The sequence below is a fragment of the Pinus tabuliformis genome, chromosome J (genome assembly GCF_031772625.1).
Source record: "Pinus tabuliformis cultivar Carrire ecotype Pingquan chromosome J, CPIR1, whole genome shotgun sequence".
NCBI lineage: Eukaryota > Viridiplantae > Streptophyta > Pinopsida > Pinales > Pinaceae > Pinus > Pinus tabuliformis.
This window is the reverse complement of record NC_142295.1, coordinates 1,250,066,463-1,250,138,551: the sequence shown is the minus strand read 5'-3', so window position 1 is coordinate 1,250,138,551 and position 72,089 is coordinate 1,250,066,463. Positions and strand designations below refer to the sequence as shown.

At 36.5% G+C, this 72,089-nt stretch overlaps 1 protein-coding gene across 1 annotated transcript; it reads right to left on the bottom strand.

Moving 5' to 3' along the window:
• Window positions 1-47,639: 47,639 nt before the first annotated feature.
• LOC149231741 (uncharacterized) lies at window positions 47,640-49,681 on the bottom strand. Its single transcript, XM_089376363.1, has one exon. The coding sequence runs from the start codon at window positions 49,507-49,509 to the stop codon at window positions 47,785-47,787; it is 1,725 nt and encodes a 574-aa protein (XP_089232489.1). The 5' UTR covers window positions 49,510-49,681; the 3' UTR covers window positions 47,640-47,784.
• Window positions 49,682-72,089: the final 22,408 nt, after the last annotated feature.

Genomic DNA, 72,089 nt, shown 5'->3' with positions numbered 1-72,089 from the left:
CAGAGACCATTTCCGCTAGCATGGCTAGCTATGAAGCACTTTGGTTGAGGAATCTCTTTGGAGAGTTATTGAGGAGGTCATAGACACTATAGTGATATATTGCGACAACAATAGTGGGATCCGTCTGGCAGAGAATCCTGTATTTCATGACAAGTCCAAGCACATAGAGATTTAATGTCATTACATTTGAGATATGGTGCATAGAGGATTCATTAGACTCCATCATATATAAACAAATTGGAAGATTACAGATATTCTCGCCAAGGATCTTTCAAAAGGGAAGTTCTTGGTCTTCAGAGAACAATTTGGACTAATGGATGTGGCCCCTCCTGATAAGGGGCATCATTGATCGAGAACACTGAGCCGACTCTTCCCCTCTGTTTGAGCTCCTAGGGGAAGGAATTGAGATGTAGGGCTCCTGGGGTTGAGGGATCTCTAGACAGTAGGGTCGTAGATGTTGCTCCCATATCTGTCACCCATAGGTTCGGAGATGTTAGCTCCCCTATCTTGGTCTATGTAGAGTATACCCTAGTTGGAATCATACCCACAAGTTGGGATTGTTGGGATTATTGCTCCTTGTTTGCCAACGAGTTGACAGAATACTTAGGGGTGCACAACCCAAGTTGATTATGATGCAGGTGTTCTACCACATGACTCTTGAGGGTCATTGTTGGGAAGATTAGCTGGAAATAGGATGGTTTGAGATGTTTTCCCCTATATCACCTATTGCTCAATATGGGGTTGAAGATGTTTTGCTCCCCCATGAGATTCTGGGTTGAGATGTGCTCCCTGATATTGTTTCAGATTGAGATGTGCTCTCCAATGTTATAAAGGGTGGTATCTAATGCTCCCCAATGATTTTTCTTCTTTAGATTTGAGAATATTTCAACAGATATATTTGAGAAGATATGGGACATAATATGACGACAAGATACACATGATTATTAGATGATACAGTTGTAATTTCTCCTTAGCTGAGAGGAAGTGTTCATTTGGAAACTCAGTGACAAATTCCAACCATGGGACTAGATTCTTCTTTTTGAGAGGACCAATTTTGACTATCGAAGTTCCCAATTTAGACAAGGGAAAGTGTACTTATGAAAAAATCCCACATATGCACATTTAGATAGGTCGACCCTAATAGGAAATTGGTCACCCTTGAAATCCTATAAATACAAGTGACATAAAGCTCATTTGGACATCACCAAGCATCATCTTCTTCTCTTCTTTATTGATTGTTTCGCATAGGTCTGAGGCTGATTTAAGGAAAGAGGTTCATATAGGTCTGAAATTACAGGGTCTGAAGCTTGCACATGTTTTAGGGTTATGGTTTTTTTACCATAGGCTACACATAGGCAATTTTCAGCTACAACCATAGGCTAGTAGGCTCAAAATTGTGGTTGGAAGGTATCAACCACACACATCTTTCTTCCTCCATGTGATTGGGCTCTAGGGTTGAAAAATTGACATCTGACCACAATTGACCACAAATAGGAAAAATTGTCTCGAATCTATATTGATGTTGGGAACATATCTATGAATGTTGTTGGGTTAATTTTTCCAAATGATTTTGTATTGGGCTCATTGTACTCTCTACTAAACATTTTATGAAAATCTAATAGAAGAAGAATTTTCAAAGGGTTCCCCCCCCATGGGGTTTTTTCCTTGGACTTTGACCAAATCTAGTGTCTCTTGTTGATGTCTTGATTGTCTCCTTTGTCATTGCATTTATTGCTCTATCTTCAATTATTGTTGATTATTGGAAATAGTAATTTCCATTTAAAATATTTATAATTAAAGAATTGAATTGAGCTAAAAGTAATTGAAACAACATAGAGCAGTGTGAAATTTTACACTAGTTGATTCTTCTTTTCTCATGGGTTCCAAAATTTCCTTGAGAAACTCCCCATGAGATTATGTTGACTTTAATTTTTCATTGAATTCACTTGTTTCTCTTTCTTCTTTTTTGAAACTTTGGTGGGATTCATTTTGATCTATGCATCTCCTTCTAGATTCTTGTTTAATATGCTTTGAATGCCCTCCTTCTCTTTTCTGGGTTTCTTTAAAGAAATGAGAAACTTGCATTCTTTAGCCATGTGTCCAATATTGTCACATATATAACATCTTATGTGACCTAGAAAAGGAGGAAGAAACTTGTGTCTTCTTATGATGTTATCCACATATGAACTTTCATTTACATACAACACACTCCCACTTTTTTTTGCATAGGATTTGCAATCAACATCCTTATGGCCAAAAGTATTGCAAGAATAACAACATCCATAAAAATAACTTGTGTACTGATAGTAAATGATCTCTGTAAGGGGAGTGATATTTCTTGATTGCTTGCTTGATTAATTTCTTGCTGCATCTTTTGTTGATGAACTCTAATTTGACTATTCCTACAATATACTGCAATATGTCCAAAATTATTGTAGAAGTGGCACTCAACATTATTCGTCAGGGGAGAAATAGAATTGTTATTCCTCCTTTGTAACCTTGTTGACTTTCTAAAAGCGTCTCTAGAGATTTATGGTCTTATTTTAGAGGACACTTTCTTTGGCTTATTCCTCCGTTGTTGGTTCTATTGCTTGTTCTTGATTGCTTCATTACTAATAATGCTATTTCCATCTTCTGCTACATGCCTTGCTTCATTATCTCTTGTAGTTTCCTTTGAGGTAGATCTACTCTTTTCTAGCTCTTTTGCATATTTGAGATCTATTATCATCTCAAGATCTAGATTGTGAAGTTTTTTGCAAATTGTACATCTATTATGGGAATTCTACTATTGTTCTTGTTTTTAGGGGGTATCTTTACTATATCCGTCGCATACTAGCTTCCATACATTGGATCCACAAGCTATCAATTTATATTTTACCTTCTCTCTCCATTCCTGAAAGTTTGTAGCACTAAGAACATGCACACTTTAATGACCCATGATTCAACTAGATTTACCTTCCTGTGGTTATGCTACACCTGAAGGAGCCTACTCTACTACCAATTTTTGTAAATTTGATTATACTGAGAGGGGGCATGAACTGGTATAGTACATTCATGGTCATCAATTACCAATTTTTACTTTTCTTTTCAATAGTTATCTAAACTATTATATAAGTAGAAATACATCATATGAATAATAGATTTAACATATAAACAATGTTAAGACACAACATAAGAATCAACACATAAGAGAAACACATGTAGACACCGGATATAAGTGGAAACCCATAAATGGAAAACCACGAATTTTTGTTGTTGTGATGTAAATGCTAACACCCTCTCCCTTTTCTACAACAACTTTTGTTGGCACCCACCTACAAGAGGCTTCAACCACTTTTATATTTTGCAAGCTACAACTTCTTGAGCTTGTTGGAAGCACCCACTCTCATGTCTTACATTAATTTTTGTAGGCTCCTACCTACAGGAGGCTTCAACCTTGCTTTTCTTCTATAAGCTACTACTTGCTGGAAGCACCCACTCCCACTTACTGTCTCCAACCTATTTTTTTTAGGCTAATAATACCTGAAAGGAGATACCAATCCCCTGATACATAAAAGTTTTAATATGTTAGATTACTTGGTCTTTAATTCTGAATACCTCCATATCTTTGTGTTTGTTTTGTACTCTACTTCTGTCTCCTTAACAACTTTTTATCTCCTCTTTTCCTCTCCCTCAATTCTACTTCACATATGCTCTTCTTCCTCTTTCTTTCTTTATTAGGCAATACTAGAACTAGGTCTCACAAAAACTCAATCAACTCACTACTTTGCATTCAAAAATCTATGTTTATATAACTAGCTGCTTGTATGTACTCTAATGTAGTCTCTTTGTATTCCAAAGTTGTCTCTTTGTATTCCACCTATTCGTTTCACATTCTTCCATATTTTGAATATCAAAACAAAGTTAACGATCCTCCAAATAATATTAAAATACTAACATTAGCCAAATCCAATGATTACATAAACTATGGCCTGAAGTTTTTATTTTTCATGCTATAGGACACGACATGGATTACACATTGGTAATTTGGGCTACGGACGCTAATTTTCTTTGACAATATGGGCTACAAACACAAATAACTAGGCTTTAATTTGAGTTTGCTCTCAGAATTAGGGAAAACTAGAAAAAATTCACCCAGATCTGCAAACATTTACATCACAACTATTAGAAAATAAAAAAAGGAGAAATATTTTCTCTTGTTGATAATTACTTGTGATTATTATAATAATCTTTCTTATGTTCTTGTTTTATCTTAGTCCATCAAGCAATTACCAAAACCAAAATATGAATATCAAGAACACTAGATGTAGGCACACAACTAGAGAAAAAACCCTATATAAGGGAAAACCTAGTAAAGAACTCTTCCTTCAGTAATTCAAATGAGATGGACCAAGACCCAATACCAATAGACCTTCCTCCTCCACCAAGTCAGGTTTCCAATATATTTTTGCTCACTTTAATAGTCTCTTCTTGTCCAACACCTTCAACCTAGCATCAACCCAAAAATTTTGGGGGCAGCTTCATAATTTTGGCCTTCCCAAAAACTGCAAAATTTCAGCCCTTTTAGTAGCTTCACAACTTCACACGTGTGGAAAAAAAAGAAGAGAATTTTGACTTCTTATGCTTGTGAGAGACTTCCTTCTCCTTCGTTCTTCTTCTTCTTCTTCTTCTTCCTTGAAATTCACACTTTTTTTGGCCCCATAAGTTGTAGATTGAACTTGTTGTGAGTGGGTGATAAATGATGTCGAGTTACTGCCCTTATATAGTAATTCTACTACCCAGTTTTGGCCAACTTATCCAGTTTGAGGCTGACTTGGTGGAGGAGGCCTAATTGACCTATTTTACAATAAATAATTTTCTTCTTTGACAAATAAATCCCAAGAAGGGCTCTTTACAATATGACATGCACAAGCAAACTTGACATAAACCCTAGAAGCCTTCAATAAAGGATTTTACCAAAAAGAATTGACCCAAGCATGAAACCCATGCTTTAATAAATCAATTTATTTAATAATAAAATTTCATTTTATTTCTTTTGATAAATATAATACATCATGACTTAAATACAATTATGAAGACAGACATTATTTACATTCTTAAACACTCCCTCTTAGCTAGGGAGGTATTCATAATTACATATATCTGTAGAGGTACATGGAAGATCTCCAAAATGAACTACGAAGAGTTCTAGCACACTCATTTGTGTGGACTAGATTCCTGACCAGGGTAATATATATGGGTGTGACTAAGATGGACTAAAGCTTTCATCCATTCTAGGTATGATCAGGCTTACTAACTAACCATCAACCCAAGGATCTAGGTGCGTATCTAAGGTCAGAGCTCCAAGACCAACACCACCCTCCCTCTTTGGGATCTAGACATCAAACACACATAGGACAACCATATGTCCTCCCAAGAATCCACCATTAGATGCTTCATCTCTCCCTAATAAAATAGATATATATATATATTTGTCCAAGAATGCTTCCCAAGTGTTCATCCTTCTTCATGGAGAGATTTACTAGTAAAAAAAAAACCCCAATCAACAATAAACTTTCAAATATAAAAGCAAGTAAACACAAACCTTCAGGGTCCTCAATCATCCTGATGCCACTTATATCAAGTTATGCATTTACAACCAGTCATAAGCTTTATTTATTTTATGATTTCTTCTTCAAGTTATCCATCATGATCATCATAATATGCCCTCCCTCTTAATTGGGGATATGTACTATTTTCTTCTAACCATGCTCCCTCTTAACTTGGGAATATCAACCACTTCTTCTATAACATTGAAGAACCTATCATGGCTTCATTCCTTCTTCCAATATCATGGTTATCACAACTTCCTTTATCATAATCATCAATATTATCTAGTCAATTCTATTTACGAACATCTCCAACATCTTGAAGATTATGTTCCTACACAACTTAACTAGTAAGTACAACCAAATACAAAAGCATGAAGTTAACTATATCAAAATCATGTCAATATAATGGAAGCAATTAGACTTTAGACATCAAATACCTAGTTAGTTTCATGATCAACAAGAGACACATGCTTCTTGCTAGGTTTATTGTCATAAACCCTTTAATTACAATATAAAGCAACTCAATCAAGAAATCAATCTGAATATATCTAGGACCTCAATATTATTTTCAGAGATATGACAGGCTCTACTATAATTTACTGCAAACCCTAGATTCTAACTTTGAGACACAAATCCTTAGATATCAATATTTAATATAAATCCTACCAGGCATCTAAGGTTTTCACAATGTTAGACACTACTAGGGTTTTTTTGAAAACCATAGATTTTATCATAAAAACTAAATTATATAAGAAAAATAGTATTATCATATCCTAGAATATCAATTACTAGGGCTTTGTAACAAACCCTAGAATTCACAATTTATGAGCATAAATGATTAGGCCAACATACTTTCAAATACATATATATGATTTCATGCACTAGTAATTCACATCAATATCTACACAAACATTAGAGTTAGACATATAACAATTTTGATCAGGCTATGGTTTCGATCATACAGACGAACAAGTACCTAGGGGTTCATTCATAGGACCTTGCTATAGATATTATACATATTTAGTTCATAAACCCTAAATGACCAACCCTAAATAATTAGGGTTTCAATTAGCAACAAACCCTAAAGAGCTAGGGTTTCTATCATAACAACACCAAAACCCTAAACATAAAATGAATAGGTTTTATAGATTTCATCAACAACCCTAAATAGACTAGAGTTTCATAATCAATATTGGCACACCCTTAAGTCAGGGTTTTACAATGAACCTTTTTAGGGTTCCAGAAGAATGATAATATAATGAGGGTAGATTCAATCTAATGATTAATCACCCTAACAATAATCTCTATGATTTAAAAACCTATACATAACGATGTCAGTAATGTAAATAAAAATTAAAAAGAAGAATGACCGTACCTTTTGCATGAAGAGAAATTTATAACACAGCTTATAGTTTAAGACATACCTTGAGTTGTTCCTTAATGAACCTTGTATGACATCAATTATTGAAGGGCTTTCATTGCAACATAACTTCTTCCATGCTTCAAGTTTATCTTTTGAAGTCACCTCCATAACTTTTGTGTATTCTACAGGCTTTCCTAACCAAGGAAAATATAAAGAAAATGTTATTAGCATACAATACAAACACATCTTGATAAGGGAGGGAAACTAGACATAAAATATAAGATAAGGAGTAAGATACTTATCTTTGGTAAAATGGTGAGGGCTCCCTCTTAATCCAATCTTGAGGGATACCTACAACTTTATAAAAATAAAAAATGTTCTAACAATATATGTTAGACCTATAATCTCTAGAAATCAAAACATAAAGGAAAACAATTCAAAACAATGATAAAGAACTGAGAGGGTTATGTGAGAGAGAGAGGACTTATTAGTATAAGTCCTTCACTTATGATTCTTCGGTCTTGTTCTTCTTAGGTGGATCTTCATCAACAACATTCCCATGATCCTTCTCTCTCTTCTTTTTTCTTGAATTTTTTGGACAATGGCTTGTGTAGTGACTCCACTTTCTTCTTTGATCCTTTGAACTTGTTAAAGGTTCCCTACTTCTTGTGACAAGAAAAATAGGAATTTGAGGTGTTTTATTCTTCCTCCTTCTTGTTGTTTACTAATGATATTTTAGCTTCTTCTTAACTATGTGCATTCCACATTTGTTCAAATGTTGGAGTATCCTTCCAATTGTTGAGCCCTGATGCAAAGGCACTCCAAGATTTTGGTAGTCATAGAAGGGCAGTAATTACGAGCTCCTTTTCTCAGAAAACTTCATATATTGCTTGGATTTCATCTCTGGTTCTAGATATCCTTATAAAATATGATGAAACATTATCATCATTTGTCATCTTAACAATTCTTAACTCATTCTTGAGGCTTTATATTTGACCAACATTGTTGATTGTGAATAACTTGGAGAGAGCTTCATACATTTCTTGAGTGGAATTTATGTTGGATATGTATGGAATTAGGTTATCCTTAACTCCATCCACTATTAGGTTCATAGCCACAATTCCAATTTCTCTAAACTTTTCTTTGTCTGCACCACTTGATTCATAAGTAGGCTTCTTGATTTTTCCTTGAACGAGATCCAAAAATTTGTTCTTTTCAAGAATAAGGTCTATCCTATTTCTCCAGGCCTTGTAGTTGGAGGCTCCTTCTAATTTGTTTTCTCCCTTCATTGAGTTTGGCATAGTTCCTGTAGATAATAGGCTTGTCTCTTTATATGACTCTTTTACTTAATGACCTTCCTTTGATCTCATTTTACTTAACAGATCTTTGACCTGCATTTTTCCTTCTTCTTCACCTTAATATGAAACCATGTTAGAAAATTAGAAAGGAAGAAGGATTTTCTCTTGATGGTAATTACTTGTGATTATTATTATAATCTTTCTTATGTTCTTCTTTTATCTTAGTTCATCAATCAATTACCAAAACCAAAATATGAAGATCAAGAACACCAAATGTAGGCGCACAACCAAGGAAAAGCCCCTATATAGGGGAAGAACTAGTCAAGAACTCTTCCTTCATTAATTCAAATGAGATGGACCAAGATCCAATACCCACAAACCTTCCTCCTCCACCAAGTCAACCTTCCAATATGTTTTAGCTCACTTCAATAGTCTCTTCTTGTCTAGTAACTTCAACCCAACATCAACCTAGAAATTTCGGCCCTAGCTTCACCAGCAACTTCAGAATTTCATCCTTTCCAGCAATTGTAGAATTTCGGCCATTCCAATAGCTTCACACGTGTGGTAAAAAAGAGAGAGAATTTTGACTTCTTATGATTGTGAGAGACTTCCTTCTTCTTCGTTATTCTACTTCTTATTATTCCTTAAAATTCACACTTTTTCTGGCCCCGGAAGTTGTAGATCGAACTTGTTGTGAGTGAGTGAAAAATGATGTCGAGTTGTTGCCTTTATATAGTGATTCTGTTGCCCATTTTAGGCCGACTTGTCCTGTTTGAGGCCGACCTAGTGGAGGAGGCCTAATTGACATGTTTTAGAATAAAATGTATGTCTTCTTTGACAAATAAATCCACAGAAGGGTTCTTTACAATATGAAATGCATAAGGACACTTGGCATAAATCCTAGAAGCCTTCAATGAAGGCTTTGACCTAAAACAATTGACCCAAGCATCAAACCCATGTTTTAATAAGTCAATTTATTTTTCTTCCTTTTTATGAATATAATACATCATGACTCAAATACAATTGTGAAGATTGACACTAGTTACATTCTTCAACAACAACATCTTCAAGCACCTTTGCAATCTAATCTTTTCAACATACCTCGCTGCTCAACAACACACTCTGTTATGATCATTGTACTTAGAATATAAGCAACATTAGCTCAACAACAATATACACTTAACCCTTGATCATTAAGTAATGCATCATCAACATACTTTGTCCATCTCTGATACTGGCAATACATCAACAACCTTAGCAACAATACTCTGACAAACAACATATCCACTCATAACTTTACATGATTAGATAAGGAACCAATATGTAACAATACTAGCAACAATACAAACTCAACCATATCTCTCAAGACACACTAGCAACAATACATGACATCAACATACTCATATCAAGCTCATACTCATATCATAATGACGATGATAGTTAGCCATAGCTCTAATATTGAATACCTTTGACATCAATGATGCCATCACCAACAATCTCCTCCTTTTGTCTTGAGAATTTCTCCTTATTTCTATGTACCTCCTCTTTTGAGAAGAATAACAAGATAGTTGAAAACTCAACAATGTCTTATGTGCATATTTGAATGAATTTCTTAATTTACCTCATAGGTTCTTCTTACAATTATATTACATTATTTAATCTTTTAATTAAAAACATCCTATACATACTATTTTTTTACCAATATTTATCATAATGTTTTTTAATTCAATATAATAAAACCTCTTATATTATTTTAAATTCATTTATATATCTCATATTTTATAATTTTATAATATTTTCCTTTTATATATATCTATATATATATATATATATATATATATATATATATAGATAGATATATATATATATATATATATAACTATTTTAAATATAAATTTAATAATAATATAATTCTAATCATGAAATCCCTCGAAAAATTATTCTCCAAAATTGTGATTCACATCAATAAAAAATCTAACCATTTATATAATTTATAATATAATATTTATTATATAATTTATAATATAATATTTATATAATAAAAAAATAAGAATAATAAATTACACATACAACTATATACAATTCAATATTAAATCTATAAAATATTTTCTTCAAATACAAACCATTCTCAAATTCTTACTGTTATCACTTAAGAATTCTAATGCCAAAATTTCTCATACTAGTTTGATGATAAAGGTCGGTGCTAGTCTAAGTTTGATTTTGTTTTTCCTTAGAGTCTGAGTCTTAGGGGGTCTTGAGTCAAATATGCATTCTCATTCATCACTGGTCATTCTCATTCATCACCGGTCTCATAGCCATGTGTCAGTTTGGTTTAAAAATTACTATGTGCCACAAAGCCTTTTAGGTGATTTCGTAGCGCATGTAACCATTTTGAAGTGTTTTCGCAGTGCATAAATCCTTTTTAGCAGTTTCGCAACGCAAAAGTCCTTTAGGTGATTTCGCAGTGCGATGTGTTTTAGGTGATTTCACAGCGCGACACGTCTTAGGTGATTTCGTAGCGCATAATTCAAAATTTACACTGACCGCGCTGCGAAATCGGAGATTCGTGCATTCCGCAGCGAATCTTTCCCAACTGTCAAATCTATCAAGTTAAGTTATAGTTGTGTCATTCATTGTAAGTTTATGCACTCCACATATCATGTCCAACTGCTTATCTCCATTATTACAGTCACTAGGTACATTGCTACACACGGATTGCAAGTTCCAAGAAAAGCTCGGTATCCACAGTCTTAATGATGATTGTATTCGTTGCATGAGGAACAAGTCTGTAAGTTTTCAATTTGAATACATTGTTATCAAGCGAGGCAATTATCAATAGAGGCAGCCATTCAAACAAGGCAGAGATTGAAATTTGAGCAGCGACAGTGTTCCAAACCTTCATGGAGGGATCGGCAGAAAGGAAAGACCACAGATCAGGCAAATGCTTGAGAAACGAACCTGAAGGTTTAGACATAACCTTGAAGAACAGAGAAGTCTAGCATGCGTTTAAACAAGCTGGATGTTGGAATTTTTGCAAGAAGCTCCAGGGAGGTCATGCACAAGTTACTAAGGAATTTGCCCTGAATTTCACAGGACTAAACTCAAAGCTTAAGCAAAATGTGTGACAAGGTGTAGCTAAGAAAAGAAGCCTGTGAGACTTCATTGTTCCACCATGGCTTGGTTAAGCTGATTGTTCTGCATGAACTCCAGAGGGTAGGTAGGGACTGGGACACATTCATATTCATGTCTGGTTTCAAGAACAAGACCGGTCTCAGCCCTCAAGCTGCAAAAGATCTTTCAACAACAACTGGTCATCAGGCAGAAACAAGATCCAAGAGGTTTTCAAAGTTAAAGGCAAGGAAACAAGTAAGAGAATCCACCAGGCCACTGAATATCCAGGATACACCCCAGCAGTCCCTTAAAGAGAAAACTCAAGTCAAAGAAACTGCACATGAATCAAGCACAGGTGAAGGAGTTCAAAGAAGAAGGACTAGGAGCCAGGTGGCTAAAGATAAAGGTAAGTCAGTGAGTATTGAAGAAAGCCCTGTTTCAAAGGGAGACTTAAATGACTTATTGCAAGCCATTGACATTGAAGAGTCTCCACTAGTTCAAGCAGATTTGATAGAGTCAGGAAAAGACAAGGCTAAGAGAGTCAAAGCCTCGAAAAAACTCAAGTTTGATGATCAGGTTGAGCAATTCGTTTTTAAGCCCAGGAGACCCATAACGAGGAAGTTTAAACAAGTACAGGAGGTACTGCCAAGAGCATAAATAACAGGGGAGGTGACACGGCATCATGAAAGAAAGGATAAAGGCAAGGTAGTTGCCATTCAAGAAGAAGATAGTGTGGAAAACTTGAAAAGCAGATTGGAATCAGCCAACTTTGAAATTGCCAGATTGAAGAAAGCTGCTAGGAAATTTGCAGTCAAGGAGGCTTATTTTAACCAAATGCAAGCTCGGTGGGAGGACCAAACATTTCAAATTCCTGAAGTGGTTGATTTTAGTGTTCAATTCCGTAACTAGACTGTTCCTGCAATAAAGGAAGCTCAATTTATCAGAAAGGTCAATACAAACCTCAGATCTGGGATCAAGGTCATGAAGAAACAAATTGAAGACTTAAAGATACAATTAAGCCACTTGAAAGAATCTGCTTAAAGAAATCTCACTTCAAGTAAGGCTATGCTTCAAATTTTGATGGTTTTGCTTGGTATAATCTTTCTTGAAGAATCATACATTTCCATTCAGTTTTGAAAGGCCTTGGAGCAATTGAAAGAATGTTTAAATAGCAAAAGGCTCAAAATGGAAAAATTTTGGTTGAAACTGTGTTTTTTGGAATAACACAGCAGTTTCGTAGCGCGCTATGAAACTACTGAAAATTATGACTAACGCTCAGCAGTTTCGTAGCGTGCTACGAAATTGCTGAAAATGATGACTAACTCTTAGCAGTTTCGTAGCGCGCTACGAAACTGCTGAAGCTACACAATCTAATCTCAGTCAACCGGTTTTGAAATACAAGCGGAAATTTTGAAAAGGGAATATCTTCAAGGGGTCATCTGAAGCTATTAACTTTCAACAAGGTCAAGACAGGTGGAGGAAACATGTATCTGAATCCAACTCTAAACTTTTTGTCATAAAGTGAGCACATTTACTACAGTCCAAGATATGTCAAACAGCTTGGAAGAGCTTTTGCCTTCACACATGGAAAAGGTTGACAACACATCAAGGACATGGAAATCTGATATATTTTGGATAATCAAAGGTGAAGGGCATGGTTCTTTGGATTCGAACATTTTTAGGCAAACCAAAGACCAATAAACAGGGGTAGTTTCCTATGTTTCAGGGGCAATGGAGAAGATGTGACATTGAAGATCATCATGGAGCTTTGAACATCCACCGCAGCCAAACTAAAAAGGGACCAGATGTCAAAGAACGAGAATGATTGTAATCAAAACCATTATTAGCATAATATGGAGTTAGACTCCTACTTGATTTAGATCTCTAGAAAGTCTAGTTGCGGTTTGTTACATTTAATAAGCAGTTAAAAGTTGAACAGGTGTCATTAGAAGTAGATTTCGAGTTCCCCTCATGTTTGAGGAGGAATCTCAGTCAGGTAGAAGAACTCTATATATAGGAGAAAGGGAAATGTAATAAGGGTTGGAAATTTATGTAAAAAAGCTCTGTTATTAAGCTTATGTAAAGACTCTGTTTCTTTTGGTAATACAGTACTAGCTTCTACTGCTCAAGAATCGTAGAGAGTTCAATGTATGAGTTCCTTTTGTTGTCTTTTTATGTTTTCTACAGTATTATGAGTATTTGATTACTTATAAATCACTTGCAGTGTTCTAATTTCCTTCATATACTCGTAAACTGTCCTTTTTGTGTTTGGTGTACTCTACCTATATTGAAATCTGAATGCCTTGATTTTATTGCAAAGCCAATTCTATTGTTAATGCTAATTGACATATGACTCCATAAGCCCAATGGATGCTTGCTAATTTTGATTTCACCACCTTAATTCCTATTTGTTTCACAAAGAGTTAGCCATCTTAATCATAATCAAAAAAACTTTAATCCTTTGAGTGAGCCCTCTCAGGCTAAGGAGGCTAAGCCTTAGCTAAAAGATTGGTTTGAAATAGTTACTTGAAGTCTTCCTGGTCTGCAGCCTTCCAGGGCCTGATTTTGAGATAACATTTTGGTGCGTCTGCCGGGAGCCTGAAGATTATTCATTCCCGAAAACAAGAGACTGAACTTCTGAAGGTAGCAGGAGCTCAGAAGACTTTTCGAGGCTGCATTCTACCTTGGTGACTCCATACAATTTCAAAGTTTAAAAGGTGGCTTTGAGAGGGAGATATACACGGAGCAATCCTGACCCAAATCCACCTACTCTTGTGGACAATCCAAACACCATTTCAAGGAGAAAACAAAGATTTACTGAAACACCAGGTACTCCATCTTTTTCAAAATCTTTGCTCTCTGAAATTTCAAGAAGTCCTGAGGACAAAATTGTTGATGATAAGATTCATGAGGTGTTGTTGAGGTCTGAAAACGAAGAAGAACTTATTGGAATTATTTTAGATTTACAAAAAATAGGTATTGATACTTCATCCTTAGTGTCACAAAAAGATAAGGAGGAATTTTGGGAGGTTGTTACTTCTGAATTGTTGTTAGAAGAGGAATATTTAAATAAGCTCAAAGAGCTTGATCCTTCTGAAGTCTTACTCAAATCTAAAACTGGTCTACCCCTTCCAAATTGGAGTACATTTGTCAGTGGTTTGCAAAGTCCAAATAGTCCTTTTCGTATCAGCACTTTATCCTCTGCCTCTGCTAGTCCTAGTAGTTCTTAGACACTAGGGAATCCACCTCATATCAGTTCTGGTTCCACTGTCCCTACAGTACCTATCATCACTTCTCCTCCATTCATTATGGCCGTACCTGCTAGGTATGCTCCATTAGCCCTTCCTACTGTTTTACATGACCTTCCCAGCAAATATGCTGCTAGAATTCCAACATGGGGTGGGGATGAAAATATCATAGCAGATTAACATGTAGACAGATTTAATGATTTTGTGGATAGAGAGGAAGTTGATGAGGAGGATGTGAAGCTTATATTGTTTGCACAAACCTTCATTGGAGAGGTTCGAAAATGGTTTAAGGCTCTTATAGCTGGAAGCATTTACAGTTGGGCAGAGTTTGAAGATACTTTTCTAAGGAAATGGGGAAATAGAACTAACCCTGTCCAAGCTCTTACTGAATACAACAATCTTAGAAGATCTCCTGATGAAACTGTCCAAAACTTCTCCAAGAGGTTTAATAAAATATACAATTCTATTCCAGCTCATTTGAAACCTCCTGGGGCCTTGGCACAACTGAGATATGTCGAAGCATTTGATTCTGACTTCTCTCTGTTACTCAGAGAAAGGGATTCTGCTACTCTTGCTGACATGCAAAATGATGCAATTAAAGTGGAGGTGAACATGATTGCTGCTAAGAAATCAAAGATGGAAAAGGCTAAACTGAAAGAAGAAGAGAAACCTTCCACTTCATCTCCTGAAGATAAGTTTGAAACAATGATGAAGACCATGGAAAAATTAATGGATCGGTTGGCTCTTGGGAATACCTCTGCTCCCCCAGCACAGCAGGAACCTCAATTTAGGAAACCTCAATTCAAAAGACCTCAAAATCAGCAAAGGCTAGGAGAGAACAGAAATCAACAGCCAGATCCTCCAGTAAGACCTCCTTTCCAACAAAATTTGGTGGATGAAGAAGATGAGCCTAAAATTTCTGAGGAGTCCATCCATTGTCTTGATGAAGAAGTGTCAGGGATTTTCTTGACTAAGGAAGAACATGATGAGTCCAGTATGACCAAATCAGGAGAAGAGCCTTCAGACTATTTAAAGGGCTATCAACATGCTATTTTTGAGATGCAAAAGCAGTACAATCTCAGGAATAGAAACGTGCCCATTACAGCAAGCAAAGCACAACCCAAGAAGGATGCCTCAAAGGCAGTTGAAGATAAGAAGGACAACTCAAAGGTTGCTGAAGGTAAGAATGATTCTCCACCTGACAAAAAGGATATTCAAGCTCCATCACCTACTAAAGAAATTGAGAAGACTGTTTCTGTTTTTAACCTTGAGAATGAGATTGCAAAAATCAAGATATCAGTCCCCTTTAGTGAACTCCTCAAGGTAGACAAATACAGAAGTAAGATTGTTGAAATGCTCAATTCACAACTAGGAGTAGCTGATATCCTAAATGTACAAGAAGATAATCCTATTATTTACTTGGGTCCAAGACTTGAAGATGAACAGAATGAAGAGTTTCCTCCTTTCTACATAAGCATTAGCATTCATGACATGACTTTACATAATGCTATGTTAGATTCAGGGGCATCTCATAATCTTATGCCCAAGGTGATCATGGAAAGACTGGGATTAGAGGTAACTAGACCATATAAGGATTTATTTTCCTTTGATTCAAAAAGAGTTCAATGCATTGGTTTGATTAAAGATGTTGTTGTGGGTCTCACACAAATTCCAGCAAAAACAATTGTCATGGACATTGTTGTGGCTGACATTCCACCTAAGTTTGGGATGCTTCTTTCAAGATCGTGGGCAGCAAAAATCAAGGGCACAATGCAGATGGACCTTACCTATGCTACTATCCCTGTTTTTGGTGAGCAAAGGAGGTTGTATCGGGAGACCAGAATGGCTTATATGGTAAGCAGCAAAGATAAACCTCAAAACTTTCCCATTTATTCATTTGACACTGGTCTTGGATCAGCCATCCTTTTCAATGAGTCAGTTGGAGAAGAATCAGAGGATAAACTTTCAGGAAACCAGTGCCAAGGAGATCAGCAAAGAGATGAAAATGAGACAACAGGTTGGTGGTCATTATATTTTGATGGATCAGCAGGAAGAGAGGGGGCAGGAGCTGGGATTTGGATCACAAGTCCTGATAAAGAAAGTAAGTTTCTCTCCTACAAGTTGAATTTTGATTGCACTAATAATATGGCCGAGTATGAATCTCTGATTTTGGGATTAGAAGCTTTGTTAAAATTGAAAGCTAGAAATATTGTTGTTTGTGGAGATTCTGAATTGGTAATAAAACAAGTGGAAGGTGCTTACCAAACCAAGGATGTAAGGATGAGGGCATATAGAAACTTAGTGTTGGATATGTTGGAAAAGTTTCAGGCTCATACTTTTAGCATCAAAAACAGAGACCAAAACTCTATTGCAAACTCTCTTGCTGTTTCAGCCAGCCTTTTTATTATTCCTATACACTCTTCTGAAAAATATGAGGTGGAAGTTCGTCACAGACCAGTTATACCAGATAACATCATTAATTGGCAGGTCTTTGAGGATGATCAGCAAGTGAGGAATTTCATTGAGTTAAATGAAGAATTTCAGAGCACTCAAATGGATCAGCAAAATATGTTTGTGGAATCAAAGGAAAAGCCTGAAGTCTTACAATTAAAAAACAACTTGATTCCAAAGGGTCTCATTCCACTTGAGAAATTGTTTGATAAAAACGATGTATTCAAAGCACCAAAATTGCAAGCTGATGAAGAAGAGGTGGAAAGCTGCAATTTAGGAGATTCAGTTGTGCCTAAGATGGTCAAGATTTCAAAATTTCTTTTAGCTGATATGAAGGCTATATATGTTGAGATGATGAAGAGGTTCATTGATGTTTTTGCATGGAGCTACGCTGACTTGAAACAATATGATTCCTTAATTATACAGCATACCATTCCTATTAAGGAGAATGAAAAGCCTTTCAAGCAGAAGTTAAGAAGAATTAATCCTCTTCTTATGCCATTGATTGAAAAGGAAGTGAAAAAACTTTTTGATGCTAAGATTATTGTTCCAATCAGATTCTCAAATTGGCTTGCTAATTTGGTCCCAGTCAGGAAAAAGAATGGAGAGATCAGGATTTGTATAGACTTCAGAAATCTGAATAAAGCTTCATTGAAAGATAATTATCCTCTTCCCAAGATGGATTTGATTCTGCAAAATATTGTTGGTTCACAAAGGATGTCTATGCTTGATGGTTTCTCAGGGTACAATCAGATTCTTGTTCATCCAGATGATCAAGAGAAAACAACCTTCACAATGCCATGGGGAACATTTATGTACGCCAAGATGCCTTTTGGTCTCATGAATGCAGGAGCCACTTTCCAGAGAGCAATGGATATTGCTTTTGCTAAAGAAAAGGACAAATCAGTGGTGGTTTATCTTGATGACATCACAGTTTTTTCAAAGAGAGAAGAAGATCATTTGAAGCACCTTGAAAGGGTTCTGCTGAAATGTAGAAGGTTTGGTATTTCTCTTAATCCAACCAAAATTATTTTTTCTTTAACCTCTGCCAAACTTCTTGGTCATATTATTTCTAAATAAGGAATTAGGATTGATCCTAATAGAGTTAGTGCAATTCAAAAATTAGATCTGCCAAGAAGTAGGAAAGAGATTCAATCCTTCCTTGGAAAAGTTAACTTTGTTAGACAATTCATTCCTAACTTTGCTGAAGTTGTCAAGAGCATAACAAAGATGTTGAAAAAGGGAGTGGACTTTAAGTGGACAGCTGAAGCAAAGAAATCATTTGAGGAGATCAAGAAGGCACTCACACAAGCACCTGTACTTATCAGCCCTGATTTTACCAAAGAATTCCTTATTTTTACATTTTCTTCTGAAGATACAATTGCTGGAGTTTTGCTGCAAAAGGGAAGCCAAGGTACTGAGCAACCTATTTCTTTCTTTAGCAAGGCATTAGCAAATGCTGAACTGAAGTATAATATCCTAGAGAAACAAGCCTATGCATTGGTGAAAGCAATAAAGGATTTCAGGATCTATGTTTTGCATTCTCACATTGTTGCCTATGTTCCAAACGCTGTTATAAAGGATATTCTAACACAGGCTGATCCAGATGGAAAAAGGGGCAAGTGGATAGAAAAATTGTTAGAGTATGACATTGAGATTAAACCCACTAAGTTGGTAAAGGGTCAAGGCTTAGCCAAGCTGTTGATACAATCAAATTTGGACTGTCTTGATATTAACTTGAGTACAGAGATCTTAGAAATTGCTGAAAATGAAGAGGAATTGGTCCAAATAAATGAAAAATTCTTGGTTTCAGAATGGTACAAGGATGTAGCATTTGTTTTGCAGCATAATAAAGCCCCTGCTAATCTTTAAAAATACAAAGCCCAGATTGTCAAGCTGAAATCTCTAAGATATTTTGTGTATGACCAAAATTTGTTTTGGAAGGATGCAGGAGGAATATTGTTAAATTGTCTTATTGAAGAAGAAGCTGATAAAGTAATTGATGAATTCCATAAGGGAGATTGTGGAGGACATCACTATTGGAAAGCTACTGCAAACAAGATCTTGAGGGCTGGATATTGTAGGAATATACAGGGTAAGTTCCTCAGACAGAACACCAAAGGACACCACTCACAACCAGATCGCAGATCAATACACCAGTATTTATGACGTGCTTAAAACCCTCAAAGAGGGAAACAGTCCACGCCCTGAGCCAACGTGGCCACTTCAGGCAATTTATTAATAAAAGAATGAAAATTTACATATGTTTCTCTCATGCACGGATTACCCTACAAATGACCCTCCATGCGCTTTAAATAGAAATCATGGACCAATCGGGTGTCAAGCCACGGATCAAGTGTCGGTAATACCGAGGAGAGAATGAACCATCGGATCACTACATATCGTGACCGTCGGATTGTAAGTTACAAAATGTACAACGGTAAAGAAACATACTTTACCTAACTCTATACTAGACCAAGTTGTACTTAACTATTTCCTATGTGTCGGAATATCCTAACATCCCCCCTTAAGAACAACTTGGGATAGGATTGAAGGATTTACAAATATGACACAATAGGAGAAGGAAGGAGGCACTAGAGCCTTCCTGAACTCCAACCATAAATCGAAGTTTAGTGAACTTCGCCTCTGTGAGAGCCTTTGTAAAGATGTTTGCAACTTGATCATCTGTTGAACAATATTGCACTTCAAGAACATGGTCATGAATGAGCTTTCTGATGAAGTGCATGTGCAGTTCAATGTGTTTGATGCGCTGATGTTGGACTGGATCTTTGCATAGCTGAATGGCACTTTGATTATCACACCAAAGTGTAGTCGGATGCTGCTGCTGAAAGTCAAACAAACTCTGACAGGATCTGACGAAGCCACAAGGCTTCCTTACTAGCTTCTATGGCACCACGATACTCTGCTTCTGCTGATGAAAGAGAAATGGCACCTTGTTTCTTGCAAGCTCGTGTAATAGGTCCTGAAGCAAGAGTGAACACATAACCGGCAGTAGACTTCCGATCATCAGGGTCACCAGCCCAGTCAGAATCAGTGAAACCAACCAATAGAGGAGCTGCTTCGGCACTGTAATGAATCCCAAACTGAACTGTACCTCGAACATAACGAAGTATTCTTTTAGCTGCTTTCCAATGACTTTCACGTGGGTTTTGCATAAACCGAGCAACAAGGCCAACAGCAAAGGAAAGGTCAGGACGAGTATGGGTTAGATACAAAAGTTTTCCTACAAGTTGATGGTATAAGGTAGCATCAACTTCAGGAGAAGTACAAGTGACTGAAAGTTTGACTCCAGACTGGAAGGGAGAAGGGGCTGGCTTACAATCTTCCATGTGAAAATGGCGTAGAATATCACAGGCATACTTGGACTGGGAAAGGGAAATACCCTCCTTAGATTGCAAGACTTGAAGATCGAGAAAATAATGTAAATGTCCTAAGTGTGTCATTTCAAATTTTTTTTTAAGGCTAGACTTCACATGGTTTATAAGGTTGGGATCACTACCGGTAAGGATAAGATCATCAACATAAAGAACAAGAATGATAAGAGACTTTCCCACTTTCTTGGTGTAGACAGTATTGTCAGAATGACACCTAGAAAAACCAGATTCTAAAAGAAAGCTATCCATTTTGGCATACCAAGCTCGAGGAGCTTGCTTGAGACCATAAAGGGATTTCTTAAGCCGACATACAAGGCTAGAGTCTGTTTGTATAAAGCCAATAGGTTGTTCCATGTAGATTTCTTCATGCAAGTCCCCATGCAAGAAGGCAGATTTAACATCCATCTGATGGACTTCCCATTTGAACGAGGCAACAAGGGAAAGAACAAGGCGGATAGAGTTCATTTTAGCAACAGGGGAGAAGGTTTTAGTGTAGTCAATGCCTTCAACCTGTGAAAAACCTTTAGCAACAAGACGAGCTTTATGTTTATCAACTTTCCCATCTGGTCCATACTTGGTTCTGTAAACCCATTTTCATCTAACAAGTTTTCATCCCTTTGGTAGAGGAACAAGATCCCATGTATCATTTGCCAATAATGAATGATATTCTTCATTCATAGCTGCTTCCCAATCTGGATGGCCTGAAGCTTCTACAAAGGTGTCAGGATCATAATTTACTGGAGCTTGAGCCAGTAAAGAAGAGGCTCTCTCGAACTGAGAACGTGTACGTCGCTAATCTGTAGGATCACCGGCAAGATCACCTACTGCATCTCGAGTAGCACGAACCCATTTTGGAAGCTGAGGAGTTGAAGGAGGATCCTGAGATGCTGGGGGAGGATTGTCATCCTCACTTTCATCATCTGAAGAAGAAATGTTTTCAAAAGTAGAAGAGATAGGGAGAGGTGGCACATCTGCAGAACTAGGCTCGCAGGCCGATATATTTTCATCAAATTTTACATCTCTTCTAATAATAACATTTTTGGACTTAAATGGAATAAGTCTATAGCCTTTGACATCTTCAGAATATCCAACAAAAGTACGTTTTTCACTCTTAGGTTCTAAAGCTTTATGCTTTTCATCTGGAATATGGGCCCATGCTTCACTTCCAAAAACAAGAAAGTGACTTACATCTGGTTTGATTGAGCTCCATGCTTCTTCTGGAGTGATATTCTTTAAAGCCTTAGTAGGAGTGCGATTTATTATGTAATTTGCACAGTTAATTGCTTCTGCCCAAAAACTAAGACCAAGTCCTTTAGATTGTAGCATACAATTAGCCATTTCCTTTAAGGTGTGATTCTTCCTTTCAGCTACACCATTTTGTTGTGGAGTATATGGAACAGTATGTTGCATTTGAATTCCATTCTCAGTGCAAAAGTTGATGAATGTGTTTTTAACATATTCTCCGCCATTATCAGATCTTAGCTTAAGAATTTGATGTCCAGATTGTTTTTCAACAAAGGCTTTGAAGGCCAAAAATGTGTTAAATACTTCACTCTTGAGTTTTAAGAAGTATACCCAAGTGCGTCTGGAGAAATCATCAATGAAAGTTAAGAAATACTTGCAGCCAGAGAATGAAACAACAGGAAGTGGACCACATAAATCACTATGCACAAGCTGTAAGGGGCTGAGGCGTGCCAAGATGCACGTTTTTCAAAACTGTCCCGATGATGTTTTCCGAGTACACATCCGGAACAAACACCATCTCTGCAAGATACCATAGGAAGACGTGTCACCATATTTTCTTTACATAGATGCTGAAGGGAGCGATAGTTTAAGTGACCAAATCGCTCATGCCAAAGTTTGCTCACTTCATCGTTATGAGCAACAAATACTGAGGGAAGATTTGATGACCCAAAGTTGTGAAACTTATACAACCTTGTAGAATCATCAGCAATGCCAGTAGCCAAAATCTGTTTAGGATCTCTTAAGTCCTTGATTACAACATCATGAGGTGAAAATTCAACGATCTTACCTTCACCTGAATGAGTTATCTGATATACAGATAGAAGGTTGCAGGATAAGGTTGGAACACATAATACATCATTAAACTGACCATTGTCTAGATGAACAGTTCCAGTCCCTACAACACTAAGAGATCTATCATCACCAACATATATATTTTTGGTGTTATAATCATTTAAAGAAGAAAACATGGCTTTGTTTTTGGCCATGTGATAAGAAGCTCCAGAATCAATGAGCCACTCATGAGAATGAGAAGAAGAAGATACATTTAATGCATAGCCAGACTGAGATGCTTGACAACCACATGCAGAAAGTGCCATTCCTGAAGATGAAGTTGAAGTTGAAGATTGCCCCAAATGGATGTTATGCTTCTTCATTGCTCCTTCCAAGGCTTCCATCTTCTTAAAGCATTTTTATTCTAAGTGGCCATCTGGATTACAAAAATTGCAATGTCTATCAGTCTTCTTCCCTTTGTTTTTATTTGTCTTATCATTTTGTTGAAATGATTTTTCATTTTGGGCCTGAAATTGCTTAGGACCCTTGTTTGGTTTAGGACCATTCTTTTTAGGATATGACTTCTTAGGATTCTTTGAATTTGGTTGCTGCTGGGCGGCTAACGCTTTCTTGGAAGAGTTTCCAAGATTAAGAAGACCAAGGTGTAAGAGTTTTTCTTGTTCTCTTATTAAAGAATCACAAAAAGAGTCAAAGGAAGGGGACTTGTAGTCTGTTCCTTGAGAAATGAAGGCTTCTCTTGTAGAATGGAAGGTGGAAACAAACACAGAGTAGGCTGGTCCCAACTTAGTAAGAATGGAATAGATAAGGTTATGATCTTCTTTCTTAACATTAACACCTTCCAAGAGATATCTAAGGGTCTTGAACTTGGACAAGAAATCTTCAATACAAGAAAAATTATTAGGGTCCAAAGTAAGCAACTCATTTTCAAGTTGATGGGATCTAAGTTCATTTTTAATTCCAAATACTTTATTGATTTGCTTCATTGCTTCATCAGAAGTATCAAGTTCTGCAATATGGAATCTAAGATTTGGAGAAATAGACATCCCTATCAATCCACGTGCTTGATCTTGCCTATTTTCCCATTTAGCAGCCTTATCTTCATCCTTCGGTTTCTTTTCTTGGCCTGAAGCTATTCTGTAGAGACCTTTACTTCTAAGTAAATCCTCAATGTAGGACAACCATTGGAAGTAGTTGGTGCTGTCAAGGGTAACTTGGTATTGACTTTCCATTTCAATGGAAACTGAAGCTAAAGATGCTGAAACTAAGTGTTCCAACGGATAGATCTCAAAAAATTAGGCTGGTTAAAAAAAAACGGCTCTGAAAATGGCTTCTGGATGAAGAAGTTATGGCTTTTTGAAAAAAAGTTGTTGAAGTTGCCGACGAAGTGCGGGAATGTGCGGAAATGAAAAAGTCCGCCCCCACAAAATGGAGACTTGAACCCAAGACCTCTACTCTCTTAAAATAGCTTTGAACCAATTGAGCTATACAAAAAATTTGAGAGAGAGAGAGGGCGGGGGGGTGCTTTGGGTTGCGTGCTTGCTTTGAGAAAGCTCTTTTTCCCTACAAAACAAAAAACACAAAACCCAACACGAACATGCAAAGAAAACGAACCTTACGGCTCGAAGTTAGCTTTAGCCGAAAAACTAAATATTTTCAAAATGAACCTTGCAGCTCAAAGTTAGCTTTAGCCGGAAACTAAATATTTTCCTCAATGTTTCTAATTTTCCGAGATCACCCTAAGGCGCAGGGAAAAGAGCATACGCATGAGACAAATCCTTCCTTTCTGTTTCTGATTTGCCCAGATCGCACAGAGTCGTAGGACAAAGAGCATATGCAAAAATGAAAGGTATAGATCCGGTAATAAAAAAGGCTAAATAAACCGAAACCGAAATAAACAGAGAGAAAATAAACTGTAAACTGCAAATAAACACTCTATACCTCCAGATCTTAAAAATGACGTAGCTAGGGCTACCGGAAACCTTTTCGCGTGAAACGAAAGGGGTTCCTCACTAGAACAGATGCTCCCAACACAACAGAGCAGTCCTCTCGGCCCGAAAGCAGTCAGAAACAACAGATCTAGGAAACGGCAGTCGGATGCAGTTCTACCGGCTTCAGATTTGGATCACCAACGGACGCGGCCCTCAAATAGCTCCGATACCATGTAGGAGTATACAGGGTAAGTTCCTCAGACAGAACACCAAAGGACACCACTCACAACCAGATCGGAGATCAATACACCAGTATTTTTGACGTGGTTAAAACCCTCAAAGAGGGAAACAGTCCACGGCCTGAGCCAACGCGGCCACTTCAGGCAATTTATTAACAAAAGAATGAAAATTTACATATGTTTCTCTCATGCACGGATTACCCTACAAATGACCCTCCATGCGCTTTAAATAGAAATCATGGACCAATCGGGTGTCAAGCCACGGATCAAGTGTCGGTAATACCGAGGAGAGAATGAACCGTCGGATCACTACATATTGTGACCGTCGGATTGTAAGTTACAAAATGTACAATGGTAAAGAAACACACTTTACCTAACTCTATACTAGACCAAGTTGTACTTAACTATTTCCTATGTGTCGGAATATCCTAACAGATATTTTTGGCCAACTATGTTCAGAGATATCTATAAAAGGATAGCTACATGTCATGAATGTCAAGTGTTTGAAGGAAAGAGGAAGCTTGTGCCATTGCCTTTGGTTCCTATATATGTTGAAGCGCCTTTCCAGCAATGGGGATTAGATTTTATAGGGGAAATCCATCCTCCTTCATCAGGTCAGCATTGCTGGATTCTCACAGCCACTGATTACTTTACCAAATGGATAAAAGCAATCCCAACAAGGCAAGCAAATGATTCAGTGATTATATCTTTCTTATAAAATAATATATTATCAAGATATGGTTGCCCAATGAAGATTATAACTGACAATGCTCAAGATTTTAAGTCCAAGAAGATGATTAATTTTTGCCATCAGTATCGCATTTCTCTTGGACACTCTACTGCTTATTATCCGCAAGAAAATGGCCTTGCTGAATCATCAAACAATAGCCTTGTAAGAATCATCAAGAAGTTGCTGCAGGAAAATAAGAAGCTTGGCATTTGAAATTGAAGTATGCTTTGTGGGCTGACCGGATTTGTACAAAGAGATCCATTGGAACATCGCCATATGAGTTAGTATACAGTGTTGAAGCCATACTTCCAACATCCCTTGGAGTGTCTGTGATGAATCTGATTCAAGGATTAGAGGAGGAACCAAATGATGTACAAAGAAGAATCAATTAGCTGATAGCCTTGCAGGAGAAAAGAAATGAGGTGTTTGATAGTCATCAACAAAGTCAGAACAGAATCAAGAGAACATTTGATAAAAAGATCAAAGAAGTTACCTTTCAGATCCACGATAGAGTGTTGAAATGGGAAGCTAGAATTGAAGAAAAAGGTAAGCATGGTAAATTTGAAAATTTGTGGAAAGGGCCATATCAAATTTCTCCTTTTCATGGAAATAATACTTACATTTTGCAAGATATTGATGGAAAACCATATGCTGGAGGACCTGTCAATGGAAGGTTCCTAAAGCATTATTGATCAAAATTCTGCCAGTTTCTCACAACATTGTATATACCCGTTTTATCAGTTTTTATTTTGTTGCAAATAATGACAAGCTGAACAGAAAGCTCAAGCCCGAGGTGAAGGCCCAAGAAGCTGGAAAGAAATGCTCGTCAAGCAAATCTATGTTTTTCATAAAATGGACAAAGCACTGGACCTGCGAGTTCTTAGTGTACTACAGGAGCACACTATCCCAAGTGGAGCCACTGTTATCACTTAAGAATTCTAATGCCAAAATTTCTCATACTAGTTTGATGATAAAGGTCGGTGCTAGTCTAAGTTTGATTTTGTTTTTCCTTAGAGTCTGAGTCTTAGGGGGTCTTGAGTCAAATATGCATTCTCATTCATCACTAGTCATTCTCATTCATCACCGGTCTCATAGCCATGTGTCAGTTTGGTTTAAAAATTACTATGTGCCACAAAGCCTTTTAGGTGATTTCGTAGCGCATGTAACCATTTTGAAGTGTTTTCGCAGCGCATAAATCCTTTTTAGCAGTTTCGCAGCGCAAAAGTCCTTTAGGTGATTTCGCAGCGCGACACGTCTTAGGTGATTTCGTAGCGCATAATTCAAAATTTACACTGACCGCACTGCGAAATCGGAGATTCGTGCATTCCGCAACGAATCTTTCCCAACTGTCAAATCTATCAAGTTAAGTTATAGTTGCGTCATTCATTGTCAGTTTATGCACTCCACATATCATGTCCAACCGCTTATCTCCATTATTACAGTCACTAGGTACATTGGTACACATGGATTGCAAGTTCCAAGAAAAGCCAGGTATCCACAGTCTTAATGATGATTGTATTCGTTGCATGAGGAACAAGTCTGCAAGTTTTCAATTTGAATACATTGTTATCAAGCGAGGCAGTTATCAAGCGAGGCAGTTATCAAGCGAGGCAGCCATTCAAACAAGGCAGAGATTGAAATTTGAGCAGCGACAGTGTTTCAAACCTTCATGGAGGGATCGACAGAAAGGAAAGACCACAGATCAGGCAAATGTTTGAGAAACGAACCTGAAGGTTTAGACATAACCTTGAAGAACAGAGAAGTCGAGCATGTGTTTAAACAAGCTGGATGTTGGAATTTTTGCAAGAAGCTCCAGGGAGGTCATGCACAAGTTACTAAGGAATTTGCCCTGAATTTCACAGGACTAAACTCAAAGCTTAAGAAAAATGTGTGACAAGGTGCAGCTAAGAAAATAAGCCTGTGAGACTTCATTGTTCCACCATGGCTTGGTTAAGTTGATTGTTCTGCATGAACTCCAGAGGGTAGGTAGGGACTGGGACACATTCATATTCATGTCTGGTTTCAAGAACAAGACCGGTCTCAGCCCTCAAGCTGCAAAAGATCTTTCAACAACAACTGGTCATCAGGAAGAAACAAGATCCAAGAGGTTTTCAAAGTTAAAGGCAAGGAAACAAGTAAGAGAATCCACCAGGCCATTGACTATCCAGGATACACCCCAGCAGTCCCTTAAAGAGAAAACTCAGGTCAAAGAAACTGCACATGAATCAAGCACAGGTGAAGGAGTTCAAAGAAGAAGGACTAGGAGCCAGGTGGCTAAAGATAAAGGTAAGTCAGTGAATATTGAAGAAAGCCCTGTTCCAAAGGGAGACTTAAATGACTTATTGCAAGCCATTGACATTGAAGAGTCTCCACTAGTTCAAGCAGATTTGATAGAGTCAGGAAAAGACAAGGCTAAGAGAGTCAAAGCCTCGAAAAAACTCAAGTTTGATGATCAGGTTGAGCAATTCGTTTTTAAGCCCAGGAGACCCATAACGAGGAAGTTTAAACAAGTACAGGAGGTACTGCCAAGAGCAGATGTAACAGGGGAGGTGACACGGCATCATGAAAGAAAGGATAAAGGCAAGGTAGTTGCCATTCAAGAAGAAGATAGTGTGGAAAACTTGAAAATGAGATTGGAATCGGCCAACTTTGAAATTGCCAGATTGAAGAAAGCTGCCAGGAAATTTGCAGTCAAGGAGGTTTATTTTAACCAAATGCAAGCTCAGTGGGAGGACCAAACATTTCATATTCCTGAAGTGGTTGATTTTAGTGTTCAATTCCGTAGCTGGACTGTTCCTGCAATAAAGGAAGCTCAATTTATCAGAAAGGTCAATACAAACCTCAGATCTGGGATCAAGGTCATGAAGAAACAAATTGAAGACTTAAAGATACAGTTAAGCCACCTGAAAGAATATCCTTAAAGAAATCTCACTTCAAGTAAGGCTATGCTTCAAATTTTGATGGTTTTGCTTGGTATAATCTTTCTTGAAGAATCATACATTTCCATTCAGTTTTGAAAGGCCTTGGAGTAGTTGAAAGAATGTTTAAATATAAAAAGGCTCAAAATGGAAAAAATTTGGTTGAAACTGTGTTTTTTTGGAATAACACAGCAGTTTCGTAGCGCGCTACAAAACTGCTAAAAATGATGACTAACGCTCAACAGTTTCGTAGCGCGCTACGAAACTGCTGAAGCTACACAATCTAATCTTAGTCAACCGGTTTTGAAATAAAAGCGGAAATTTTGAAAAGGGAATATCTTCAAGGGGTCATTTGAAGCTATTAACTTTCAACAAGGTCAAGACAGGTGGAGGAAACATGTATCCGAATCCAACTCTAAACTTTTTGTCATAAATTGAGCACATTTACTACAGTCCAAGATATGTCAGACAGCTTGGAAGAGCTGTTGCCTTCACACATGGAAAAGGTTGACAGCACATCAAGGACGTGGAAATCTGATATATTTTGGATAATCAAAGGTGAAGGGCATGGTTCTTTGGATTCGAACATTTTGAGGCAAACCAAAGACCGATAAATAGGGGTAGTTTCCTATGTTTCAGGGGCAATGGAGAAGATGTGACATTGAAGATTAGCATGGAGCTTTGAACATCCACCACAACCAAACTAAAAAGGGACCAGATGTCAAAGAACGAGAATGATTGTAATCAAGGCCATTATTAGCATAATATGGAGTTAGACTCCTACTTGATTTAGATCTCTAGAAAGTCTAGTTGCAATTTGTTACATTTAATAAGCAGTTAAAAGGTGAACAGGTGTCATTAGAAGTAGATTTCGATTTCCCCTCATGTTTGAGGAGGAATCTTAGTCAGGTAGAAGAACTCTATATATAGGAGAAAGGGAAATGTAATAAGGGTTGGAAATTTATGTAAAAAGCTCTGTTATTAAGCTTATGTAAAGACTCTGTTTCTTTTGGTAACACAGTACTGGCTTCTGTGCTGAAGAATCATAGAGAGTTCAATGTATGAGTTCCTTTTGTTGTCTTTTCATGTTGTCTACAGTATTATGAGTATTTGATTACTTAGAAATCACTTGCAGTGTTCTAATTTCCTTCATATACTCGTAAACTGTCCTTTTTGTGTTTGGTGTACTCTACCTCTATTGAAATCTGAATGCCTTGATTTTATTGCAAAGCCAATTCTTCTGTTAATGCTAAATGACATATGACTCCATAAGCCCAATGGATGCTTGCTAATTTTGATTCCACCAGCTTCATTCCTATTTGTTTCACAAAGAGTTAGCCATCATAATCATAATCAAAAAAACTTTAATCCTTTGAGAGAGCCCTCTCAGGCTAAGGAGGCTACGCCTTAGCTAAAAGATTGGTTTGAAACAATTACTTGAAGTCTTCCTGGTCTGCAGCCTTCCAGGGCCTAATTTTGAGATAACACTTACAACCATAATTTTTTTAAATATATAAAATCTAATGTTAAATATATCAAACACCATTAAAAAGTCTAATTCCTTCATATGGAAATAGTCCTTAAATTTTTTCCAATTATGTTTTATAACCATTCTTAAAATTTTAGTATCTGTGACGTGTCCCGGGTTGTTGGGATGGAGCAATATTGCCCTCCCCACCTGGGTTCAATTTCGCCCTTATATTCCGGATGCGTACAAAATCGTATATTGATTATTCTGAGTTGTTGTCAGTGTGACGCAACAATTATAAGGGAATCCTATTGTACAAAATGTAAATTGTGTAATTTTGCTTCTTCAGCAAGGATGCCCTTCTCTTTGGACTGAACCTTTTCTCTAATAAAATGAAATTGAGTATCTACATGTTTTGTTTTTGCATGAAAACATGATTATTTGCCAGCTTGATTCAAATTTGGTTGTCACATTTAATCATTGTAGCATCCTTTTGTTATTCTCCTACATCTTGAAGAACTCTTCTCAACCAAATTGCTTCATAAGTGGCTGCACATACGACTTGATACTTTTCTTCTGCTGATGATAAAGATACAATACTATTCTTTCTACTGCTCCAAGAAATTACCCCGGACCCAATATTAAAATCATACCCAATTATATATCTTCTATCGTCCATATTTCCAGCCCAATCTGAATCTGAATAGCCAGTTAGTTTAACATCATAAGAATCAGTATATTTAATGCCAAAATTTATGGTTCCTTGAAGATACCATAGGACACCTTTTGCTAGCATCCAATGATTTTCAAGAGGATTTGTCATAAATTGACTCAATACACTCAGTGAATATGTTAAGTCAGGGTTGGTTGTAGTTAAATAAATCAAACTTCCAACCAGTTGTATGTACAATGTAGCATCCACCTCTTTAGAACCATCATCACTTTGAGATTTAACATTCTATTGTATAGGTACTGAAGCAGCTTTACACTGATCCATTTTAAATTTTTTCAACAATTCATTGACATACTTTCCTTGAGTAACAATGGCCAACATCCCTCCAAACTTCAAGACCTAAACAATAATGTAGTTCTCCAAGGTCTTTCATTTCAAATACCTATGACATCTGCATTTTAATTTCTTCAACCAATTCATCAGAATTTCCAGTAACAATTAAATTGTCAACATATAAAGAAATCAACACAATCTACCCCTTTGAATCAAATGTGGTATACAAATTTGGATCATTTTTGCTTCTATTATAACCATGCTGTAAGAAGAAAGAGTTTATTTTCTCATACCAAGATCCGTGAACCTGTTTCAACCCATACAATGTTTTCTTTTAATTTACAGACCAAGTGTTCCTGCACCTTTTTAATGAACCCTTCAGGTTGTGTTAGATATACTTCTTTCTTCAAATCTCCATTTAGAAAAGTGAATTTTACATCTAGCTAGTGTAAACCCCAATGCTACTTTATAGCTAGAGCTATTAACATCCTAATAGTATTTAACTTAGCTACATGAGCAAAATTATTCTTATAATCAATTCCTCCTTTCTATGAATACCCTTTGGCCACCAATCTAGCTTTATACTTGTCTACACTACCATCTGCTTTGAACTTAGGTTTATATAGCCATTTACAACCTATGGGCTCTTTTCCTTTTGGCAATTCAATTAATTCCCAGGTTTTATTTTTAATTATAGACTCATACTCTTCTTTCATAACTGACCTCCATTCTTCATACTGATTTGCTTCATTATAATTCATGGGCTCAAAAACATTTAAAACACTAGTCATAAGAGCATAATCTTTGTACCTTTCTGGTAAGTGAGTATGTCGTCCTGATCTCCTTGGTAGTAGACTTGCCTCAATTATGTCTTATGTGATTTCTTGCTCACCTCTGAGTGGACTTCGACTATTGAATGTGTCCACATCACTAGATTCCTCTTTTTGTTGTTGTTGTAAATGATTGTCTTTGGCTTCATCATTACTTTCATCAATCACTAAAGGCATGTGCCACTCTTCATAACTTATTTCCTTATTCCCTTCATCAACCTTTTCATAGAAGATAACATCTATACTCATAAATACCTTGTGAATAGATGGAATAAATGTCTTATATGCTTTGAAATAAGAACAATACCCTACAAATATGCATTTTATAGCTTTAGCATCCAATTTCTTCCTATTTTCCTTAGGAATGTGTGAAAAAGCTCTAGAACCAAATACTCTCAAGTGATGTACTACAGGTTTAAAACCATACAAAGCCTCAAATGGAGTCTTGAGATCAAGACACCTATTTGGACTTCTATTCTTTAAGTAAATTGCAGTACTAACAACTTCTGCCCAAAAACCATTGGAGAGGTTCTTGCCTTTAATCGTGCTACGTCCACACTCCACCAGAGTTTTGTTCTTTCTTTCTGCAACACCATTATGATGTGGAGTGTGGGGTACTGTAAAATGTTGTACTATTCCATGATCTCTACAATATTTGATGAAGTTCCCAAGCTTGTATTCTCCCCCTTGATCTGAGCAAAGGATTTTAATGAAATTCCCTCTCTGATTTTCAACCATATTTATAAATTCTTCAGAGTACTCGAAAACATCACTTTTCCTTCTAAGAAAGTATGCCCAAGTATACCTTTTGCAGTCATCAATAACTAACAAAAAATAGTAAGCTCCATCTAAGCACCTTTTCTGCATAGGTCCACAAATATCAGTATGCACAAGTTCAAGTATATCTTTCTTTCTCCTATTCAAGTCAGAGGTAAATTCATCCCTGTGCATTTTTCCAAGTGCACAATCTTCACAATCAATATGTTCATTTCTTAACATAGGAATTCCATCAACCATACCTGGTTTATGCAACAACAATAAATCATGAAGGTTGATGTGACCAATCCTTTGATGCCAAAGATTCTCTGTTGTCATAGTCATTGAAGTTAAAACTTGATTTTCCATGCTTGTAGCATTCAACTTGTATAGGCCTCCAACTCTTACTCCTGATGCAACCAACTTCTGATGATCCAACAAATCCTTTACAACAAAGTAAGTTTTGAAAAATTCTACCTTTAAATTTTGATTTGTAATCATGGATACAGAGATCAAATTATTTTTAATCTCAGGCACATACATGACATTCTAGATGTGCCTGATATTGCCATTAGGCAATATCACAGGAATATCTCCATACCCTTTAATATGATATGCTATGTCATCTCCTAGGTAGATGTTAACACTGTTGCTGGTCTCCTTAAAATTTTCATACCAGTGTTTATTACATGTCATATGAGTGGATGCTCTAGAATCCACAAACCAAGTTCCAGCCTCATCAGTCTCAGTAGAAAGAGCAGCATCAGACACAAATAATTTAAGATCATGATTCAGATCTTCACCAACAAAATTCCCTGTATGCCTCTTGTGTCTATGTCTGTTTTCATCATTCTTTTTCTTATAGCAGTCTCTAGCAATATGACTAGTTCTGCCACAGTAAAAACACTTAATTCCTAAATCATTTTTGGCAGATGACATACCTTGAAATGGCTTTTTCTGAGATGGACCACCACTTTTATGTCCTCCTCCTGGTTTCCCTTTGAAGAACTTCTTCTTTGCCACCAATGCCAGATCTGCATTCTGAGGCTTTAGATTCTTATGTCTCTCTTCTTCCTGCATCAAAATCCCTGTCAACTCTTCAAAGGAGGGATATTTCTCCCTTGTTGCAAGCCCTGTAATGAACATTTGATAATCCTCTATCATGCCATTTAAGGTAATCGTGATGAGATCAGTGTTGGATACTTTCTCCCCTATGTCACCTAACTTGTCTTTCAGTTCTTTAATTCGTGAGATGAATGCAGTAATAGATTCATTCTCTTCCATCCTAATGGAGAGAATCTTGCTCTTCAGAAACAACACATGATTTGTATTTTTCATTTCATACAAATCCTTGAGTGTCACCCAAATCTCATCAAAATTTTTATAGTCTTGGATATGAGGGATTATGTTGTCTTTTATCAACAACATCAATGACACCTTCACTTTATTTTCCCTCTTTTCCCAATCTTGAACTGATGTTGTTGTGGCACCTCCGGCTGCAATCAACTTTTCTTCATCTCTGTTTGCAATTGTCCACACACTAGAACCCTCAAGCAATGTTTGCAACTTGAACTTCCAGTTGGCATAATTTGACCCATTGAGCTTATTTCTCTCATTAAGGTATGTCTCTACAATGTGATTATTCATTGTGACAAAACAATTTCAACAATGCCCTGCTTTTTAACTCACGAGCACCACCAGTAACTCGTCTGATCAATAGATCCATGACTCCAATAATAGATCCACTGATCCAATCAACAGATCCAATGATCCAACAATAGATCTACGAATCCAATAGCAGATCCACTAATCCACTCAACGGATCTACGAATCCAACACCAGATCCACTAATCCAACAACTAATCTATAGATCCATTCAACCAATCCAGGCAAGAGTTTCATAGGAAAAAAACAAACTTCACAGAAACAATCGTCTGTGCAGTCTTACCTCAGACATGACGTGCAGGAGGAAGTTTTCTCTAATTCACTTGATATGCACAATTTTCCTCAATAAAGCAACGCAGTCTCCTTCTCTACCCTATGTTGCAAACCTTGCAACTTCACAGATAATCTTTCGCCTAGAAAAAAGATCCCCAACTTGGCTTGTCCTACTGGTCCACTGCTCCACTAATCTTTGATGGAGCCTCCTCCGATCCACACCAGGATTCACTGTTACATATCTTTGCGAACAAGATCTATACACATGCATTCACTAGTAAAGGAGGGTGATCCACTCTCCAATCTCAGCCACTAGGGATCTCAGCCACAAAGGCTCAACTCACCACAAACCCAGTTCACACAGAGCTCCTTCTCTGCGCTCTGATACCAAGATAAAAATGGGAAGACACATTAAAATGAAACTTGCAGCTCACAGGTGAGACGAGCTACACCTGGAGACTGCCCAAGTAGTACTGCTCTATTGCATTATTCATCAAATCCAAAATAAATAAGATTACATTCAATTTAGGGAGATCAAAACTATCTCCTAGAAAATAGGAACTAAATCTAAACTAAGAAACACACACAACCATGAAACAAACTTTCTCCATTAATTTCAAGTTTGAGATCCATGTCTTATACTTGATTTCCTAGGTGACTTGAAGGAGGTCATGACCGATGAGATAATAACTCAAATCTTTTATTTCCAAAGAGTCGATGGAAAAGTCATGTGCCCATGCATTAGTTAGCCATCCATTAAATTTATAATTTTTTCTTTTTAAAATGTCATGAATTTTTCCCATTGTTGATGGCTTCACAAGATTCGATTAAGTTTAAAATTTATGAAGTAAAGATTTCTTAATTTTTCCTCACTATTAATAGAGAAACTTAACAAGCTTTGCAACTAATCTAGGAAAAAATTCTGATGAAATCTACAAAAAAAATTAATCCATTGAAGAAAATTGTTTAAATTTATAAAAATTATACCATTAACACCCATTAGATCATGGAAATGGATAAAATCCTTACTTACTTGACATCTTCATATAAGAAAATTCATTTATATTCATAAAGATAATTATACACTCACCTTGGAAATGGGTTATTACAAGAAATTAGTAGATTCAGGTGAGTAGAAAAAAGTTCTTTTCAATCATTGCTAATCCCTAATAATTATGTAAACTTTGCTTTAAAACACATATAAGCACTACATAGTTGAAGTTTCACTTCTAAAGACCAACCTAGATCCATCTTAACTCGGATCTATCAAGCGCTGAGAGGGATCTAATCTCTTGAGGTGCAAACCTATTTTTTGAGTGCAAAATTTGAGGAAAGGTTTGCAACTCGAGGGACTTGATCCCTCTCAACTCTTGATAGATCAGGGTTAAGATGGATCTAGGTTGGTTATATAATACTATATAATATCTATATATGTATTTATGTGTCTCTTTCTTATTCGCTCTCTCTAGATCACCTCCCAAACATACACACACTCTCCCCATATCTATCTCTCTCTCCCCCTCCCTCTTCCTCTCCACCTCTCTCTCACCCCTCTCACTCTCCTCTCTCCCTCAATCTCTCTCCATTGCTCCCTTGTCACTCCCTATCTCTCTCTACCTTTCTCCCTCTATGTTTTTCTTCTTCCTTCCCACTCTCTCTCCTTCCAACTCCATCTCTCTCTTGAGTCCTCTATCTCCCTTTCTTGCTTACCTCCCTCTATCTCTCCCACACCATTTCTATCTCTCTCTCTCTCTCTCTCTTCCTTCCAACTCTATCACTATATCCCTCCCTCTCCCCTTCTCTTTCTCCCCTCCATCTCTGTGCCTCCCTCTCTCTCTTTCCCTTTTCTCCCTATCTCTCTCCCCTCCTCTTCTCTCTCTCCCCTCCTCTTCTCCCTCTCCCTCCTCTCCTCTCTACCTCACTCTCTCTCCATCTCTCCCTTGTCACTCCCTCTCTCTCTCCACCTTTATATCTCTATGTCTTTGTTCTTTTTTTTATCACTCAGATTTTCCTTGAAGTTGTTGGGAAGAGGAAAAGGGTCTGAGGTAACCACAAACCAACTTTTAAGTACAGAATCTAGCCAATCTATACTCGGAGAGGGCTCTCTCTTTATGATTTAGCTTGGTTTTGAAAGATATTAGGCTAGTTGTGAAATTTAGGAGTTTTGGTTAAATTTGGGTGGTGAGATTCAATAGCAGAGGGGTAGGACTGAGTAGTTTATGCCATTGGGCTAATGGAGTCAAAGAAGATGGCTCAACTGGACTTGGTTTCTTAACAAGGGATGGTTTCACAGGGCAAGGCAATCAAACAAGGAACAAATCAAGACTTAAAAATAGATGGAATGGAATCAAAATGGGTGAAGGGCAGTTAAGAATCCTTCAACCTATTCGAAAGAGGGAAACTTGAATAATTATTAATAAAGAGCAGTTAAGTATTCTTTACTAAATAATCAAAGTGAATAAACCAGAAAATAGGATCAATTAAGATTTCACTATTTATGCTAGTTCAGAAGAAAACATTGAGAATAATAACGATTGAAAATAGATTGCAATCAAGCATTTCCGAATTATTCTTTTTCGTTTATCATTCAGATATGGAACATAGATGATATAATAACAAGGAAAACGTTAAATCATAAGGTATATAAAACTTATTGGTCTGGTGTTTGACTCAAGAAATCTGTGGAAAGTCTTTTGCATCAATTCTTCATCCAGCAAGCCATACAAAAGTTGGTCCAACAGCACTTTATTCCAAAATAATCAGTGTTACAGCAATGTGTAAGAATCCACCCTCAATACTCCAATTGAGGGAGTATTTGTACAAAAACTTTAAAAAAAATATCTCATTAACAGAGTGAGATATATTCTAGGGTGACTATGAATAAGTTGCAAGAAAATAGAGACAAATGGTCTCGGAGATAGGAGAAAAGGTAAACTGATGTTGTGCTATTCCTATTTTCATGAGTGTGCTGGAGGTAGGCCCTATGATTTGGGTTACTGTTGTCTTCTTTAGTATCTCTGTGCTGGTTGCCCTATTTCACTGATACTCTTTACTTGTTCTGATACACTTCGACCTATTTGATCTCTGTTCATTTACTTTACCATTACTGACTGTAGTAAATAACCAAAATTACATTTTACCAAGGATAATTTTACAAAATTTCCAATATGTCTTCCCACCATTTTGCTTCCGGCAATCTGTTTTTCTGAAGTTTTCTCAGGGTCTCATTAGTTTCTGTGTATCTGAAAAAGGTAGGCTGAATTGGGAACAAGTGCTTTATCTCATGCTCGACATAAAACAAGTTCTCCAGACTGTCATAGAGAACTCTGCCTGTAGGCAATGCTTTTGTTCCTGATGCACTTGTTGATGAACCTGCTTGGTTGCCTGCATACTGATCCAATTTCTCCACATAGTCTATATGCCTCATTAGTTTATCATTAATAACTAAAGGACTTGGCAACCCTTTACCCTGCAAAATGTTAAATCTCTTCATGAAGGCATTAATTTCTTCCTGCATGTCATGGCACCTTCTTTCTAAGTTCTGCATCAGAGTTATTTTAGTAAAGACCCTTTTGATTTCCAAAATTGTACCTGTTCTATCTTGAATGCCCAGCTCTTCAAGCTGGTACTTATTCTTGGTATTCAAAAACTGTATGAGCTTGTTAGCTTCCCCAGGCATATTTCCTAATTCTGCCCTTGTCTTTTGAATTTCTTCTTGAGCTAGTTTCACTAAATCAATTTGCTCAAAAATTATTTCAATTGATGGTCAAGCATCATTTATTGATTGAGTTATGTTGGCCCAAAGAATTTTCTTGATTTCTGATAGAGGCTTGTCAAAAGTAAGATCTTTTTCCAATGATTTCACTTTGTTTTCTAACACTTTAATCTCTCTTGTCTTTTCTGCAAAATCTATTTTTGAAAGATCATACCTTTGCTCTAAGTTGCCATATTGCTCCTTTACCTTATTTAGCTCTGAAACTTGTAATTTTAGGTCCTCCATTGATTTTATTAGCTCCTCTATGCTCAAATAAGAAATGTTGCCCTGTGCTACTCATGTTGTTCCTGTTGTTGTTGTACCTGTAACCAACTCTGCTGTGACTGCTGGAATATTTGGTGCCAATGCTGCTCCAAGAGTTTATGGGACTGTAGTTGAGACTATTGGTATTACATTGGGAGGTTGAGAGGTTGACTCTCCCTGCTTGTCTTTTAATGATTTTTCAAGTTCTTGCTCAGTCTCATTTAGTCGTTCATTAGCTTTAAGAGAAAATCCATCAGCTCTTCTTCCAATTTTTTCTTTATAACCTTAGCTGTGTGTGGATGCCTGGAAGGTGGCAGCTTTAGTTATTTCCTTAGGGCAGCAATATCTTCATCTTTCTTTTTGATCAAGGCTTCTGTAGCCTTAACATCTTTGGGATCATGGCCCAATCCAATAATTATTTCTTCTAAGGACTTTATTCTGTTATCTTTGGCTTGAGAGGAGGCCTTCTCCAAGTGTAGTTGAGCAGTAGTGTTATCCAAAGAATTCTGCAACCTTTGGGCCATCATTGCCTTACCAGTCAAGGTTGAATAAATCATTTCTCCAGTTTGTTTATGCAACTCAATCTGATCCAAAGGATGAATATCCTTTGCCATGACTTCAAAATTTTTTCTGAGATAATCTGTTGCTAATTTAGGCTGCTACACCTTTGGCTTGAAATAGCTCATTATCATTTTGCCTTCTTTGATGTCATAGGCTGACATCAATCTCTGTTGATTTGTGGGAGCCATCTTCAAATATTGGTTATAAACTTGAAGCCTCAATGGATCATTCCTGGCCTTTATTTCTATAAATGTTTTCTTGATATCTGAGGCATCTGTCCTTGGTGGCCTGAAAGAAGATATCTCTGCACTTTGTTGTCTTTCTAGCTCCTGCCTCTGTGAGCTAGTGGATGTTCCTCCTACTAGAAAAGTTTGCTGGCTCTCTACTCTTTCTTCCCTCTGACTATCTATAGTTTCTTCAGCAAATTCCTCCTCTGAAAGGGGATTTAGTCTTTGTCTTTTTGTTCCAGGCTGTCCTAAAGGTTCACTGGCAGGGGTAGTTGTTTCCCTGTCTCTCTTTTTGTTTCTTTCCTCATTTAGAGGAGTTTGCAGAATTGGAGGCTCTCCCATATTGGTCTGAGTGGGAGGAGTATGTATTTGAGCCTGTTCTTTGAAAATTTCAGGCTACTTAGACATTGTAGACTGTTCTGTGGTTTGAAAGCTAGTCTCTAATTCTTTGCCCTTTAATGTTTCTGTAGCTGGTGTGCTTGTTTCCTATGAAGGTTGTTGAGAGGTTCCAGCACTGGAGGCACCAATTCCTGATATTTGAGATAACTCAAATGGTACCTGCCCAAAAGAATCCAGGTCAAGTGTTTTCTCAAGATCTCTCATAACATTCTCAATATTGACCTATTCACTATCATGTTCTACTAGGGTCCCTTCCCTCCATTCATCCATATTTGCAAATTGTTCAATCTCTGGAATCCTATGGTGAATGTATGGTGACAACCTGTTTTTCATTCTCCTATCACAGATGAAACTATTAGGGTCATATGGCCTCCAACCAAAACTTTTGTGCAACTTAAGATGATCTTCTAGAATTTTCTCTGCTTCTTTCCATGCTTCCCTATCATTGCAGACAAAAGGGCCTAATTGATTTTTTATTCTGAGTTGAGCTTTCTTTTTGGCTTTGTAAAAATGAACCATGTCTGTATGTATCATTTGTCTGAAATACTCCAATGCAAACAGTCTCATTGGAACGTATTTGGGTAACTTGAAAGGGCAGAGCTCACATCCATATATTCAGATCTCTGTATGGTTCTTGTATAGGTACCAATCACCTACTCTGTATTGCTTGGAGGGCTGTCAGATATTCTTGATGTCACCACTGATTCTAGGAGGGGAAACTCCTGTCAATAGATTGGTTGCAAGATGAACAAATTGGTCAATGAACTCATTGTATGAGTAAGGGGACTCATAGGATGCATGGAAGATGGGACTCCAAAAGGTAACAGACCTTGGATTGCCTTTATTGTCAAGTTTCCTCACAGGGAAAGGGAAGTTCTCTGACTGATAATACAACATAAGATGATAAATGAAAGTGGTGTATTTAAAGACTCCTTCATTGTCCAGTCTCAGGAATTGGTCATGAATTTTGTCAGCAATATAGGAGGCATAAGCATATTTAACAGCAGGGGGCTGTCTAGGAGTAAAAATTGACAACAACACTAAGGTTACATCATCAATATACTCACTAGAATTGAATCCCATGATTAAGGCTATCATATCAACAATGTGTTTTCCTATGTCCGTGAAGAAAGTCTGCAGATAAGGAGGTGGGCCTTTAGGTTGATGTTTAGGCTCCATGAACATCTGACAGATGCGAGTCAGTTCTGACTAAGACAATTAGGTAGATTTCTCAAGTAAGTATCCCATAGAAAGAGGAGTGAGAGCTTGTCCAGGGGAGAATTGCAACATTTCATTAATGGATGAAGGTGTTATGGGAAAAAGGACTGTTTGACTTGGGGACAAAGCAGCTCTGAGGTTAGGGTCATAGTTTTCCTGGCATTGATGAATCAGATCAAGGAAAACATGGACTGAGGGGAGAAAATACCTGGGAAGGTTTTATTCCCATAGTCCCAGGATATTTGAGCCATTTAGGTATTGGTTTCTGACTTGGCAAAAAACTTTCAAATGGTTTATGTCACTGAATAAGTCCCTTATCTAAAAATCTTTATCTGCAAGAGGTAGATAGTCCAAGTCTTTATGAGGGGCATTCATGGGTGCAACAGACAGAGCCACAGGGGTTTCCATTTCTAGTTCTTGTGGATTCAGAAAGGAATTTGGGTTTTTGGTGCGAAATGGGCAAACTAACTGATCTGGGAACTTATATTGGAAAAATAAAGACTGAATTTGCAATGAATTTTGCCTTTCTCTGTGGATTTTATACTGTAAAATCAAACTTGCAGGGTTTCGGTGGAAATCGGCTAAATACCTGTATTTGAGGAATGAACAGAGTAATAACAGGTGTTGATGGTGATTAACAGGTTCTGGCTGCGTTGGCTGCAATTTTCTCAACAAGGTGGCGTTTGGAAAGCTTGGATGGTTGACTTGAACGTTGTTTGCATGGAGCACGGGTTGCAGTACAGAATAACAGAGAAAACGACACTTTGTTGGTTTTATTAACAAAGTCAAAGGTGGCAGGAATTTTATTATTCGGGCGGATGATGTAGCGGGAAAGGACATTTTGTCGCATGCAAAGGGCGATAAGTGGTATGGTATCGCACCACTTTTGGAGATGGGTGGGTTTCGGCCGGGAGCCAGCGCTCCCATAAGTTTTGCGACGCGTGGTAGGGTATTGTGCAAAAACCACTTTGTGATCGCTGGCTAACGCGTTGTCACAAAGTCGTGAGTGATATTGTTAAGGACCGTTGGATGATGGAGGCGCAATCAGACAGCTGATGAGAGGCGCGATACGATGGGGTTTAATATGTGCGGGCCCAACCCAATTAAAAACTATTTAATCGTATTGAGAGTGATATCACTAGTTGGGGAGGGCTCTTAATTAACCATTAGGGTTAATTAATCCCTATTAATGGAGCGGGGGGGATTAGGCTCTTAATGAATTACAAATTAATTCATTAATCCTTTTTTAAACATGTTTATGGTTATAACTAACCAGGGGCGAGGTATATAACAATTTGGGGATTTTAATATATTTAAATAATATGGGAAAAGGTAATACTTGTGCGGGATTTATATAATACAAAAGTTAATAGTTAATATGACCATGTAAATGTAAAAAGTGCTAAGTAAAACATTAGAATGAGTATTTAACTTAGGCTTGAGTGAAAAAGGGGTTTTTATGTGATATTGTTTATTTTTCCTAAGTAAAATGGGATTTTACTTAGGAAAAGACTTATGAGAGTGAATGAATGATGATTTTAAATACTTAGGCTTTTAAATTATTGGGCTGAGGGTCCGGTCCCTCCAGAAGTCAGAGAAATGCTCTGAGCCCCTCTAATTTTCAAAGACCTTAGTACTTAGGGGGAATTAGTGAAATCTTTAGGGAAAAATGAGAAGGGGAGTTAATTATTTGACCTTGTCTTGGTTGAAATGCATCATGCTTGAAATGCATCAAGTGTAATGTCTGTCTTGCACTTGTGATGAAAGTGAAAATTAACACATTTAGAAACATTATCTATCACATGTAATTCTGCAACATCACCTACCTACCCTACCTACTTTAACCTGACATTTTTTTCTCCTTTATTAAGGTGCACTTGGACTGGCAAACCCTTATCACACTTTTTTTCTTTTACATGTAGAAATCTATCTAAGTCTAGCCTTATTACATCCAAGGGCTTAGATTACACTGTTGAGCTCCTTTCATTCACTCTACCTATCTACTTATCTTCCAAGATTAAACAGTTTGGTCAGATTTTATTCTCTATCTCTAAAACATAAGAATTGAAAATATGAACTAGTCAAGCTTAAGTTGTTTGATTGTTCATCAATTGTGGCATAAATTACAAGTTGCACACAATTTGTTTATTACATATGAGTAAAAGGTAGTGGCATTTAGACTTGCACACTTTCCTTGGTCTTTCTTTTGGTGGGGTTCATTTTCTTTCACTTTTTTGACCATTTTATTCTTTTCACCTTTTGATTTTTTTTTAGGGTATATCCTCTTTACATTTTTTAATTTTATTTTTTGACAATATGGAAAACCTTTGCAACAAGTAAATGTATGAACATATTACATAGCCCATCAAATCAATCATGAAATATGACACCTATTGGTATAGGAGCATAACACTTTCCACCCTCTCTGTCCTCCTCCAACTCTCTCTCTCTCTCTACCCTCCAGTTTTGTCACTATCTCCCTCCATCTCTTCCCCTCTCCCTCTCTACCCTTCACTTTGCTTTTTGTCATCGCTTGGATCCTTAGATAAGATGGATCTATGTTGGTTGTTACTAATACTATTTGTATTATATATATTTCACATCTTTAAATATAAAAGTATTCTCATTTTTAATTTTATTAAAGCCTTAATTTAATTTCTAAGGGAATATTTTTAGTAGTCACAAGAATAGAAAGTTTATATATTTTTCAAAACTAATTATAACCTTTTTCATATTAGCTTCAATTAAAAAAATGTTATAAAATTAAATTAAATTAAAATATTTTTAATGTGAAATAAGTTATGGTTTTTGGGCATGTGGTATTGATAAGCCATGCTATTTGCCCGTGCTATTATAACAAAGCCTATTCACAAGTTCATAATATCAATGTCAAAATGAGGGTGAATATCCATGATTAAGAATCTTGTCATAGCATTATAAAATATTTTGATTGTGAAATAAGTTATGTTTTTTGGGCATGTGGTATTGGCCCACGATATTGTAACAAAGCCTATTTACAAGTTAATAATACCCATTGTTAAGAAGATTTTCATATAGTTATAAAATATTTTGATTGTGAAATAAGTTATGTTTTTTGGTCATGTGGTAGTGATAAGCCATGGTATTGTCCCATGGTATTGTAACAAAGCCTAATTTTTACAAGTTAATAATATCCACTGTATAGTGGGGGTGAATATCCATGGTTAAGAATCTTGTCATATTGTTATTAAATATTTTGATTGTGAAATAAGTTATGGTTTTTGGGCATTCAGTATTAATAAGCCAAGGTTTTTGCCATGGTATTGGCTCATGGTATTGTAACAAAGCCTAATATTCACATGTTAATAACAAAACCAAAATATAAAAAATTGAATTTTATTATTTTTATTTCTTTAACTTTTTATTATTAATTGAGCCAACATTTAAATGTTTGCACTCATCCCCAGTCACTTTTAACTTTTTTTATTTTATTATTTAACTAAGCTTTTACATACTTACATTACGCCAATACATCTACTCTATATTGGGTTGTAGTGTGCTTCAAGGTGCAATGAGAATATTCCTTCCCTACATCAGGTCGCACTAGTCCAAGGCTTTTCCCATATAAATGGGGAGGCAGAAGAAAACATAAGGTGAGAGGCTTGCATGGATTAGATCACAATAACCATACTTTAACAAGTGAATTTAGTTGAGGCATAATGACAATTTGATCCTTGGTTAACACATATTAAGCAATAATTGTTACTCTTGCTCAAATGAGATAATTTAAGGCTTCCCAAAAGTCCAATGCAAATAATACATTGAGGTCCAAATCTTGGCCTAAATCCTTTTCAAGAGTTAGTCTAGCAAGGCCTTCAAGCTACAACTATATTTTAAGACCATTTGATTATGATTCTACAAATATGTAACAACTCTTTATTACTACCAAGGAGGTCTAATAAATTATATACCATTCATAGCAATAAAAAAACCCAAAGTTGACCTATACAGGTTAACTTTTCATTAATGATCATTCACGAGTGAAAATTATATTATCTTATCTTCAAAGTTTATCTAAAGACTTGAAACACTTCACCTTCCTCATAAATCCAAGGATTCAATTAAGACAACAAATACGGTTTGAAGGAAAGGAGCCTTAAGCTCAACTCCCGCATAGGAGAATTTCATATAATTAAGGAAGTAACAAGTACAACATTTTAGGATTACATGACACATAGCCATTACTAGGGATAATTTTAAGGATGGAAAATTATCTTGAAGTTTAAAACAATGGCGATTCTCACTAATTCCTAATATGCAAACTATAAAATATTTATTGATGTATTTGTAAAATTATTCAAATTTATAATGATTTTATATATACTCTCTATATAATGTTGGCGAATTTTAGGGTAAAATAATTTTATATTTTAAAATTTGGGTGAATCATTTTTATAAAAAAATTTAAATTTGGTGAATCTTTTTTTTTTTGAAAAATCATGGAAAATTAGCCCACTTGCGAATATTAACCCCTAAAATTTTCCATAGGCATTACATCATATATACAAACTCGTGCCCACAAACCAAAATATTTTAGCAAGCATACACATACGAACCTTGGTATATAGAGACACTCATCTTCAAAATAAAGATTCTCTTGAGCACTAATAACTAGTCTCATAACAAGAAATATATTATAGACATATTTTTATTTCTAATTTACAAATTTGGGAATGACCCTTTTCCACCTAGCCATAGGCTTAATTGCATCACTATGCTCTATAGTTGGCCACCCCTTAGCTAGGCCATGATATCATAAGGAGAAACTATCAACATTCAGAAGTTTGGAATGGGTTAAGGAAATTGTCATTCACAGTTGCAAGAACATCAAAGAACTTCTCTACTTGTTAAGCTTGAGGCCTCCACAAATTTCATATGCCTCTTACTTGGCTTGCCTAGTAATATGGAAATTCCTTCATTGCTCCACAATCTCTTGATGATTTCCTTACCCATTACTTATCATACATGCCCAATATGCATCAATTTATGACTCTCGTTGCATAGTGAAGTTGTAGAGCTCCCTGGTGAATATGTGACAATCAAATTTTATTTTTAAAGAGCCTAAAATAAACCAATATTGTTCCAATTCATGACTGGCTCTTTTCTAAGCACTCATGCACCTCTACTCTCTCCTTGTATTGTTGAATGTTCCCTACGGATGCTTGCTCCACACATTTTTTTCCCATTTTCACACCATTTGTGAGTTAACCCTCAAATTTTGAGATGGGTATTTGCCAAATTTCTTATTGAATTTTGAAGGTCCTTCACAAACATCACTCAACTCCCATAAATATGGCAGGTGTTTGCTTTAGCTATTCAATACTTCAGTTATGGGTTGGTGGGAAAAATAAAACTACAAATTTGAATTCAAATTTCAGTATAGATCTTTTGGATGAGGTTTTTTTAGCAATAATAAGCGTGGTTCATTTTTCATAAATCCTTCATAGACATGATTAATTCCCCATAAACCTTTCATAGCCATGGCTAATTTCCCATAAACTCTTCAGTAGTTCTTACTCATGGTATCATTTTCTCATAAATCCTTTACTAGTTCTTACTCATGGTATCATTTTCTCATAAACCCTTCACTAGTTCCCACTCATAATATCATAATTTATATTGGTACTAACAGTCGTAATAAACTGCTTTACCTTCTTAATTGATAAAAAATATTTATATTCATTATTTTGAATGGTTCAATTTAATTTGTTACAACAACAACATAATAAATTAATTACAATAATCTGTATTATTATATTTTGATTATAATTTAAAATAAATTACATGTGAAGTAAACCAATATCTCATTAGCATAAATTCCACCATTAATAAAAACATAAAAAGAAAACATGAAACCTGGGATAAGAAGACCAAAGTACCCCTCAACATGAATAAACTCTAACACGAAATTGTGCCTATTCAAATATTAACGTGGGAAAGTGACCTAACATATATATAGAGAACCACCATTATATATATATAGAGAACCACCATTATATATATATATATATATAAAATGAAAGAGAATCTAATGTTTGCTGTCCAGATCTTCTAAGCTCCGAGTCATATGTATTAAATAATAAATTGTACATCCAGGGTTGGTTAAAATCTATATGCATCACCATAAAACAATAATGCAAGCTTTGCTGAAGCAGTGTAAAAGCATGGAAACAATATTATATAGTGCAAGCTTGATTCAAGATTCGTAAGACGCTGAAGTGGTGGGAAAGTAACATCACAAGTTGACGCTAACATACCTCGAAGCAAGATACCAAAATGGATAATACCGGCGCTGTGTCGTGGCATACCGCTCACCTTCTACCAAAAAAACCGCGATTAGTTGGACTGTACAGACATATGGGTTAAAATATATTATTGAATTCTGAGTGGGGTTGCCTACACAAATTAATAATCGTAAAATTAGAGTCGGGGTTGTCTAAAGTAATAATATTGAGTTATGGTCATAATCAAATACATTTACAACGGTGACCTATATCAGTTATCAAAATTTGATAATATCTGAGAAAAAGGGTCGAACTTGAGTGGTTTCAGTTACGTTGCATGATGCAGGCACACAGTTACTTGTGCATTGGTAGTTGACAGATCAAAGTAGTGGTGCAAGTTCAAGCATAAGTATGTACAGTGGTGGATTTGTAAAAGGGTAATAAATAAATATACAGTTTGTTAATGGGTATTAAATCAGTGGAGTTGTATATGTTTATCGGAGTTGTATCTATTTTATTGTTGAATAATTGGATTGTCAAAATTTAACTACAGGGATATATAATATTTGTATTGGCAGTAGCAATTCAACTATGAACATATATCACCCTTGTTCATTTGAAGTTCATTGACAAGTTACTGTGAACATATACAGCTCTCGCTCATTTAATACCCATTAACAAATTATTTATTTTCAATGCTATAAAACATACATAAGAATCAATTAATTACAGAACACTGTTTTCTTAATTACAGAACACTGTTTTTTCTTAATCACAGACCCCTGTTTTGGCTACAATTGCAACCAAGACCCTGCTCTAACTGAGAATTCTGATTCACATCCTCTGCCACATGCAATTTTCTTTCCTGTTTTATTCTCTGATTCATCAACCTTACTTAAATGGGTATGACTATTGTACAGCAACAGCCCCTGTTTCGGGTAGCTGCCCATCAACCAAGACTGCAAGTAAGGAGAGCTGCAGGTTTGGGCATCGGAGGAAACTCCATGACAATCCACTGCATTACTACCCAAATTATTGAGGTTTTCAGCATCACAATCATCATCAACAGGGGCGGGCAAGTTCAGGTCCAACAGCCCCGCTCTTGCAGGCATTGCCTGCTCCATAGGGTTCTCCTTGTTGCTAGAAGTAGTACTAACAGAATCTGATGCTCCGGCACTACCCCAGTGACATCTCTTGTGACCACCCAAAGCCTGGCCTGAAGCAAAAATCCTGTGACAGATTGAGCATTCATGGACCCTTGGAGTCTTCTTCTCTGAAGTGGCAGCAGCTTCATTTATGGTCGTTTCATCCCTCGCTTTCACACAAGAATCCTTAGTCTTCTCCTTTGGAGAAGGCTTGTGGAAATTACCAGGCAGCTGAGAGTCTGGTCCATGAATGACCTCCTCATCGGTAATCTCTTCCTCTAGGCTCTCGTTCTCCTCCTCTCTCTGAGAAAAAAGGCCCTTGACCTTACTGTGGCTAGCCCTGTGGCCTCCTAGAGCATGATGGGAATGAAAAAACTTATTGCAAGTGGTGCATTTGTACCTGGCCTTCTTAACCTCCTCCTCATCATCATCATAAACACCAGCATCTCTATCAATTTTCTTAGATGTGGGCTTCTTTCTGATGCATTCCAGAAGCTGGGAACCAGACTTAGATGTGGGCTTCTTTCTGATGCATTCCAGAAGCTGGGAACCAGACTTGGGAAGCTTGAGGTCACCCGAACCAGGCTCTTCAGCCCCTGTTCGGAATTGTGGGTTTTGAGCAGTGTTTACTCCACTTGCAAGCATTACGAGACACATTGCCATGTCCTTTTCTTCAGTATTTGTATCCGAATCAAATTGTTCATGGGGATTAGGTTGGATTGCATACCTGGGTCTCTTGGATCTCTTTCCCTTGATACACTTATCAAACCTGCTTGAGTTCCCACATGGATGATCCATCTCAGTCTGAGCATCACTTTCACTTTCTTTGTCCTCGTCGGTTTGGGTCTCCTGTTGTCGTGATTCTTCAAGATGGGCATCGCTGCTATCTTCATGGGTTTCATAGTGGTACTTCATGTGACCAAACAGGCTTTCCCAGGAGCTGAATTCTTTCGCACAGAGGTCACAATTTATAGAAGAATCGATGGATTTGGAATCGATTCCTTCACCCAATAGAAATGAGTAGTCCTGATCTGCAAACCGCCAACTGCGCTTGGGATTCCTTCGCAGAGCATACATTGGATTACTCCCATTGCTATCCAATCCCTCTTCATCCTTCTCCCTTTCCTCCATCGATTTGTGATCCGAAGCTCTGGGTCTCTTGCTCTTCCCAAATTCAGTTTCAATGAGTGCGTCTGCAGCGATGGAGGCGGAGGCAGGAGCGTGGGCTCTCATATGACCGCCAAGAGCTCTTCCTGAGACAAACCTCTTGCTGCAAATCTTGCAGAAGTGGCTCAACTGGGGCTCTCCTTCTTGTTTCCTGAACACCTCCATAGCTTGGGAGCTGGGATACAATATATCCACTGTAGTCATGCTGTAAATTCTACACCACCGTCACCACTAAGCTTCCTTTCCACACAATATAAATAAAAAGACCATTGAACTGATAATTCATGCAATTCACACGCTAGCATGCTTAGCTTCTCCAAGCAAAGCACGGATTCAATCTAAATTTAAAATTAAAAAAGAAAAAAAAAGCCTGTGGGCCACGATTTAACTGCGTACGAGACAAGGCTTCTGGATTGGATTGAATTGATTTGAGTGGTCAAATTCGAGTAGAGGAACTTGCAGATGAACGAATCGCAACCAAACAAAGAAAAAAAATGATCTAAATCGACAGTGAAGGGGAGTGGAAGTCTGGTTGCTTCCGATTTTTCTTTGATTTATCTATGGACTGACTATGAGGTAAACATCATGAGATTTTTTTCTTCTTCTTTGGGGAGTATAGAAATTGGGATAGGGATTTAAAACTAAAACTCCTGGATGAATATTAAATATTATGTAATAATTCAATCCTATTTTATTTAAATAAAAATAAAAATAATTTAATATTTAATAAAAAATAATAAAAATAAACCATAAAAATAAAAATTATTTTAATATTTAATAAAAAATAATAAAAAAAAAACAATTATTAAGTAGTTAATATTTAACTTCTAACACACTCTCAACGGAATCATGTGTAACTGGATCACTGACATGGCATCCCCTGCCCTGTCAACAGAATCCGCTGTAACGGAATCCCCTGCCCTCGTTACTCGCCAGGAGTACCTCTGCTTGATAGACAGCGCTCATGCGGGTCCCACATTGAACAATGAAATAATTGTTTTTTTTTCCAAGCCGGAAAAGTCTACGAAATTCAAAAAAAGACACCACTTTGCCTTGCGGATCTCGGATTCATTGAATACTGCGGTCTTCCACGTAGCTGTTGGTCGGTCAAGGAATCCAGAGCAAGTCATGAATAAGTTTTGGTTTTTGATGCTGAAATCAATTTGTGGTGAAATTTTGATTTGTGTTATTTAAATTAGTTTTTTTCACTATATGGATTCAGTACAGTGAAAATTTTTAGGGCACTTCTATCGTGCAAGTTTAGCGATCAAACTTGTGATTTCAATGAATTCCTACAGGATTTTAGAGAAATTAGACCAGAAAAATCCACCAGAGAAACTTCCAAAAAATCACACTAAAAACAACTCGAAAAAATAATATGACCCAACACTAAATAACACTTTGTCCGTATACTACCAAAGTATCACAGTGATTTATAAATGAAAAATTATTCAGAATTCAGTAATGATACATTTTAATGGAATAACTTAATAATTTTTTTATTTTTAATATTTAAATTTAACACTAATAAATTTTAATGGTTTAAAATGTGTTTTTAATATATAAATAGATTCAATATTTTAAAAATATTAGAAAATTAAATTTTTACAAATAATAAAATTAAAACTTAATATTCTAAATTCTAAACACATTTACTAAATTCTAAATAAAATTAACTATAACAACAACAACAACAAAATCTCACCCATCAAAACAAATTTTGAATTTTACCAAGAAAGTTAATAGCCATCATCCTTGAAGTACCAAACTGTAATCAGCCTCTAATTCCTTTTCACTGGTTATTTTCGTTTGAACCCAATAATGTGTAATTACGGTAGGGCTTCAGTACAATTAATTTCTATTTTGTTTGGTTTTTGTGTATAATCTCTAGTGTGAAGATTCACCATCTTAATTTTCATGTTTTTAGATATTTTGTATTTCACTAAAAAATAAATTAAAGTTAGAAATAATAATAATTTATTTATTTGATTAATAATACAATAAAAAAATAAAAAAAATATTTATTTATTTAAATATAAAATATATTCTTAACTTGTAATTTTATTTATTTAAATATAAAATATATTTTTAACTTGTAATTTTAGGTTTGATTTTATAGTTTAAATTAATTTAATTAAAGTTTAACATTTTTTATATTATTTTATGAAAAATAATATATTTAAAAATAAGAATTTTGAATATTTATATAATTTGAATGGGTTTAATGGTTAAGAATATGTTTGTTTTTATTTTTTATTTTTATAAAATTAAGACTAAATAATATTAAAAATTATTAAATTAAAATTAAAAATTAAAAAAATATATATTTTTACAAATTATGATTTGGATAATCATTTGAATTTTTTATTTATAGCCATTAATTACCATTCTCAAAAAAAAGAAAAAGAGAGTACTTATCGCAAGACCAAGTTTATTTTAAAATGTCGCTTTCCTATTTCGGAAAGGTTCGCATGATAACAATGCATGGGTGTGAATATTGATTTACATGCTTTACAATATAAGGGAACATTTACGTAGTTCGTACATCATGGTTGAATGTACAATGGTAGAAGAGGAAGCCAGTTAAGCATAAATAATGGAACTTCATTTGTGCAACGATTTCCCATCCGAATTTTGTAGACTTGTGGACGTACAATATGTCATTGTCAATTAAGTGTGAGATATAAGCTATATTTGTTTTTATATGTTGTTTTTATATTATTATTATTATATAATTTTAAGGTTATGATTAAGTAAGATATTAAATTGGTTTATGACATTTTTGTTTGTGAGATAAAAGATCTATTTTTTTTTGTAAGGATTTGATTACTAAATCTACGAAAGTATATATACTCTATCTTCTCTGATTTGAACATGTAACTTGATTGCTACATCTACGAAAGTATAATATACTCTATCTTCTCTAATTAGAAAAAACACATACTTTTTTTTTTTTAAGGATTTGATTACTAAATCTACGAAAGTATATATACTCTATCTTCTCTGATTTGAACATGTAACTTGATTGCTACATCTACGAAAGTATAATATACTCTATCTTCTCTAATTAGAAAAAACACATACTTTTATCTATTAAAGCTATTGAAATAATATGTTATTTACACAAAACAAAACATCCTTGCACCAGGAACTTTGCATGGATTAAATAAGTCAATTTGCCTTTTGGAATATTTTAGCAATATTGTAAAATATATTTAAGCTTCATTTCTATGTATAAGGTTAAATTCAGCGAGCATCGCATCGTGGTCTAATTTCGTAGCGGGAAGTTAGAAACTACGGTAAAATTTAATATTACTAAGTAAAACAATAGTATTAAATTGTTTATGGCAAAAATTAAAGAAGTGGAAATTCTAAAGAAATATTTTTATATTAGTATTTAAATATAATTAATTATATATAATAAGGAGATATAATTATACGATTTTATATTTTATTAGTGTATAAAATTAGTAGTTAATATATATGAGATTTTAAATATATATTTGGTGTAATCTAAATAATATAGGTTTTGATTTTTTTCGTTGGAATTTGATGATATAATTTTTAGTGAGATTGTTATTTTATGTTATTTAAAATGCATTATAAGATTTATAATAAAAAATCTCTTGAGTACTTAACTTCTACAGATACAAAACTAACTTATTCTAAAAAAATCTTTATTAGATTTGGGGAAAACTTAACTTATTCTAAAAAAATCTTTATTAGATTTGGGGAAAACCTTTTCTTTTCAATTTTATTGCTTTTTAATTTGACTTTTCTATTTATGTGGCATTTTCCGATGATTTTTTTGCTCTTTTTACTTGGGTTTTCTCTACAAATGAAATGATAAAAAAATAAAATTTTAATATATTAAAAAATAGAAAATAAAAGATTTTCCTTATTAACAAATAAATAAATATTTTTATTTATAATAAATTGATAATAAAAAAATGCATCTACAATATAATAAATTTTATTAATTTAATTGTTTCTAATATTACTATTTTGTTAATATTTTTAATTTCTAAATTTTAACATCATATTGTTTCACTTAATATAAATTTAAAAATAATTAAAATTTGTGATTTAAATCATTGTATATTTCCTTTAAATGCATAATCATTAACGTTTTTAAAGTGAAATTTTGAAATTCACTTAACACAATTATAATCAAGCTCAATACAATTTGACATATTATGAATCACCTTTTGGAGTTCTTTTTAGATTTTGACTTTCAACCCCATAAACACAACTCACTCTACTCCACCACTTGGAAGTATTTCTCCATTGACACATAAAATCAACGAAGGAACATAATTCATTAAGTAAATCCAAAATGTTTAATGATACTTTAAATTTTATGATGACCATCAAATATATACATGGAAAGCATTGTGTCCAACATGACTCCTATCTTGGGAACAACATGTGGCTTTATAATATAGAAATATAGATTCAAAAGGCTACATCCACTATGATACAAACAATATACCATCATTTGCTAGTGTGGAAATAATGTCTTCAAGCTTACTTTGTCATCATATATTGGATGCATCTAGTGCTTTTATCAAACGCAAAATGACAAGATGTCAAGTGCATTACAAACTTGTTTTAAAATTGTCAAATCATGTTAGTTCCAAGGGTAATTTTACAATTGAGAAGATACAAAAAAAGGTTCATTTGTTTTTCTTAGATAGTGCCATGAATTTTTATTCTTCATCAATGCATCATAACATAATGATGATTGACATCTATTATCTTAACATAATAAGGACAAATTTTCACCAAGGGGATGGTTAATATCTACATCCACACACTTTGGGTTTATATTGCTGTCTTTTCTTAGCTTTAACTAATCAAAACTACATTATATTAAATAGAGTTCATTGTGCTTCCCTCTTGCACAATCAATTTCAAATTGTCATCCCACAACTTATGTCTATTCTCCAACATGTTAACCTTTTCAACGCCATTACTATGCCATCTCAATGATAGCGTAATGGTCCATGAACTAGTCACACATCACAACTGATAATGCTTGTGTAATAAAATAGTAAGGGGAAGACAACTGGCCATCTCATCTGATAAACACACCAATGATAAAATTTCATTAGGTTAGTGCAATGCACGTAAACTAATTTGAGTTTTGGGATTGCGACAATAAACATCTTAATTCATTATGCATAATGTCAAACATTAAGGCTCACTTGATTTTCTCTCATTCTTATATAAATACTATCATTGTACTTGTAAATTATGTTGGCACAATAGAGTTCAATTTATATTTGTTGCAATATCTAATTTTATAATAATTTCCATCACACAAATTGAGCCACAATGACTATTGCAATGATATCAATCTTTTCTCAATTTGTAACAAAATTGTTGTTACAATGGATTATGTGATTGGAGATTGATTAGTGTCTTTTGTTTGCATTATATGATATGACTAGTTTGTTGTTTAATGGTTTACTGCTAAGATTACATAGTCTTGTTCTTGTTTATGTTATTTAGTTTCCTCAATAATCACTTTTTACTACACTCGATGTTTTAGAGTGTCTCATAAGTTAACTCTAAAATGATCATTTCCTAAATTCCTTCAATTTTAACACTTTGTTGATTACATCTTTCTTAGACTACTAATGCATTACTTACCTTACTACATGAATCACTTAGCTACACTATTCCAAAATGACCAGCTTATTGCTTTCTTTTAATGTGACCTTTAAGTCACAACGATTAGCAAGCCTATCCACATACTTAAGGCTTGCCGGGATATTAGTGCTCAATCCCATTTTGGTCCTAATCAACCATACTATCAATTAAAAAACATGTAGATAAGCTATCTATTAAACCAACACATTCTAGATTATTGTTTACTATGCTCACCATAATAATTCCCACCAAACTCATATAAATTCAATTTATTTCCATAAAAAAAAATTGATTTACATAAGATTATGTCTCCATAGCTATTCTCCACATGGTATTTTAGCTTATTACAAAAATTAACCATACCTCTTCTAGAATCCATTACAACATTTAAGCCACTATTGAATAATACAGCCACTATTGAATAATACAAATTGTGCATTAAGTGAGTGAAATCATTCCTTTTAAAATGTTATCCTTAACTTAATCATTTTCTTCTTCTAACCCATCATCTCTTACACTGGCACATTCAAGAATCAAAGTATGAACGAACTTTATAAAAAAATATGACACATTTTCCACTTATATAATCTCTTTACAACCCTGGTAAAATGAGAGGTTTGAACTCAATTCCCTTCTATTATTCTTAAGCTTTTGGGAAAGTCCTTATCGGCCTAAGGCATTTTTTCATGGTAAATTATATAATATCACCGTGCCTCTCTTTTCGTATGCACGAAACAAAAGCTATCCTAATTAACATTGTATACGCAGTAGTAGAATTGAGCTTAATGAGATAATTACATTAATGATACATTTCGACCCCCATCGTGATCATCATAAAAAACTTAGGTTTTATGATACTATCTTACTTTTTAAGTCTGAAATCTCTTCTTTTTATGGTTTCTTATACCATCCACTTTTATTTTATTTTAATCCTCATAATGTGAAAAATTTATTCTTATACCATCTACCTTTACCTTTGTTAGATTTCTCCCAACAAGTTATATATATAGTGAACTAAATAATATTTAATTAATATAAAATTTAATTTTATATATATATATATATATATTTTAATATATGCTTTAAAAATATTATTTTATTATCTTTTAAGTGAGATATAAGCCATTATACTCAAAATATAAACATTAGATTAATATCATAGAACTTTTTAAATGATCCTTTTATCAATCAAACACACATTATCATTAAATATAAAATTTAAATATTATATCAAAATGTTAATTAAATTTATTTATTTAAATTATATATATATATATATAATATTATATTATATTATATTATATTATAGGAACTCAAGCGATAATTAAAAAAAAAGTTGATGATACCATTGTTGACTAACCATTACTAAATTGTTTAGTAGTTAAGTAATATGAATCATGAATCATTTTAATTGTTTTATAGAAAAAAATTATATATAAAATATATTATTTATTAAAATAATATAGTTATATAAATTAAATAGCTAATAAATATCAAAATATTTATGTATTGTTTATAATATTGAGAATTTATAATGTCACTGTATAAGAGGAGGTACGAAACAAAATAATTATTAAAAACTTTTAATTTAATTTATCGGACATATATAGAACAAAGAATATTCTCACATTATTAAATCTAGATTAAGTATAATTTTTTATTTAAAAAAAATAAAAACCTATTACAAAATAGATCAATATAATTAATATAAACGACTTTTATTATTTTATTTTAACATAATAAATAATAAACTATAAAATATATAGCTATTAATATAAACTATTTTTATTGTTATTTTTATTTTTCCTTCTTTCCTTTTCAAAATAATAAATTATGAATGTCGTTGTCTAAATATGCTACTTTTTGGAGTTGGTTAGAATCCAAGGAAATGTTTTTCGGCCAATTTTCTTTTTGTTGTTGTTTAAAATTGGTTTTAGACTGCATATATGGATTTAATGCCCCGAAAAACCCAAAGGGCACTCAAATTGTGGAGAGTTTTCAATTCAAAATTTTGATTCCAAGAAATTACTGTCAAATTTTAAGCAAATTAGACAGGAAAATATACCGAAAAACCTTTCAAAACATAACAAAGATAGACTACAGCTGTAAACAAGTTTTAGGGTATGTATCTTGAACATTTAGGCCCCATACAACAACACTCGATGGTTGTGGCATTCTGTATATACAACACACTATTGTTACAGGGGACCTGAATTTAATCATGGAAGCTAGATAATATTGAGGTCAAAAGGTTAGGATGGACCCTCTTGTTGATTATTTCAAGGATTCTTTTAATCGATTATTTATGGGCATTATCCCAAACCCTATTTCCCAACTTGGAGAAACGAGTGCTGGAAGATAGAATTGCGAAAAGACTTGACTAGTTTTTAGACCATTCTTCTCTTCTCATGAAATTGGAGAAACTAGAAGCCTTGACCTTCTATTCTAAAGCTTCTGATCATGATGTCATATTGCTGCAGTGGAGGGGAGAATTAGATGTTATTTCCTTTCCCTTCAACTTTAATCACACATGGATTAATGATATGGAGTTTAGGGAATTGGTAAAACAACCTTGGAATCATTTGACTCTCTCGGAAAATATAATGCTAATGAAAAGAATAAGCCTAAAGCTTAAGAGTCTTAAGCAAAGGTAAGGGTGTCGATTAGAATGTGCAAGAAAGAATAAATTAGGGATCTATGCGAGACAGAAAAGGACATAGAAACATATTTGGATCCCTCTAACCTTGATTTTTTCTTAGAACACTACAAGAAAGTGGTGAAAAAGTTGATACAGAGGAAGAATATTATCCTAAAGGCATAAGAGGAGGAGTGGCATCTAAAGAGAAGAGTACCTTACATAAAAGGCGGTGACAAAAACACCAGATATTTTCACAGGGCAACTTCAAAATGAAAGGCAAAGAATTCCATATGGCACATTCGAAATGAGGAAGGAAGGATTCTCACATCACTTAAAGAAATCAAGGAATAAGCCTTTAGATATTTTAAAAATTAATATAGAGGTTTGGAGGAGGACAACATTGTAGATAAAATGCAGATGGCAAGCTTATCCCCTCAAGTTGTCAATGATGAAGATATCAACCTCATGGACTACCTTGCTATAGAAGAATAAATCTTACATACCCTAAAAGAGATGGCTAAGGATAAGAGCCCAGGACTAGATGGTTGGACCATGGATTTATTCATTTCCCTTTTTGACTTTATGGGCCTTGAGATACTCCAAATGGTGGAAGAATTTGTTGAAAATGCAACAAGATGATGGAGCTTAGTGGAAAGGAGTCACCTTCACTAAGTGGGCCCGCAGGTTATTTTTGCTGCAAAGTCTATTTTTAGACATATGGATCATGGTCTATGAGTTGCAAGATGCTATTTATGGATGTTTGGTCATGTTGGTAAAAATAGATGGACTTCTATTTTTAGACATATGGGCGGAGTCTATTTTTAGATTGCCAGGCTAAAAATAGAACAGTCGAATATTATTAGCTCTTAATCATATTTGGACTATAAACATTATCTTATCCTCTTGGAGCACTTCGATTCAAGCTACGGATGTGGCACATGCAACTGCCAGAAGGAAATACGCTTTTCTTATGGGTCAATTGAGCTATTGCATGATGGACTTCAGTTAGAACTCAAGTGATTGAGTTTGGTGGAGTTGATTGAGGAGTTGATGGAGTTGTGTTCAGTTTGACTTAGTTGAACTAGTTGTATTTAGTCTAACTGCAGAATAAACTAGTGAAGAGTGATGTGAATTAATTATTAGTTAATTCACTAATTATTAACTCATAAATCAACTAAAGAATACATCAGTTAATTCAGTGCATGGACAATTCAGTGGAGACAGGTGTTAGAGGTGAGTGAAAGGGCAAGACAGCTGTCAGTTGTGACTTTAGTTGTGCATAAGATTTGCACAATCAATGGATTGAGTATTGCCAATGAGGATTCCGTGGTTTAGCCAAGGTTAATACGAGTTTGGATCAGCCATTGTCATCTATTCTCATACAGGATTGCATAGTGGAGGCAGCAGGAGGAGATTTGAACTTGTGATTGATTCAGATTTGAGCTAGTTTGTGTGTAACAGGTGGAGATAGTACTAAGTACTTGTGAGGAGTATTGTACTATGTATTGTTACATGTTCTCAATCAATATAATATACAGATAGTGTGGGGTTTTCAACTGTATGCTTTACCTGGGTTACATACTGTGTTAATGTGCGCATGCGATTGATGTTTCATTGTTTTTAATGCTACTAAATTGATGATCAACGTAGAGGAGGTTATGCATTATGCATGTATTCCGCAATAGTGTATAATCAGGATAATCTCTGTGAATAAGTGCCAAATTATTCAAAATTTCTACATGGTATCAGAGTTGGCGAATTTGTAGAAAAATTTCTGCATGATTTCAGAGCGAAGTTGATCATCAGATCTATTATTCAGAAAGTGTTTACATTTTATTTCTTCAGGCAGAGTCTGTAATCGGGCCAGGTAGCCTCTGGATTCATCCTTATTTTGGAAGGTGAGATATCCGGTAAAAGCCCATACAGTCAATCTCTATACAAGAAACACTTTGTTCTTACGAATTTTAGATCAGAGGCGGTTGAGTTTTGAGCTGGTGGAATTCGAATTTGCAGCAATATTTTCTAGGTGTCAAAGTTGAAATGTCTTTCAACGGATTGTGATTGGAGTATGCTCTTGAAGGCAGCTCAAATGATATTGCATGGAAAGATAGGATGGAGCCGGTGTTAGATGACAATGGGTTGAAGGATTTCATAGATGCTGAAGTCCCAAAACCTACTGATGCTGCTGAAGCTGTGGCTTGGCAAAAGAAGACAACAAAGTGTCGAAGGATTCTATTGGAGGGCGTGAAGGATCACATTGTGTCTAGCTTGCATGGAAAGGCTTCTCCATATTTGCTGTGGAAAGCGTTGACAGATTTATTCCAAAGCAAGAGCGACCAGAGGAAGTTGGCGCTCAAGGATAAACTTAGAAACATTAAGTGTGAGAATGGAGACAGTATGCCCAAGTATCTCACGAAGTTCACCCAATGCCGAGATGAGATGGGAAGTGTGGGGGTGACTGTCGATGATGAGGACTTGGTGAGCTTGGCTCTCCTTGGTCTTCTGAAGATTTGGCATTCCTATCAGGACTCTGTCAATGGTCGGGAGAAATTGCCAGGATGGGAGAGACTTTGGTCGGATCTTGTGCAAGAGGAGATCAGACGGAGCACTAGAGACAGTTCTTCATCCATGCATGATGAGGAGAACTGTGCCTTAGCGAGTAAGGTGAAGAAGGGGAAGGAGAAGGGTTCTCTTTCCGAATCCAGTTCTTCCAATAATGGGAAGAAGGTTGACAAATCGAAAGTGAGATGCTTTTGTTGTCATGAAGTGGGCCATTATGCTGCAAATTGCCCAAAGAAGAATTCCAAGAAGGGATCCGGGGAAGGATCTGAAGGTGAGGCACCTGCTTCACAATTTGAGTTGGATTTCACACTCTTCGCATGCATGGTTTCATCCATGATGGGAAGTGGTTGGTTTCTTAACAGTGGAGCTTCTTTCCACATGACTAGTGACAAGAGTTTGTTCAGTACTTTGGAGGAGAAAGATCTCTAGATACTCATAGCGATGGGTAATGATGAGAAGTATAGTGTCTCAGGTGTAGGCACAGTTATTTTTCAGAGGGAGCATGGAGCTCGCCTTACCTTGACTGATGTCAAGTATGTACCAAGACTGAAGAGAAACTTGGTGTCGATCGCGATGCTGGAAGACAGAGGCTGTGATGTAGTCTTCAGTAAGGGAAAGGTTTTCCCTAGACACATCATCACTAGATAGGTGAAGCAGATTGGTTCACGGGTCAAGAACCTGTATGCTCTTGAGGTTCAAGATGCATGCAAAGCCTTGAGCAACGAGGCAACTGATGGAGACTTGGTGGTTGAGAGGGAGCATATATTACCTCTCAACATGCAGAGCCAAAAGAAGTCTCAGATGATTGTGGAGGTGCCACGATTGGTGCAGCAACTTCAGGAGATTGTGGAGCAGCCACAACAAGGGAAGTTGAGAGGAGATCAAGTAGAGACATCTACTCATGCAGAGACCTCCAGTAGGGGGAAACTTCGAGCCAGGTGGGTTGAGGGATCGCATGCAGCCATACCTCCAGGTAGGAGGTGGGGTGATGTGGATTGATTATCCCAAGGAGGATGGGCAGGATCCTTGAGGTACCCAACCTCTTGGATGAGACCTTGCTACGGGAACCCTGATGTGGAGTAGCAGGAACTAACTAATTGGGTAGAGACAGATGCGAATGGAGCGGCAGAGAGAGCGACAATGTAGGGAATCCCAAGACAGTGCATAGCTAGCAGGCTGCAGCAATGCGAGAGGCACAAGTGTTTTTCACAGTGCTAGGTGGCACAGAGAAGTGTGCAATGGTGCGAGATGCATGGAGATGTTGCAGTAGCGCAGATGTCAGAGAGGGAGCACTTGTCAGCAGCAGGTAGAGCTTCAGCATCAGAGTATGTTCCTAGCCCAACAGAGTGGTCAGTTGGGAGTGTTTTTGTTCCAAGTGTTGTTGGAGCAAGTGGACCGGGCAAATGTGTTGCATGCAGAACATTCCAGAGTGGCAGGATAAGGGGTTGCAGATAGTCCATATCTTGTTGAGAGGGAGTGTTGAAAATGCAACAAGATGATGGAGCTTAGTGGAAAGGAGTCGCCTTCACTAAGTGGGCCCGCAGGCTATTTTTGGTGCAAAGTCTATTTTTAGACTATGTCTATTTTTAGACATATGGATCATGGTCTATGAGTTGCAAGATGCTATTTGTGGATGATTGGTCATGTTGGTAAAAATATATGGACTTCTATTTTTAGACATATGGGCGGAGTCTATTTTTAGACTGCCAGGCTAAAAATATAACAATCGAAATTATTAGCTCTTAATAATATTTGGACTATAAACATTATCTTATCCTCTTGGAGCACTTCAGTTCAAGCTACGGATGTGGCACATGCAACTGCCAGAAGGAAATACGCTTTTCTTATGGGTCAGTTGAGCTATTTCATGATGGACTTCAGTTAGAACTCAAGTGATTGAGTTTGGTGGAGTTGATTGAGGAGTTGATGGAGTTGTGTTCAGTTTGACTTAGTTGAACTAGTTGTATTTAGTCTAACTGCAGAATACACTAGTGATGAGTGATGTGAATTAATTATTAATTAATTCACTAATTATTAACTCATAAATCAACTAAAGTATACATCAGTTAACTCAGTGCATGGACAGTTCAGTGGAGACAGGTGTTAGAGGTGAGTGAAAGGGCAAGACAGCTATCAATTATGACTATAGTTGTGCATGAGATTTGCATAATCAATGGATTGAGTATTGCCAAAGAGGATTGCGTGGTTCAGCCAAGGTTAATACGAGTTTGGATCAACCATTCTCATCTATTCTCATGCAGGATTGCGTAGTGGAGGCAAGCAAGCAACAGGAGGAGATTTGAACCTGTGATTGATTCAGATCTGAGCTAGTTTGTGCGTAACAGGTGGAGATAATACTGAGTACTTGTGAGGATTATTGTACTATGTATCGTTACATGTTCTTAATCAATATAATATACAGATAGTGTGGGGTTTTCAGCTGTATGCTTTCCCCGGGTTACATATTGTGTTAATGTGCGCATGTGATTGATGTTTCATTGTTTTTAATGCTCCTAAATTGATGATCAACGTAGAGGAGGTTATGTATTATGCATGTATTCCACAATATTGTATAATCGGGATAATCTCTGTGAATAAGTGCCAAATTATTCAAAATTTCTACAGAATTTCTTTGCACTGACTACATATCACGTGTTATTAATGCCACTTTTCTTACTCTCATCCCAAAAATATCACGGTCTATATGCTTTTCTGACTTTATATCAATTTCTCTTTGTAATTCTGTTTACAAATTAATTTCTAGGTTTATCACTAAGAGAGTAAAAAATAATCTTTCCTCACATATCTATCCATAGCAACTTGGTTTCCTGCTTGATAGGAGAATTCAAGATGCGGTGGAAATTTCACAAGAAAGTATCCACTCCATAAAATCATGTAACTTAACTTAGGTCTATCTTATGAAAATAGATTTGTTGAAGACTTACAATCGAGTAGAATAGGATTTCCTCCGAATGATCCTACTCAAAATTGGTTTTCCTCACAGACACCTCAAATGGACCATGGCTTGTGTGATTTTTGCTTCCATGACAGTGTTAATCAATGGATATACAACAAACTTCTTCAAAATATCTAGGGGGTTGAGACAAGGGTGTGCACTTTTCCCCCTCCTATTCATTTTGTTCAGGAATTCCCTTAGTTGAGGTATTAGAGAAGCGAAAGGAATTGATGCCATAACAGGTTGTAGGGTTTCTACCAACACTCCAACTACCCATATCCTATTTGTGGACGATGTCTTGTGCTTTGGAGCTACTAAGATGTCTAAATGGGAGAATTTCTATCATATCTTTACTAGAGTTGGTAAGGCCTTGAGCCCCATAATAAATAAACATAATTCTGAAATCATTTTGGATGAGAAGAATTCAAATATTATTCAAAAAATTGTGTCCCTCTTTGGCATCAAATCCACCTTTTTGTCCTTAGGGTTGAAATTTTTGGATGCTTCCTTAAGCCATGCAACTACAATATTCAAGACTGGAATTGGTTGATATGCAAAATATAGAAAAAACTATCTTTCTGGGACCACAAATGCCTTACTCTAGGAGGTAGAGTGATAATGATCAAAGTGGTCCTATAAGGGATTTCAGTCTTATAGATGCATTTATTTCTTATTTCTTTGGCTTTCATACAAAAAAATGATGTCATTACTGCTAAGTTCCTCTAGTTCGGTGTTGGAAATGATAGAAAATTCCATTTTTGCAGGGTTGATTCTCTTACTAAACCCATTACGATGGGTGGATGGGGAATGAGAGACACTGAGCGATTTAATTTGGCCCTCCTCTCTAGGAATCTTTGGAGGGATTTCAATTCCGTGGGCATCTAGAATGATATTTTAAAACATAAATATATTCAACATCTAAGTCTGGAAAAATGGGTAGTTGTTGGGGCCCCTAATAATGGAAAACACTCCTATATTTGGAGAAGTATGATGTCAAAAAATATTTGGCTATGTGGAAACCTGCACTGCAAGTTGGAGATCACATGAAAATCCTCATTGGCCTGGATGCGATTAAAGGTATAAATGGAGAGCATAGGTCTCCCCCCAAATAATTAGATATTTAAATCATTTGGGTGCCTTTTATCTTGATGACTTGAAGAATCATGACCTATTTGATTCATCCTACCATTATTCAACACACTCCTGGGAGCTGGGACTCCCTTTTAACTTTGACCTTAAGTGGGAATATTATAGGCTTAAGTTGTGTGAAGTAGGGATTACCATTTTAAACGAGACTAATACCCTTGCATGGGGAAGTAGAAATGCGAGTGGCAATATTTCAATAAAAAAATCTATCATTATATCTCTAGTACCCCCTAGACTAGCCCTTTCGAGGATTGGACAATCCTGATGTAGAAGTGGGAAGCTCCCTTGAAACTTAAATGTTTCTCCTGGTTGATCCTCTTCAACCACATTCTCACCTGGGAAAACTTGATGAAAAGGGGCCTAATTGGTCTGGGTAAATGCTAAATGTGTGTCGCTTCCTTTGAAGACTATGTACATTTGTCCCTGAATTTCCCTTTTTCCAGAGACATTTGGGGGAGAGTAATAGATATAATACACATTATGGTGGATAGGAATTAGCCTTCCATTATTTCTTCTCTCAGATACTAGCCAACGAAGCATAGGCCTTACAAAGCAGTCCCTTTGTATATGTTCTAGGGGATCTGGTGAACCAGAAATGCAACTATTTTCGAGGGAAGAATTCCATATGTTTCCTCCACAAGTCTTAAAATTGTTGGCCATTTTCTTGAGACTAACCCTTGGGTACATAGGACCGGTTAACACCCCAAGAAACTCTCCTAGGTTGTATATCAGAGATGCTCGGGAACATTACAAACTCAACAAAAATGTTGTAAAATGGTGGATAAATGTAAGGAATGTTGCATATTGAAGCCAGATAACCACTTCTACCATGCATAACCCCCCAGACATGGTTGAAAACCCCCAAACTACAAGGCTTTAGACCACCAATTACTCAGAGTTTAAGGAAAATGTGAAGATGGAGAAGACTGATTACACCAGCAGATGCACAGGACCCTGAGATGGCCAACTGCAACCAGTTAAAAGGTCTGTCAATCTATTTCTTAATGCACAGATAGGATGATAGCTCTCTGGAATTAAAACAATAGAAACCTGCATACATATTCAATAATACATGCTAAATTCTAACACAGAGGTGGGATGACAGCCCCTCTAATGCTAAACATCAACAACACATGAAATAATGCATAACAGGCACAGCCTGGAACAAAGAAGAAGAAGTGGAAAGTGAGCCATTAACAACAAAAGAAGCTTGTATTAGTTGGAAATGAAGACTAGAAGCTGCAGGTTACACAATAGTTACAGTCTCCAGAAGTTAAAGCTTACAAAAAAATAACACTCATCAACCTATTACATTTTGTCTTCTGGATATATATATAGAGTCTGTTTACAAATTGCTCTGCTAGGCTATGCGTGGAGGTGTCTTAATGGACCACCAACCACATTTACAATCAGATATGGTGCTCTGCTGCAGTTTGACTGCTTTAATGGATGAATTTGATCTTTCTGGTGCTCTGCAGTCCTTCCTGAATAGGTAGAGTGTAATATGTACAAAGCTCCATGACTGATTAATGTGGTTATCTTCTCGAGCCCTGTACTGTTTGTCCTTCGGTCATCCTGTCTTTAATTGTAGGTAGTTGAATCTTTAATCCACATGGTACAGGTAGCTGTTGGCTTCGTTGCTTTCTCCTTCGCGCGCACAGGACAGTTACAAACATGAAAATTGCATTGAGAACTGGCGGGAGGCGATGGAGGACACAGAGGCATTACAGGGATCAATAGCATTCGTTGGATCGCAGAGATCAATGGCGGAGATCAATCTACAAAGGAGATCGGGAGACATATGCGCGGGAAGAACGAGCACCGTCGGATCATGGGCGTGGATGATTGGATGGCTATCGCATGAGGAAGATGCCCAACGGTTAACGAGCAGGGGGGCGGGTACGGCGGCGGTTTCGCGGGCAGGCGGCATTCCCTGCACCACCTTTGGGCTCAAGGCTGTTTCCGTATAACGGGCAGCGATCCAATAAACAAGCACCGCGTGGCAGCGGGAAACCACCACCCCCGTGGGTTAACGCTCGCACAAGTTGCGCGATCGGGGGAAGCGTCCACCGTTGATCTCGCGATGGACGGCCAGATGATAAGGAAAGCGTGCGATGTTTAACAGACGCGGGAAAAAGGGTTATGACCGTTGGATCGCGATGATCAATGGCTACGGTTAAACGATGAAGAATAAATGGTTAAGGCACGCGGTCATATGTGTTATGACTTTAGCGCCCAGGGACTAAACACAGAATGGGTTTAAACAGGGTTTAAATGGGTGATCAGGGTTTATAGTTGTTTAAACAAAAACGCTCGGGAACAGGGAAAAGAAGGGTTTAGGCGCTTTAAACGAAAATGAAAGAGTTTTATGGAGAAACAGAGATAACAGGGATTATGGGAGTGTAAAAGAAATGAAGGAGGAAGGAAGAAAAGACCGCTGCCAGCACCTTTCTCGGCACAAACCAACCACCAGTCCTGAATTCGACCCTTTAAGCAGTGAAGTTTATAGCAGAGCTAACACTGGCTCCTTCTGGGGATGAGATCCTCCCTGTGAGGTCTCAAGAACCTGCAGACCAATGCCTTCATGAAAAACTAACTTAAAAACATTTGCTTGATATCCATTGGGCATGGAGTCAACCAAGCCTACAATAGAAACCTGTAAAAGAACATGATTACAATCACTAAGGCCGGGAAACATAAAACTTCAAAAACTACCCATCTGCTGGGCCACCAAAATTTGCTGCCTATCAGCTGGTTCATCATAGAGATACAAATCTAGATTTATTTGATCCTATACCTCAAACAGTTTAGGACATTTGAGCTTAGTAGGTAGAAATGGATCAACCTTCATATCCCTTCTGTGTATTTTCCTCCTTGGATGTTCTTTACAGGGGCCTTTGTACACCTGCTGAATAATCATGAATGCTGTGTATTTATCTGTGTCATCTGCGGTCTGCATAACTAATACGAATGATGAACCATCAATTTCTTGTGCAGGGGACATAGAGACATCATCTGCTCCTGAATCTTTGTTTAAACAATCCTCATCCAAGGAGGAGTTCCAAGACTGTGCATCTTCTTCCTCTGTCATATGAAAAGCTGCCATTTTAATCTGTGTGGAGGCCATTTGAGCAGGTTTTGGAATATCAAGACTGAGATGTTCAGTTTCATCCTTGAACATTGAATTTTGTTCTACCTCAGTGTTCAAAGGGCAACTTTGAGGACTGCTTTTTGAGCAGACAGAAGGACAAAAGATGATGGGGAGCTTTCTTCTCCCTCTTTGATCACTAGGCTGGGGATGATAGCAGGCTGGCTGATTTGCAGATTTGCATAGCCATGAGAAGATGGGCTAGCTTTGGGCTCAGATTCTTTGAGGATGAAAGTATCTGCTGCTACTTGATTCTGCTAATCAGCTTGTTGTTTTGCAGCTACAACAAACTGGCAAACAGTGCCTTTGGATATTGCTTTCTCATAAGCAGCTCTGGTTAGGAAAGGAGCACCTTCCAAACCATAGACCTCCTCCTCTTCTTTAGGCTGCTCTTCTTCCATGACTGAATTCTGCAAAAGGGTCTTGACCCCTTTATCTTCATTTGTAATCTTATTCCTTTGCAGAATCTGCAAATGCTCATGTGCTCCTGTATATGAATTTGGAGTTGGAAAAGAAATGGAACAATGAGCTCCTGCCTCCTTAGAATTCTGCTCAACTTTTAATTTGGAAACTTCAGAGGTCAATAGCTCTATCATCCTAGCCAATTCATTGATCTCAGGCTCTGAGGATGATAAGGATTCACCTCCCTGTCTTCTACTTTCAGCATCACCTTCGAGGCTTTTTGCAGCAATGATGTTTGCTTCTACCTCAAAAGATGCATCTTGCATATCAGCCAAAGACGCACATCTTCTTTCTCTTAACAACAGGTAGATCTAAGAATCAAAGGCATTGGCATAAGTAATCATAGCAGAAGTAGGGGTGGGTCTTACTTCAGCTGGCATTTTGCTGTACATATGATTGAATCTGATGTTAAATTCAGACAGCAACTCACCATCTTCTCTCTGCAAGTTCCCAAATTCAGAATGAGAAAAGAGGAGATCTTTATTATTTCCCCAGTGTTTTAAAAATACATCATCTAGGGCCTCAATGTCTGCAATGGACCTAGGGGGTAAATTTCTAAACCATTTCCTAGATTCCTCATCTAGGCTTTGAACAAAAACCCTCATCCATAAATCCTCTTCATTAATATCTAGGTTATCAGCATAGCTGTAAAAGGACTCTAAATGCTCTTCAGCTAATATTCCTTCTGCACCAGTAAACTTTGGTATAAATTCTTGATAATCACTTGTAGGCATAGGATTCAAAGGGGTAGGCAAGACTAAGGGTCCATACCTAGCGGCAACTATTCGTTCTATCTTTGTAAGAGCTTGTTGGCCTGCCATGATTGGAGTTAATTGTATGGATACTGGTAGGCTGAGTGGTATAGATCAATGAAAAGGATGACAGAGACAGAGAAATAATATGGATAGCATGGATGCTTCTTTGAACAGAGGTTCGAAAGGGAAATGAACAACAAGGAGCTGTATGAATCTCTGAAGGTATTTCTACACTAGCAGAGATACATAAAAATTCCAAGGCTTACCTGATTCTGATGCTCCTTACTGCGGTATTTCTTATGCTGAACGATCTTCTCAGGATCAGGCACTAGTTTAGCTGATGGTTTCTAAAGATATCTCCGAACATGCCTCACCAACTACACCAAAACTGCAATATGGAGTCGCCAAATGATGGTATTCCTCCAATGGAGTCGCCAGATAGATGATTACAAAGAAAAACTTTGTTCAAACCTTGTCTATCATCAAAGCTTGAAGCTGTGTCATTCTCCTAGGGAAGCTGAGCTTCGATTCTCCTCTCCCCGGCAACGGCGCCAATTAATGTTAACACCCCAAGGAACTCTTCTAGGTTGTATATCAGAGATGCTCAAGAACATTACAAACTCAACAAAAATGTTGTAAAATGGTGGATGAACGTAAGAAATGCTGCATATTCAAGCCAGATGACCACTTCTACCATGCTTAACCCCAAACATGGGTGAACACCCCCAAACTACAAGGCTTTAGACCACCAATTACTCACAGTTTAAGGAAAATGTGAAGATGGAGAAGACTGATTACACCAGTAGATGCACAGGACCCTGAGATGGCCAACTGCAACCAGTTAAAAGGTCTGTCAATCTATTTCTTAATGCACAGACAGGATGACAACTCTCTGGCATTAAAACAATAGAAACCTGCATACATATTCAATAATACATGCTAAATCCTAACGCAGAGGTGGGATGGCAACCCCTCTAATCCTAAACATCAACAACACATGAAATAATGCATAACAAGCACAACCTGGAACAAAGAAGAAGAAGTGGAAAGTGAGCCATTAACAACAAAAGAAGCTTGTATTAGCTGGAAATGAAGACCAAAAGTTGCAGGTTACACAGTAGTTATAGTCTCCAGAAGTTGAAGCTTACAACAGAATAACACTCATCAACCTATTACATTCTATCTTCTGGATATGTATAGAGTCTGTTTACAAAATTGCTCTGCTAGGCTATGCGTGGAGGTGTCTTAATGGACCACCAACCGCATTTACAATCAGATATGGTGCTCTGCTGCAGTTTGACTGCTTTAATGGATGAATTTGATCTTTCCGGTGCTCTGTAGTCCTTCCTGAATAGGTAGAGTGTAATATGTACAAAGCTCCATGACTGATTATTAATGTGGTTATCTTCTCGAGCCCTGTACTGTTTGTCCTTCGGCCATCTTGTCTTTAATTGCAAGTAGTTGAATCTTTAATCCACAGGGTACAGGTAGTTGTTGGCTTCGTTGCTTTCTCCTTCGCACGCACAGGACAGTTACAAACATGAAAATTGCATTGAGAACTGGCGGGAGGTGATGGAGGATATAGAGGCATTACAGGGATCAATAGCAGCCATTGGATCGCAGAGATCAATGGAGGAGATCAATCTACGGAGGAGATTGGGAGACATATGCGCGGGAAGAACAAGGACCATCGGATCATGGGCGGGGATGATCGGACGGCTATCAGACGAGGAAGATGTGCAACGGTTAACGAGCGGGGAGGAGGGTACGGCGGTGGTTTCGCGGGCGGGCAGGCGGTATTCTCCACACCACCTTTGGGCTCAAGGCTGTTTCCATATAACGGGCAGCGATCCAATAAACAAGCGCCGCGTCGTAGCGGGAAACCATCGCCCCTGTGGGTTAATGCTCGTGCAAGTTATGCGATTGGGGGAAGCGTCCACCATTGATCTCACGATGGACGACCAGATGATAAGGAAAGCGCACGATGTTTAACAGACGCAGGGAAAAGGGTTATGACCATTGGATTGCGATGATCAACGGCTACAGTTAAACGATGAAGAATAAATGGTTAAGGTGCGTGGTCATATGTGTTATGACTTTAGCGCCTAGGGATTAAACACAGAATGGGTTTAAAAAGGGTTTAAATGGGTGATCGGGATTTATAGTTGTTTAAACAAAACACCCGGGAACAGGGAAAAGAAGGGTTTAGGCGCTTTAAACGAAAATGAAAGAGTTTTATGGAGAAACAGAGATAACAGGGATTATGGGAGTGTAAAAGAAATGAAGGAGGAAGGAAGAAAAGACCTCTGCCAGCACCCTTCTGGGCACAAACCAACCACCAGTCCTGAATTCGACCCTTTAAGCAGTGAAGTTTATAGCAGAGCTAACAGGGCCTCCCAATGCCATGTATATGGCAAAGAATTGGGAGATTCCTATCCATTAGGATTCTTTGATGGTACCTCAAACAGAGGCAGATGTTGATGTGGAGCACTCATCAAGCTATGCCCCGATCATGAATATCGCTTCTATTGGCATGGAGGTGAGGGGAATAATTATTGGGTTACGATTGTTTCTTTGTGGGGATCCTACAATGTGCTAAATGACTTGCAATTAATTCTATCAAGATTGTTGGGGACTCAAAATTGATAACTGAGTGGGTGCGGGGAAAGAACTCCCTTGAGGTCCCCATCCTTCATCACTGGATGGAGAACATTATGCATCTCATTCCTTTTTTTGGTGATATCTCCTTTGTTCATGTGTACCATGAACAAAACATGGTGGCAGATGCCCTATCTAAACATAGGGTTTCTCTCTGCCTTGGAAGGATGTTTTTGAAAATCTACTTGATGGCTCTGTTTGTGAGTTGGGCTCCTTCGAACTCTAATTCATGTCTTTTTTAAATGGTTTTTTTTACCTTTTTGCCAAATATATGCCATTGTTCCTCTTTTTTTCTGCCCTCTGGATGGTTTCATATAAGATTTTCTTGGCTTGAAAGCTATGAAGAGAACTCTCTTGCCTATTTTGGTTTTGTGTTTTTCTGGATGTATTAGCTTGTTCTCACTCAAAATGCGGTCAGGACGAGGATCTTAATCCTCCTAAGTTATATGAAATTCCTCTTTTTATTAATGAAGGAAATTAGGTATTTTTCTCTTAAAAAAAAATGTTATTTTCTCCTTTGCGACCTACATAGGGGAGCACCAAAACCATCTTAATTGTTTTTGTTTTCTCCTTTCGTTGCATACATAAAGTAGTGGAGTGAAACTGAATTGTTAACATGTTATGAAATTTGATTGAAATTCTAAAATGATTAGTCAACTGTTTGTGAGAATCACCCTTGAAATTCTAAAATGATTGGTCAATTATTTGTGAGAATCACCCTTGAAATTCTAAAATGATTGGTCAATTATTTGTGAGAATCACCCTTGAAATTCTAAAATGATTGGTCTGACAATTCGTGGGAAT

What these genes read in the sequence shown, in the direction of transcription:
- LOC149231741 (XM_089376363.1), bottom strand. Translation starts at nt 49,509, where the DNA reads ATGACTACAGTGGATATATTGTATCCCAGCTCCCAAGCTATGGAGGTG.